We start from the raw sequence: 72,089 nt of genomic DNA on the forward strand, positions 1-72,089 counted from the left end.
TGCAGGTCCTATATGAAATGTGGCCTTAAGACAATATTGCAGTGTGCAGGTCCTATATGAAATGTGGCCTTAAGATAATATTGTAGTGTGCAGGTCCTTTATGAAATGTAGCCTTAAGACAATATTGTAGTGTGCAAGCCTGGGCATTCAGTGCCTTCATAGGCTTAAGCGGTGAAAAAATCAATTTTATTTTATTACAGTGTTGATATATCACTCGGATTTGTGTTCAAATCTGTATAGCACATATGATAATATTCAGATTCCTTTAGAAAAACATCTTAAAAGTATGTTAACAACAAAGACTTGAATTTCACTTCATATCTTTATTTCAAACATGGATGAAAGGTTATTCAGTGTATTCAAAATAATTAAAAATTCATCATTCAAGGAAGTTGAAAACTGATTAATGACTAAACTTGTTTCATAACACCCAATATTCATAATTTCTGAAACTTTTTTATCCCTTTTTTTTACCACAAAGTACACCACCTCATAACAAGTGGAACTATATTAATTTACTCCTACCATTCCAATCCTGGATATTGAATGTGTAATAAATTGACATGTTGTGAAGTTTCGCTCAACAGAATGAGTCTAAAAAGAAATTTGAAACTTCTCCATCAAGATTCTCTATAAATTACTAGTATTAATTGTTGTTTTTTTTACTTAACAACTGATATAACTTAATGTTTAATTTAGTGGAACACTTTAATTAAAAAAAACAGACAATTTTTTTGAACATTGAAACATGGGAAAAAGCACTTTACTTTCAAACTGTGATTGTTGTACAAAACATGACAAAATACATAAATATTATCCTGCACAAGTGTTAAATCATTGTTATAGGATTTACATCACACCGATAAGGATGAATAAATGTCGAAAACAATATTTATATGAAGGATACTGAGTTAAGTTTGAAAGAAAGGTGCAGAAAACATGGTATTTATACCTTATGAGACAATAGTAGATTGCAATTTGTTTTAGCATTCACCAATCATTTAATATTTTTGCATACTCAGCTATTAAATACACAGTTACAATCTTGTTATCAGTAATTATTTTTTTCCATAAATTTATTATTTAGTAGGTAGTTAAAGGTTTATCACTCACAATTTATGTTTGTTATACATGTGTATGTATTGATTTTAAATAAGAGTGTCACTTAAATATGTAACAGAAAAATTAATGAATGTCTCTATAAACACAATTTTTAAAACAAATACAACACATACAAATTATGGAAAAATATGTGTACTGTACCAACTAACGGTTCATACCAGTGATATCGAGGTTAAGTACATTAATATATATCAATTCTTAAAAGATACTTTTATCCAACAATAGTCGTCGTTTGCACTCAAATAATAGTGTGTTCCTTTCCCAGTTTCTACATGCAGCAGGCAGGACAAGAAACAAATTCAAATTTATAATAAGTAGAACCATTTTGTATTGTAAAATTTAAACCCTTCAAAATATTTCTATACGAAAAAATATCAATTATTTGGATTTCAGTTTATAACAACTGCTAATGTTAACAAAGATAAATTGGATAAAACATAAAAGTAAATTCATTATCCATACCAGATAATACTGCATGTTAAATATACAGGAAAACCCGCAATATATGAGTTTCATGGTATATAATTCTCCCTGGGTAATAACTAAGTATCATAGATTTTGGCAATTAATACTGAAAACAACAACAACAACAACATCACAGGTAAAAAAAATAATTACATAAGGAAAATGTAAACAAAAAAGCAAAAATTGAATGTAAAAACACATCAAGAAAAAAAAAAATAAAGATAAAAATAAAGCTGGACAAATAATATCACAGTTCATTTGATGTAAACAGAAGCATAAGGAAAACATCTAGTTATACTGAGCATTGGGCATGGTAGGGAAAAATTAACAAACAAGAGAGCCACGTTGCTTGCTATTTCTCACATGAGTATCAAAGCTTTATCAAAATGTAAAAAACAAACCATGGAAAAAAACAAATATTAAGACACATGACGAATATTGTAAAATCATAAAAGCTCACGAAAGCACTGTTTGCTCAGGTCAGTTTGATATATAACAAAGGTTCATGATACACATAATCAACCCTGTCATTCCAGCGAACCATACCTAAGACAAAATAAACCCATCACATTCATGTGCCTTCATGTTACTAAGATTCTCTCCAAACAACATTTGATGATTAAATACAAAGTTCTAAACACTAGAACCACAAAACCCCTCAATTTGTACTTTTCCCAAATCAATCTTGGGTACTGATTGTCTTTGGTACAACATTAGTAATAGCACAGTATCACATAAAAATATGTCTTTAGCAAGATCTGTCTTTTGATTTTCAATAGTTGATGAATGGGTATGCTATATTCAAAAACACATACTATTGTTTAAACCATACGTCCAGTCATATGAATCAAAAATATTATACCACAATATGATTGTTGATTAAATGGAACTTATTAGGTTCATAAAGCAAAGTTTTAATATTGACTGTAACCCCCCCCCCCCCCCTTAAACCGTGTATAGTAAACAACCTCTGTGTATTGATTTTAATCTAATTGCCTAATTGTCTTATCAGATCTCCTATCTTGAGAATCCTGCTGTGCAGTCTTGGAGGTTTTATAATAGAAATGGACCCTTATTGGCCTTGAGCCAATAAACAAATACACAGGAAATTGGCCCCTACTGTGACATCAGTGCAATTAGCAGGAGATGCACAGCAGGGGATTGTCATGCCAAACATTCCTTAAACTAGGCCTTTAAAAACAAAAAGTCCCTTAACACCTGTCTTAAACACCAAAGTTGATGGAGCTCTTGCAAATAATATCATAAAAGCTCAGTTAAATGCCTTTAATTAAAATCCGGGTATTATCAAATACACATAATCAAAATCAAGCAACATTATTCAAACAACAATAAAAAACTTCATACAGAGTAAAATGTTGAGCAACTGACTTTTTATTTTGATAAAACCATGAAAACTCCAAGAGATACCGACTGCTTCAAACTATAAATTATAATGATAAAATTCACATAAATTTCAAGAAAATGCATATATTATAGTTGACCGATGCTGTGTCGGGTACGCTGTTGGTGTTATGACTTCTCTGCCAGGATTTTCAGAGCCTCCCCAGACAAATAGTTGCTGAGATTCTCAATCGTACACTTCCAGAGAAAGTCCTGCAACTCCTTATTCCTGAAATATCACATTGAGTAAACATTATATACAAAGCAGTACTACATAATCGAATGCCTCAGTTTTCTTATTATACGCTTCAACGAGAAAACTGTTAAATGTAGCTACTCCTGTTTCAAAGCTGAAATAAAAGTACTACCCTGGCAATTTAAATGTTTTTTTTTTCAATACTAACTTTATTTTTCACTGTTATTATATGACACACTACTCTGAGTGTTATTTGTATACATTTAACATGACTATGTTTGTAATGGCTGTAGGCATTTATATGGCACTTTTTTCGAATAAACTTTGAGCTTGAACTTTGCCAATAGCTGTCTTACATCTTAAACAGACTAGCTGTTACTGCAATCTTACTCCAGTGAAACTGTGACATGTTGTTCACAGGCTATCTATATGCTAGTTTGCACATTTCAATGATTTGAGATGTTAAAGTAACTGTAGGATAAATATTGACCAATTGATAACCTATTCATCCAACTTTGACCTAACCAAAAAATTAAACATTATTGTACAAATGGCTACTGCTGTTTAGGCTTGAGCACTAATAGACCACAAAACTTCAACTGGCATTGAAAATCATACTAGAATGTACCAGATGTCAATGAAAATCAATTCATGAAACATACCTGGAATAATGTTTGATTTACAAAATAAGTTCATGTTTGGTTAAAAGTAAGAGTGTGTAATTCTTTGCATATGTTCACAGTTAACACACTTATAAAACATGGATATGAGAGAGAACTCCTATAAACTGGAAAACTCCTGGCAGTTCTCAGTTTGACCTCATTGGAATAAGATAGCATAACAATTCTAAAAAAACAAGGTACTGCAGGGAAGGGAACTAAGATATACAGTTCATAATTAATTCAATGCGATTTTCTCCCTTCTTTACTGCTCTAGCAGTGAAATTAGCGTTATGAGTGAGTGAGTTTTACGGGGCGACGAGCGAGTATCCAATAGAAGGAAACGTTGCTCAAGCCGTTCAGCACTATCAGTGCTTCCATTTCTTTTTTGGTACCTCTTTAAATTTTAATTTGACAATGTTGATTAAATTATAGAACCATGACAGAGCTAAATACCAGCAGGAATGCTTCAATTTTCTTCAAACAAAAACAGAATGAAATGAAACAATAAAGAGTATTGATGCAACAAAACAAATGATCATATTTCTGTTGGTAAGTGGAAGGCAGTCTCTAAGTCAATGTCACTGAACATAACCTTGCCCAAATCGATAGTCAGCTGGGATGTCAAAATCGTTTCGCTCATCTAACTTTGAATATTAAAGCAAGCTTTTCTTTATTTAATTGCATAATCCAGAAATGCTCAGACAGTTACGCTCTTAATTGCAAATGAGAATGTCTTAGGCTCGAGTCAAACCAACATTTAATTATTTTGTCAAAATTGTTTTCTTACAAAATAATTGAAATGAAAAGTTTGTTAGTCAATTTAAGCTTGGTACTTGTGTATTGCTAAAAAAATGTGTAGCATTTATATATTAAAGGTTAAAAGAAAAGAAACAACAAAGGTACCAGTTAATGTAATACTGTAAGGAAGGAAGATTGAGAACATAATGAAATGAATTCCATAATATATCCAGTCAAATGACAAGAGTGCTTTGGAACAAACATCAATGCTCATCTTGTTTTTTGTTCAGAGGATCAAGGGGTACTTGACAATTATTAAACCAAGAGTTATGGGTACATGTGCTAATTGTATATGGCAAAATGTGTAGCAATTTTTATATGCATTTTTCAAGTTTTGGCCTAGTTTTGCATGACAATGATGCCAATTACTAGGCTATGACAATACCTCAGTTTCTTTTTAAAAAATCCAGACGAGCTGAAAAAAAGAGAGAAAACTTGAGACCTGTCTGGCACCCCTACCTAGCCTGCCTACTCGGGAAACGAGCCTTATCCCGGGGTCGCAGGAAGTAGCCCCGACTGAGCCCCTGCAGTGCTGGGTCCAGAGCTGCAAAGATCACTGTGTCTGCTCCTGGGCGATCATCCCTCATCCCACCTACAATAGGACAACAATGATAATCATATAAAAGTAACCTTACCCAGTGATTGCCAAGATTGTTTGTATACCCCAAACTAGGTAAGCAGATAGGCCCTTTTAGAAAGAAATTGGCAATCATTTACTATAATTTAATATGCTATTATTCCTTTCCTTCAGAAGATAAGGTTAATACAAATTTGCTTACTGTCACAGATATTTGGATAAAAAGTTGTCGTCACCTAAATGTTTAATTAAACATTATACAATGTACAGACTTTTTATCAAAACACATACCTTAAAATCTTAATAGTAACTATTTTAACATTCAGTCAATATTTTGTTTCGTGTAGGTCGAAATAAATTATTTTTACAAACACTATAGATTTAATTTCTTTTAAGCAATCTATTGAAAATCATTATACATTAGGCTAGGGTTAACCCTAACCCATTATACATTAGGTAATGATTTGTTATGGTCTAGATTTTATTAGTGCTTGAATCAAAATTTAAATTGATGTCACTGTTTGTTAGCAATATATTAATTTTTCAGTATAAAACATTATTTTTCTGTTTACTTGTTCACAAAACCTCTACTGTATTTCTTCATATAGTTAGTACATCATACTTTGGACAACAATTGTTCATCTTTATTTTGTAAAGTCCTGCTCAGTGGTTAATATCTTTGAAAACTATTCAGTAACACAGTCTGACTCACATAATTATTTCTGCAGCTAATTTGATGATAAGCATAATTTCTTTGGATTTTATGATGGGAATGACATCCAGTATCTCTCAAGGGCAGAAGTTATACAGCACACTGAGTATAACATCTGAAAGCCATATATTATATGATCCCATTATAACAATAACCATCTGCCTGATTATTGTTGTGTAATGACTTTCAGCACTCATAATATTAACTATGGGGGAGAATATAGCATCATCATCCCTGAGGAATCTAGGCTGCCAATTAGACAGTTATTAAGCAACCTCTTTATCAGTTAAACACTATGTTATAGAAGGTTAAGCACCACTTATTGTGAACAACAAAAAGCAAGTTGTTCACTACCAAGTGGTTTTGATAATTCATATTTTGCAGAATAAAAGAGCAGACACAAACAATTTGGAAGAAAAGTGCAATATTGATCGAAATGAACTCAAAGACTGCAATTATCTCCTATGAAATAATTACGAAGAATCTTAAGTCTTTAATACACAAGTAGAGGAAGTCATAAGAATATGCTCTGGACAAAAAATTTGAAAAAATATGAGCAAAGGGCACTGATTGTTAAAGAAATACAAATGAAATGGTTCTGTATCTCCTCAGTAGGATTTATCTGTTTATGAAGTCTGAAGTCTAGATCTCTCAGACTTTTGGAGTTATACTCCAGACAAACATTACATATAACATTTAAGAGCTGTCACAGAGACAGCGCACTCGACTTTTACGCAACTTTTAAGTTTAAGGATTGCAAAGTTTTAGTGTAACATGCATGGATCATTGTAAAATTAGACTACGTGCAAAACCTTCCTCAGAATTTTTAAGTGGAATAATAAAGGGCCATAATTTAATTTATATGCAAATTAGAGTTATCTTAATTGGTTATTTAGGTTACTAAGGTCGGATGGTTTAGTTCAATTGTGTCAAGTCTCAATACAATACATTCTGTAGTTGCTGAGATATTAACCTATGTGTGCTAACATGCAAAACCTTAGTCAGAATTTTTAAGTCAAATAATAAAGGCCCACAATTTGTATCAAATCCAAAACAGTGTTATTTATAGGCTAGATAGCTGGGAGCACATGTCTAAAGTTTCAATGCAATACAGGATGTTTTTGCTGAAATAATGACTTAAATGCTCTCCTTTCTACAAACATCTATGCCTTATTGTCATGGTCTACAAGTAGAAGATTGTTTGTTTTTCTTCCTTTAAGTCTAGAGGAGAAACCTCACTCCTCAGCCAAATCAAACAATGTAATTCATAAAAGCTTGTCTTGAAATTAATATTAAAATAAATTATCAGCTTGATAAACTTTTGTTAGTCAAACATCTGCCTAGTTTGTTGGAGGTTGTAGTTATTCTTTAATAATCATGATGACATGACTGAACTGTTAGTATAAGGTGGTCCCAATCCAAACAAAAGAAAATAACACTTAACCTCAGGAAAACTAACATTACCGAAGTGTTTAAAAATGTTGGCAATATTTGATATTGTTTTTTTGATGAGCAATATGTTTTTAATAATAACAGGGTCAGACTGTTCTGTTATATTTTATGTTAATATGAAACTGTAAACAGATAATTTAGCTAAATTTGTATTTAAAATTCTTGCCCTAATATAGTTTTGACTTGTAAAAGTGTATTTGGATTGGAACCATCTTCTACACGAGGTAATCAAATACGTACCTGGCTGATTTTTTACCAATACAACTAACAAACATAATTTTATAAAGACTATAATATTTAATACATGTCTGTGACTCTTCGGGGACACAATCAAACAATTATTGGTGCATAGGGGTTATCATGATAGGACGCTTTTCTAACGTCCTGTAGAGCATCAAGTTTGGTGTGTAAATGCATATATCCATCGTAACCTTGTCTTCACAAAAGCGTCCCATCATAATACATTTCTTATATGTCTCCTTTGATTATTTCCATGTTTAAATGCACTTCCTTAAGTTTAAACCAATGAAACTGCACTTAACAGTTTTACATGTCATTTCCAAGAATTTCCATCACGGAAATGATGTCATAAACCAATCGCATTAATGATTTAGTGCATCTTCTTGAATACAGATACAAACATAGAATAGTACACATTCAAAATTATTTCTTTAGGACATATAGTACATTCGTAGAAATTTTGCTATTGAATAGTGATATTATATTGTAAAAATCTTGAAAACATCAGTCTGTTAAACACATGCTACTATGCAAATACGGATTTGGAAAGGCCAGTTTATGATGCTGAGAACTGAGGTTTAAGTAACAACACTTAAGATACAGGCATTACATGGACTCAACACTCAGAACTTTAAATAGCAAAGAAGTTAAGTAGGGTACTCACAAAAACACAATTCATAAAACAGCTGCATGTACTCAAAGCAAAGGAAACTATATGGTGAAGGGCAAGGGTTTGACAAAATTAAATAAAAATAATGTTAAGATTGTTAAAGAGTGGTTGTATTTACCACAGCTCTGTTTCCAGCAATATTTTACTGATTACCAGTACTTCATGCCACTAATAAAGTTCAGATTCGGTTAGAATACTTACCACAGCACTTTTCACCAAGGAATATCATGAACTTGAGAAAATTATACTACATTTACAGCTTAACGGTTTGGAAATTTCTATAGTCAAGAATGATGAGAAAGCATAAAGCTGTACACACCACAGCACTTGAGGCAGGACATCTGGCAGGAGAAGCCTTGTGAAGATGCATCACTGTTGGGGAAGGCCATGGCGTCAAGCTTGCCTCGGTCCACAGACAGCACATCAATGTGAGGGTGGTGCTCCAACACCTTGTCCAGGCTGTACATCAGCTGGATCTGAACACGGGAAAACAGAGCATTGACTGTATCATAATATGATAAAACAGAACATCAGCTAGATCTGAACATGGGAAATCAGCAACATCAGCTTGATCTGAACATGGGAAAACAAAAACAACAGCTGGACCTGAACATAGGATAACAACAATACCTTTATATGAATACAGGAAAACAGGCGATTAGCCATACCTGAATGAACCTTGGGACACAGAACTACAGCTGAATCTTAACACAGGAAAACAAAACATCAGTTCAGAATTAACATAGGAAAGCAAAACATAAGCTGGATCTAAATATGGGAAAACAGAACATCAGATGTATCTAATCATAGGAGCACAAAACATCAGTTGAAACTTTAGATGGAAAAAACAGATAATTAGCTAAAACTGAACATCAGCTAAGATGAATCACCGGAAAACTGAACATCAGCTGAGTCTTAACATGAGTAAAAGCTGCATCTGAATATCAGATAACAGAAAATAAGCTAGATTTAAGGCTAGGATAACAGTAAATCAGCTAAATATAAAGACCATAAAGAAACATAAGCTGGATCTAAACAAGAGGCCCATAAGGGCCTATGCTCTACTGGCATGGCTCTTGTGGTCATTTTCAATCCAGAGCATGTTTGTATGGGTAAAAGGCAACAAACATATAGTTCATGTTTTGTGTTTGGGATACCTGAAAACGTTGCACATTCAACATCTGAGGACAGAAAGTGTTGTAAGCAGATAAGTTGCATGAACAGTTTAATATGTGCCAAGTAAAGGTCATCTGACAAAAAAAATTACTTTCAAAACTATACTCATGGTCAAAATTTCATTTCTGTAGCTTTAAAATAAAAAAAAGTTGTCAAAAGGTCAAAGTGAAGGTAATCCGAGGACAACATTGATGCTCGTTTGCAAAACTGTACACATGGTCCAAATATCTTTGCTGTAGCTTTAAAAATAAAAAAAGAAGGTCAAAAGGGGTGGGGCCAGCTTTGGCCCCAGGGGCATAATCTCAACTGTTTTGCTAGACAGTCATCATATGATGCCCTACAACAAATATCAAAGGTATGAGCCTTGTGGTTTGAAACAAGAAGATTTATAAAATATTTCTTAAATAAGTCTCTAGGAAACTTGTGACCCCAGGGGTAGTGCCAGTTTCGACCCCAGGGGCATAATTTAAACAAACATTCACAAGCAATTGTGCTTAGATGGATGCATGAAAACACTCAAAAAGATTTTCAAACATTTCCCAATTTAAGTTTACCAAACCTGTGAACCCCGGGGTATGGCCAGTAATGACCCCAGGGGTATAATTTGAACAAACATTCACAAGCAGTTGTGCTTAGATGGATGCATGAAAACACTCAAAAAGATTTTCAAACATTTCCCAATTTAAATTTACCAAACCTGTGAACCCTGGGGCGTGGCCAGTAATGAAACCGGGGGCATAATTTGAACAAACATTCACAACCAATTTTTTTAGATTGGTGCGCAAACTACAGACACTTTGGCCAATAGAGCTAAAAAATGGCCTTTGGCCTTTCAACAAGAATAAGGCAGAGTATTAATTCACAAAATCAACTGCAGAATCAAAAAAGCAAGTTGTCTCCCTGTCATCCTGAATTGACTTTACATGTAAACTTGGCTAAAAATAGACAAATGCGCTCATGCAGACTTGGCTAAAAATAGGTTAGCTAAAAATAGCATTTCTTTAAAACTTTCAAGGCCCATAATCTAGGCATGCATGGGTGGATCTGGCTGGCTCTGATGGATATCTAAATACTGTACAAGTTTTATCGAGATACAATCAAACTGAAGACTGTATTGTGTTCACAAGCAATTAATTACAGACGCACTGAAGCACGCACGGACGCACATACGACGTTCACATTACCATCGCATAAGCTCTTCTGGCCTTTGGCCAGTAGAGCTAAAAATGGATAACAGAACATCAGCTGGATCTAAACATGGTAAATCAGATCTTTAGATGGATCCGATCACAGGAAAAAAAGAACATAAATTTTACTGTATCTGAACAAGAGAAACAGACTATTAGCCGGATAAGAACATGTGACAAAATAGAACATTAGCATGATTAGGAAAATAGAACATCATATGAATCTGAACATGATTATTAGCTGGATATGAACATTGAACAACAGAAAACAAGCTTAATTTGAACATAGGGAACAGACATGAATTGGATCAGAACACTGGACAAAAACCAAAACAAAAGCTCATTCTGATCACAAGAAAACAGAACATTAACTGGGTGTGAACATGTAGAAACAAAACGTCCCCGTGATCTAAACACTGGAAAACAGAACATTAGTTGGATCTTATCACAATACTTCAGAACATATACAAGATTTGAACATGGAAAACAGAACATACCCTGGATCTGAACATAAGAAATAGAACATAAGCAGGATTTGAACATGAGAAACATAATATTAGCTTTATCAGAACACGTGAAAAACAGAAGATAAGCGGGTTTTGAAGTCAAGAAAACATAACTTCAGCTGGATCTGAAGAAAAGAAAACATAAGCTGGATCGTGACAGAGGAAAAACAGAACATATGTTGGATGCAAACATGGTAAAACAGAAAATAAGCTGGATCTGAATAAGGGAAAACATAAGCTGGATCTGAATAAGGGAAAACATAAGCTGGATCTGAATAAGGGAAAACATAAGCTGGATCTGAATAAGGGAAAACATAAGCTGGATCTGAATAAGGGAAAATATAAGCTGGATATGAATAAAGGAAAACATAAGCTGGATCTGAATAAGGGAAAACATAAGCTGGATCTGAACACAGGAAAAACAGAACATATGTTGGATGCAAACATGGTAAAACAGAAAATAAGCTGGATCTGAAAATGGCAACACAAAACATCAGCTGAATATGAACATAGGAAAAGTAAGCTGGATCTGAATATGGCAACACAAAACATCAGCTGAATATGAACATAGGAAAAGTAAGCTGGATCTGAATATGGCAACACAAAACATCAGCTGAATATGAACATAGGAAAAGTAAGCTGGATCTGAATATGGCAACACAAAACATCAGCTGAATATGAACATAGGAAAAGTAAGCTGGATCTGAATATGGCAACACAAAACATCAGCTGAATATGAACATAGGAAAAGTAAGCTGGATCTGAATATGGCAACACAAAACATCAGCTGAATATGAACATAGGAAAAGTAAGCTGGATCTGAATATGGCAACACAAAACATCAGCTGGATCTGAACATAGGAAAAGTAAGCTGGATCTGAGCTCTTGTATCACAGGTAAATCTGATCATACAAAATAAAATAATACCTGGATCTCAGAATACTAATACATGTCCTATGTTTAAAATGCATTTCAAACTAGAAAGCAGATTATTAAAAAGACAGCGTGTACCTGGAACAGTTTACAATTGGCATAGCTGTTGAACCCGTCAAACTTCTTCATGCGACTGGAAGCAGCGTACTCAGGGTCAAACTCGGCCTGCATGTGGTTTTGGGATGAGATGATCACAATACGGCACTCCACGTCAGACGCACACACTGCAGGGAGAAACTCGGAGATCATGAGGAAGTGGGCGAGGTAGTTGACCTGATATGTGCTCTCCCATTGGTCCTCTGTCAATACTGTACAAAAAAATGCTTTCATCGATTGCCGGAAAATGGCTATAACCATCATTCACATATGAACTAAGGCTGATAACCCTGTTTGGCAATTAACAGGGATAAAAAAAGTTTAGGGTTAATCCTGAAAACAAGCATCCAATTCCAGAATATATTTGTGCATTTGTAGGGTCGGTATTATGTTTCACATTATTTATATAACAGAAATATAAGCTCCTTTAAGCCAACCTGCAGGCCCAAATCCTGATAAACTTTAACTAATTCTAAGGATTTACATTTTTGGTTTGAACTCATTTCTGCAACTAATAGATGAAACATTATTTGCAAAGTAGCACTTAGGGACTTGTTTATCACAAGTCAAAACTTTGCCATGAATAAATGATTCCAACTTTTGCAAGCAATATTAATGTATATTTTTTTTACATTTTGTAACATATTACTATACATTTCTCAGACTTAGCACAGTCCCTACCTCAAAAACAGTTAACCCTGAACAGAATAATGACACACAAATAAAGAATGGACTTATTCTACTTGAGGCAAAGTACATTGTGAATAATATGCTTGATGATTTGTTTCTAATTGAATGATTAAAGAATCATACTTTCACTTACAATGACACTGCCTGGATAAACAAAGTCTAATTACTTGCCTGTTTGTCATTACCATGATTATAAAATATGCCATGAAACAAGCTTTAGTGTTTACACGTATGTCTCCGTCAATAGGATCGCCTGATCAATTCTGATTTAATTATTTATGATCTTAAGCTTTAAATCTGACAAAACAATAATCAGTTTAAAGTTGAGTTTAGTCATTCGTTTGTAATCATTTTATCTAGTAAGTCATTTAGTTGGTCATGCATGTGATCTATAGCTATTATATAGGGATTCCTGGTAACATTGTTTGCTTTAATTAAATATTAAATCAGCGGCTGGGCTTTACTCGGTTTATACCGATTAAATGGTTTTGTAAAACAAAAATTAGCAATATCTATTAATTAAACAGAGGGAGATTAGTGGACTGACAGCCAAAGTTGAGCTTTTCCTCTTCTATAAAAGCCATTTTTAAAGCTCCTATTAAAAGTGGCCAGATTATACCAGTTCATATAGGTTAGAACTCAGTCAAATTATAGAACCTAGTTAGGCTGGCATCGATATGCTACAATCCTGCCATTTGAATGACACAGCGAGCTGTCATGAAATAATCTAAGACAGCAAATGCCTAGAACCAAACATCAAAAAGGATCACCTAAGTTAATCAGGATCAAATTTAACTTTTTTTGCCACTAACAATTTTCGCTAGTGCCATTTTTTCAACTAGCAAAACGGTAGATATCTTCTAGGCGCTTACTTAAATACCTGATAATAATATGTGTACAGCGACAAGCGTCCACATACAGTCATGAGATTATCTATTATAAACATCCAGAAAGGAGATTTTAAAGTGCAAAGGACAGTTTTAGCGAAATCATTGATTTTATACGAAGTCCAAAAAATAGTCCAGTGCCAGGATTTTCTATTCACATTTTTTCAATTCTTACTCGCATTTTGCGAGTTAGCGACCGTTAAATTTTATCCCTGTTTATAATGAATGTTCTTCCATTAATCCTATAACTGAATTTAGGTGTGCTATTCATGATCATGCCAAAGGGCACACCTATGCCATCTTATAGTCTATTAAGTTGTCGATACATTGACATTTTAAAAACTCTATGTGAACTTTATTTAGTAAACTGCCCTGGAACAACAAGACATTGGTTCACTATTGCAATATTAAATCATTGAACTATAAATCTTGCAATGTATCAGAGAGCTTAGCTGATACTCCAGTAGATCATGCGATTTTGTTAATAATTAAGAAAACATTTGAATACCGATCATTGTCATGACAATACCTAGATTATGAAAAAAAATAAAATAGTTTAGAAGTGCTAAAAGTGGCTTAGCTGAGCTGTTCAACCCAATGTTAAAAAGTTGAATTAGGAAGGTATCTTAATATGTACTTCTTATTTAAATAGATTGTGTAACATATGCACAAAAGAAATTGAAAATGAGTGTATGCCTTTACTGATCTCAGATCAATCAAATATCTCCCTTGAAAATATTAAATTAATAGAAACTAATACATTAAAACTGCAGTCTTTCAAACAGGCAGTAGTTCAAGAACCTAAGTGGTCCATCGAGGTCGGAGCTTGGTCCCAAACATTTTTTCTTCTATTTTCATATAAAATATACTTTCAAGGCTGCATCGAAACCTAAATTTGAGGAGTCGAGCACAATAGTCGGTCCCATGTACACAAATCATGTACAAAACCTTATGACTCCCTCAAGGTCATAATTTCACACTTTTTCCCCAATGCGTGTTCCAAAATAAACAAACAATTGCTAGGTGTTATGATTTTTCGCAAGTTGTTAAAATTGAAATTACAGTTGAAAGGCAATTTGGTAAGGTGTGAAAAACCATTTATCACTGTTTACGCATAATATACCGATAGTAGTTGATAAGGGCATTGGAGAAGACAATTATGAGAAGCTAATTGTGAGAAATGCAAATGGGTAATAAAAATATGAATAAAGTGGTCAAACATCGGAATCTCTGAAAAGGATTCCTTCTTGTCACTTTGCTTTGACAAGATGCGCCAATCATCAATCCTTGATTTTGCGAAACTTGAATCTGACTAATGCCATAATATGTACTGTCATATTTAAATGTTGCTTATCATGAAAATGTGCTTTTTGTAAAATAAATAACTATTATTGTTTTATTGTTGTTGTTTTTTTATTTTACATTTAGTATACGACAGCCTTTGAACATATGAGCAAATTCCTCAACCCAACACATAATTGGTGTCATAGTAAACAGTCGGTTTGACGACTTTCAACTTAAAATACACTGAAAGATATTTCATAACAGACTGGAAAATTAAAATTCTGGTCGTTCGAAACATCAGTTCCCTCGAGTTTTTAGCTTGGACCCCAGGCTGACACCTATACCGAATGGATCCCCGAACAAATTCACATTTAATCATATAGAAGAGCTCTGACAACCACAAATCCATTAAGCAGATTTCAACTGCCATATTTCCACTTAGTAACAAAAACGACCCCAAACTTTCCTTCCAGTAATTAACTGGCTTTACTAAGTGAACGATTTAGAAGCTCACACTTGCACAATGTATGGCTTGTATGAAGGCATTCCCCAGGTATTGCACTCTCAACACTAAGAAAGATAGCATTTATTTTTGTCTTCTAAGAGGCTAGTCTGTGCAGAGCTACATAGAAGCAGAACAAATACAGTTGCTTTAAAGAATACATTTATCATATACATTAATTTTGTTGACCGTCAACTATATTTGTGATTGAACATCCAATGTCTCACAAGGTAACCGAACCATTTTCAGTGAAACTATTCATACAATAATAATATAAATTAAACTAGATTTTATCATAGGGTAATTATGTCACATATTGGTATATTTTATCAAATAATGACAAAAATCATTTCCATATTATGGCATAAGCTAATTTTACAAAGGCAACAATGACCAGCTGGGATGCTACAATTACCCAAGACAAAACTCATTACATCTGAAATAATGACGACCAGTGAATAGCAAGCTGTTGATCGAATAACTGCATGAACAATTACCATGATGCTTCTAATGTTATGTTCCTTGACAGGTTTCCTTTATTCTAGATTCAAAACAAATATTATCTTTTATTTTGATCCAAATTTAGGATTCCATACAAGGGCACTTTCAACATGCATCTTAATTGAGTTAAGTGTTTCAACTCTACAGTCATAATGCAAGGCAAAGGTCAATACTTTTTCTTGACACCTTATACCACCTTGAAATATCAACAATACCACCTTGTTCCTTCAACAATACCACCATGACACACATCTACAATACCACCTAAACACATGTCAACAATACCACACTGACACATCAAAAATACCAGCCTGGCACACATAAGCAATACCACCTTGACATATGACAACAAAACCACCTAGACACACATCAACAATACCACCTTGACACACGTCAACAATACCACAGTGAAACACATCAACAATACCATTTTGATACACATCAACAATACCACCTTGATACACATCAACAATACCACCATGACACACATCAACAATACCACTTAGACACGTCAACAATACCACCTTGACACACCTCAACAATACCACCTTGACACATATCAACAATACCACCTTGACACACATCAATAATACCACCATGACACATCAACAATAACACCCTGACACATCAACAATACCACCTTGACACATCAACAATACCATCTTTATACACATCAACAATACCACCTTGATTCACGTCAACAATACCACCTTGATACAAGTCAACAATACCACATTGATTAACGCCAACAATACCACCTTGATACAAGTCAACAATAGCACCTTGATACATGTCAACAATAGCACCTTGACACACGTCAACAATAGCACCTTTACACATCAACAAAACCACCTTTACACATGAACAATACCACCTTCAGGCTTGACACACGTCAACAATAGCACCTTTACACATCAACAAAACCACCTTGACACACATCAACAATACCACCTTGACACATCAACAATACCACCTTGACACATCAACAATACCACCTTGATACACATCAACAATACCACCTTGACACGTCAACAATACCACCTTGATACACATCAACAATACCACCTTTACACATCAACAATACCACCTTGACACATCAACAATACCACCTTGATACACATCAACAATACCACTTTGACACAAATCAACAATACCACCTTGACACATCAACAATACCACCTTGACACACATCAACAATAACACTCTGACACATCAACAATAACACCTTGACACATCAACAAAACCACCTTGATACACATCAACAAAACCACCTTGATACACATCAACAAAACCACCTTGACACTTCAACAATACCACCTTGACACACATTAACAATAACACCTTGACACATCAACAATAACACCTTGACACATCTACAATACCACCTTGATACATCAACAATACCACCTTGACACACGTCAACAATATCACCTTGACACATCAACAATACCACCTAGAACCACATGAACAAAACCACCATGACACATCAACAAAACCACACTGACACATCAACAAAACCACCTTGACACACATCTTCAATAACACCTTGACACGTCAACAAGAACACCTTGACACATCAACAAAACCACCTTGATACACATCAACAAAACCACCTTGATACACATCAACAAAACCACCTTGACACATCAACAATACCACCTTGACACACATTAACAATAACACCTTGACACATCAACAATACCACCTTGATACACATCAACAATAAAACCTTGACACACATCAACAATACCACCTTGAAACATCAACAAAACCACACTGACACATCAACAAAACCACCTTGACACACGTCTTCAATAACACCTTGACACGTCAACAATAACACCTTGACACATCAGCAATACCACCTTGACACATCAACAATAGCACCTTGACACATCAACAATAACACCTTGACACACGTCTTCAATAACACCTTGACACGTCAACAATAACACCTTGACACGTCAACAATACCACATTGACACATCAACAATACCACCTTGACACACGTCTTCAATAACACATTGACACATCAGCAATACCACCTTGACACATCAACAATAGCACCTTGACACATCAACAATACCACCTTGACACACGTCTTCAATAACACATTGACACGTCAACAATAACACCTTGACACGTCAACAATAACACCTTGACACATCAACAATACCACATTGACACATCAACAATTCCACCTTGACACATCAACAATACCACCTTGACACTTCAACAATACCACATTGACACATCAACAATAACACATTGACATGTCAACAATACCACCTTGACACTTCAACAATACCACATTGACACATCAACAATTCCACCTTGACACATCAACAATACCACCTTGACACTTTAACAATCACACCTTGACACATCAATAATACCACATTGACACATCAACAATACCCTTTGACATATCAACAATACCACCATGACACATCAACAATACCACCTTTACACATCAACAATACCACCTTTACACATCAACAATACCACCTTGACACATCAACAATAACACACTAAAACATAAACAATACCACCTTGGTACACATCAACAATAACACCTTGACACATCAACAATACCACCATGACACATCAACAATACCACACTTAAAACATAAACAATACCACCTTGACACATCAACAATATCACCTTGACACATCAACAATACCACCTTGACACATCAACAATACCACCTTGACACATCAACAATACCACCTTAACACTTCAACAATACCACCATGACACTTTAATAATACCACTTTGACACATCAACAATACCACCTTTACACATCAACAATACTACCTTGATACACATCAACAATACCACCTTGACCCATCAACAATATCACCTTGACACATCAACACTACCACCTTGACACTTCAACAATACCACCTTGACACATCAATAATACCACCTTGACACATCAACAATACCCTTTGACACATCAACAATACCACACTGAAACATCAACAATACCACCTTGACACATCAACAATACCCTGTGACACATCAACAATACCACCTTGACACATCAACAATACTACCTTGACCCATCAACAATACCCTTTGACACATCAATAATACCACCTTGACACATCAACAATACTACCTTGACATATAAACAATACCCTTTGACACATAAATAATACCACCTTGACATACGTCAGCAATACCACCTTACACATCAATGATACCACACTGAAACATCAACAATACCACCTTGACACATCAACAATACCACCTTGATACACGTCAACAATACCACCTTGATACACATCAACAATACCACCTTGACACTGCAACAATACCACCTTGACACATCAACAATACCACCTTGACACATCAACATACCACCTTGACACGCCAACAATACCACCTTGATACATGTTAACAATACCACCTTGACACATCAACATACCACCTTGACACGCCAACAATACCACCTTGACACATCAACAATACCACCTTGACGCGCCAACATGTCAACAATACCACCTTGATACACGTCAACAATACCAACTAGAAACATGTCAACAATACTTCATAGACACATCATTAATACTACAATGACACACATCAACAATACCCCCTTACATGTCAGCAATACCACCTTACAAGTCAGCAATACCCACCTTACATGTCAGCAATACCACCTTACATGTCAGCAATACCCCCTTACATGTCAGCAATACCCCCTTACATGTCAGCAATACCACCTTACACGTTAGCAATACCCCCCTTACATGTCAATAATACCACCTTACATGTCAGCAATACCACCTTACATGTCAGCAATACCACCTTACACGTTAGCAATACCCCCCTTACATGTCAATAATACCCCCTTACATGTCAGCAATACCACCTTACATGTCAGCAATACCACCTTACATGTCAGCAATACCACTTTACACGTTAGCAATACCCCCTTACATGTCAATAATACCCCCTTACATGTCAGCAATACCACCTTACATGTCAGCAATACCACCTTACATGTCAGCAATACCACCTTACATGTCAACAATACCCCCTTGCCACTTCCTTAAGGAACCCAACAGGTTCAGCAGACCTAATTAGGAAACTTTGCAATGTTTTTCATTCAATTAATCTATTAATGGTGAGAGATTAATGAACTTAGAGCTATTCTGAAATGTCAATGTCTGTGTGAATAAAGAAATATTGTGGAAATGAGTTGTTTTCATTACCACAATACCTGAGTTGCAGAATGATACAAACAAACTCTGATGGAGATGTAACACTACTGTCATTATCTTAACAACATGGCCTGTTTCACCACTGAAAGAACAGTTCTGTGAGGTAACAACATGTCTGGCTGGATTCCACTGTACCAGAAGTAACCATTAGCACATAGCTTCTTAGTATCTTAGTGCCAGAACTCTGTAAGATTCTTGGACTTACAAATGCACTAAGTGCCTTTTTCATCTTACTGAAGCATTATAACGTTCTCCTGGCATTCTTGTATGTGTCTCTGTCTAGTTTCCATACCTTACATTCATGGCAATGAGGGCAGTTCATGCAAGTACCTGAACTAATAATGTACATGCAATAAAGTGCATGATGAGCCTCACAAATTTCTGATGGTTTGCACATTTTGTAATTATGAAGATTGAATAATCAATATTGTGATATAAAATGTTCTGTATAGATTGAGTACATAATAAAATTTATAACATTATAAAATTACATTCATGTAAAATAAAATTAGAATCTATGCTCCTAAAACAGCATTTTTTTCAAAAGGCTTTTCCAAGAGTGAAAGTCAAGTCAAATTTCATTTGTAAAGAAAGGCCTCCGACCCATAATAAAACACATACAAGTCTGATTCTTAAACTCAGACTCAAAGACGTTAGTGTATACGGGCCCTGGTTACCTTCTGAGAGAGAGTATGTGCAGGCGTTACATACGAGCACACTGAGTTGGAGACCCGTGCTCTTGAACCACGAGATAAACTGCATGGTGGACTTGAGCGATGTGAGGTCACAAATGTGATACTGTACATCTAACTCGTCACGGACCACTATGTCGTAACAGTCACCTCCCTTCTTCCGTTCCTCGTAATCAGCTTTCATCTTCGCCAATGCCTGCAGGAAATGAAGAGTAAGACAGTTCACTGTAAAAATACAGAGTCAATCTGATAGCATATTTATTAAAAAAACGCAATTATTCTTGATCTATTTACATTACATAACATAACAAATCTTTATTCAGCATTAAACAGCATACGTACATTTATAGCCATATTTACCATTACCCCAAATAGTTTTGAATTAATAAAATCTTTATAAGGAGAACATTCATCTTCATAAAATTAACTGACTGGAAAAGATTACATGTACATGTAACTATTAGCAAACTTATTTACTGATTTTCCCCTCTCTTCTGTGCGAACAGCCAGAATCACCTTTGCTCCCAGCATGGCAACGCCCTTAGCAACCTCATAGCCTATACCTGAAAAAGGTGTCAGATAAAAATAAGAATAAATATCTATTTGACACTTATTGGGAAGCAGTGGTAGAATTATTTGAAATCTTAATTCTCACACTGTTACACAATACAAGAGTGCTGCAGTGGAACACTGACATTGGTGTTTTTGTTTTACTCCAGTTTTTCTCTCACAATATTGGGAATGAGGCTGGGGCTTTCAGATTGCGGAAAATGAATCATTTTGACTGAAACTGGGAATTACAATTTGGCCTAGAAATAAAGAAGAATGCTTTAAAAATCAAACAGAAAATATGTCAGATAAAAGAATGTGATAAAGTTCGTTTCAACAACAACTCTTCAAGAAAAAAGGATCTTTCATAGGATAGGGCACTCCACTTTATGCTTGGTCTTGGAAATGAATGCCTGGTGTTATATGTGCCTGTCAACAAACCGTGCCAAAAAACTTTGCAAAAGTGGTGCTAAAAGCTTCGCAAAACAATGCTAAAAGCTTCGCAAAACGATGCGGAATTGGCCAAAAAAAAAAGCGCAGCATTTGCGAAGCTTTTAAATTGTTCACTGAAAAAGTGACCATAAAGCATTAAAGTGATACTTTACTCCCAAATAAAAATACAACAATGAAGTTACATATATACATGAATGTTTTGTATCATTGTGAACAGTAAGTTTGTAGCATATAGGTGTGATAATATTGAGAAAAAAATTGTTTTATGGCCTGATAATCTGGGCATGTCAGTTCTAGCTCTAGTTTAAGCAAGACTGACTGTGACTGAGCAGACTCTACTATGATAATTGATAAGTAACCGGCCAACTTTTAAAGTGACTTGCTAATGGTTTGTAAAATACACTTTTAATTACAAGTGTTGCAAATCATAAAGAATATTAAAAGCTGGAACCCTTCAGCAAATGTTGAAATTTGCTCAAATATTGTCTTTGAAGACCACAATATTTGAATATTCGGTAATTCTTTCGATCAAATTATCGAATATTCGATTATCTATTAGAAGTTATAGTGAACTATTATTATAGTTATTAAGTAATAACTGGGGCATTTTAACCTTTGTTATCGTAGCCAGTATGCTCAGCGGACCCTGATTTTACCCAAATGAGCCTCTGAAATTCGCCATTTTCAGAAAGAAAAAAAACAAAAACATTATGAACAAACAAAAATTAAAATCGAATAATTTCAATTTCATTGCCATCATATTTGTAAACAATGTGAAGTTAGATGGTTTCCTAATGAAATGGCGTAATGCGCTGATGGAGGGTCTTTCCGTAGGACGAGCAGCCTCTACTAAATTATAATAACTATGGAAAAACTGAACCAACTTGGGAACTAGTGAAATAATAAATTTAAATATAGTACCCGACGATATGACCCTTTATAATGACATATGACGCCTGTATAGTGTATTGTCATCACCATCACACCTCTGGTGTTATGGGCAAATCGCTTAAAAACAAGACAAACAAACTTTATACACAGCTAAGGAGTGGTAGGCAAAATATTTATTATTCTATTTATTCAATAACAAAATATCGAATACCGATTTTGACATTCGAATACCAAATGTTTGATCGAATATTTGAATATTCGTTTGCATCCCTAGTTGATTTACATTATCAAGTGATGTTATCAATGTATCCATCACAGGTTGCCGTGTAGACTAGCCGACGTGGGTTCAAACCTTACTACAACCAAAGTACTTTTTTATGCTTTAACTGTATTTTATTCTGCAATTTCGATATCATAGAGTAAATAATGATAAAATAAGTGTTTTCAGACACATAACCTAAATTAAAAAACTAATTTTTTGCCCCAAAACATGAGCAAGTCACTTTGAAATTCTTAATATGACTTTTGTTTTCATCTTAAACTAATTTCACTTTTCAAAGTTAACCATTTAATTATTTCCACATTGTGCGCTGTATTTACATTAGCCTGTAAAATTCTCTATCAAATGTCATATCTTTATTCAATATAATTGTTGACTTATATTAAATAATTGGAGTTCTGAGAACGACAAACAAGGCTGTACATTGTACCTACCCTTCGGTGCAATTGACCATTAATGATTATGAACATTCATTGGTTATTCTGTTGAAATGCTCCATGCAGTCAATATAATGATTTTTCCTGCAATAATGATTTAAAACCATCAATATCTTGTCGATACAGGAAATCCAAATTGTTAACACTCTACCATTAAAGGTTTATTCTGTCAAGCAGGGCACCGAAGAAGATTGATGGTAATGGCTGGACAGTTATGCATCAGACTCTGGATCAGATGTCCATATTTGATCCCCACTCAAAGTTTCTTAGATGATTGACTAATTTAGTACTTATTATGGTTCTTTAACACAGATTTTATGAACTGTACAGCTATAAAGGCTATTCAGAGATTATGTAACTTGTTCAATATTGGGACCAAAGATCAATCTTACCCAGATGGTCTGATTCTACATAATCAGGTACATGTATTAACTCAACTCAGAGAAACTTTACTACTGAAATAAACAAATACTGAGACGCTTAAGACACAAAATATGGGTTCATGCAAAATTTTATATTTTTTTAATTTTAATGCATTTTCATGTTTAACTCATTTGACATAAATGATAAAAACAAAAAAAAAACATGATTTAGGAACAGATAAAAAATAACTACCATTATAAATGTGTGTTTTTTTTAATAATAGCTACATGGCCACAAAGTCCCCTGTTAAAAAACGTCAAAATATTGCTAATATATATATATATCTCAATAAATCATATTGCAAAAATTTATTATTATGTTTAGGTAATAGGATTTATAGTCCAGATTGAGGTTCAAATTGTATGTAATATTCAACAGTTATTCACACAGAACACACGACTAAAATATGTGGCTGTGCGCAGAAATAAAGAAATGACATGAACCAGTTTTAAACTAAAGATAACTTGTAACGCAAGATTTGGGTAGAATATGAAGGAGTATTTGATCACAAAAGGTGAGAGGGGGAGGTAACCCTTACAAAGCTTTGCGATGTTGATGTAATCCACTATAATTATAAAGTGTCTTAAATTATATGTAATAGTACATCTCCTCACAATATCATGAAATTATTGCTAAGAACTTTGTTCTTCTGAAGTTCAAAGGACTAAATTTGCTCCTGGGCTCAATGTAACATTCCGCTCTAGACGGAAGTGTGTTTTTATAGTATTACGTTCCGCTGAAGGCGGAAGTGTGTTCGTAGTATGTTGATGTACTTTATGATATGCAAATTTGCATTATTAAACCAGGTTTCCATGTGGACGGAGAATATTCTGTATATAAAGACCAGAGCATGCTTTTTTCTGAAGGGATCTGATGGCCTTGTTAGCCTTGCATGTTACATCAAATCCTGCTTCTAGCAAGACTAATAAGTAAGTTTTATTTGACTTGATTCTTTTTTTCCAATAAAACCTATTCAAAATTAAAAAAAATGATTTACATGCTCATGTTTCAGTAGCTGTGATTTTGATATGTGTATTGGGGCCATTCACTGTCTCTCTGGACAAGAGATATAATTTATGGCTTAGCAGTAGAGTCTGTCTGACTGCAGAGCTCTACCAGATTCACATATAGCAAATTGCATTTGGCTCCCAACATAAAATACTACGTTGTACGATATGCCTTGAGGTCATTGCCAATTGAACTTAGACTCCAAAGTTCAAGGCCAATACCGACTGAAAATAAATTTGAGTTGATTTGATTTGGGTATTCTATACGTATATTGCTGCGCAAATATTATACTGTCCTAGGCTTTTGAGCTAGCATTTATGACAACATGCTACTGTGTCCACCTGGAGTATTAGGGCTCGTGGATTTAGCCCTCACCAGACGCACTTATGCACCAGTCAATTGTAACCACGGCCCCCAAGGTCCGCGCTTATACCGGGGATAGCCGGGGAAATGGGCCATGTTTTTACCCTCCCGGTGGCCCCGCAGTGCTGGGCATGGTGGTTTTGTATTCGCACCAACATTAGCGGGGAATGTTCCTTAATTAGGGTCCCTGGGGTGCAGAGGCATCTGGCTTGGATTTTACCATCAGTTCGTCCCCGCAGGACGGGGATTTTACCCAGGCTTGGCTGGACCGAAAGTCATAGTCCCCGCTATTCCCCGGACCTGGAGGGGCCCCGGTTACAATTGACTGGTACATTAGCAGCCTGTCACATACATCTTGCATATCGTATTCACCTTAATCTGAAGTCATAAAGTGAGTCTTAAAACTGCATAATTTATTTAATTTCAATTGACATGAATTAAACACAGATATACATACCCGTATTTCCTCCAGTGATGATCACAGTTTTCCCGATTGGCATCGGCGAGATCACATGGCTAGGTTGCCCACCCATGACGTCTGTGTGTAACGTTCAACTTCTAGAGCTGTGAAATTCAAGTTTCTGTGGAATTAAAACTTTAAGAAAAATCCTTTCACCTGATCTACATTTTCATCATGGTCTGTAAAAATTAAAGTATAAAAAATAACACATAATAACTTAATTATGAATTTATTTATAATGCACACTGTCACAGGCCAAATCAAAAGATGAAAAACTGTTTTCTTTTCACATATTTAATTGATAACATACATTATTACTGGCACACTATACGCCCATCTGATGTTTTAATCCAAGAATAAAGTATAGTTTGAACAGTTCATAACTTAAGACACTGTTGGGAAAATTTCTAGAAATTATGATCCCAGCACAGACAATTTCCACATCAATCCTGTTAGATTTTCTTCATACCTGCCAAGTAAATGCCTGACTCGGTGCTAATCAAAATCTGCTGAGCAACACCAGCGCATTTCAGCCTGTACTGCTACCTATCAACAGTATGTTTACATTATCCGAATTATTGCGCATATCCGAAATCTTAAATTAAATAACAGACGCATTTTCATTGCATCAGAATATGAAGAACACGTGCAAATATGTGAAAATATTTACCCTGTATTCGATGAAACTTCGTATACAACTCTGTCTTATAATTAAATTGAAATCTATTAATGAAAAGTTGAAAAACAATCGATCAGTGACTCTACTTATCTAATTTTATTCTTATACAACATAAGCGGACACAATGTCAGAGCCCGGCTAGCTCAGTCGGTAGAGCATCAGACTTTTACGTTTGACATTAACTCAGACATCTGAGGGTCAAGGGTTCGAGTCCCTTGTTGGGCGCTATCTTTTTTTTGATTCTCGAGTTTTAATTTCATGTACGGTGACGTATGTTGATTTTTACCGCACATAAATTTTTTTAAACATAATAATTAAACGACTTGGCAGCAGTATCGCTCATGGATGGTGAAATTATGTTTTTGTATTTATATTATTTCACATACATGTACTAGTACAGAACGACGCACGAGAAAGAAAAAAAAAACACAACAAACAAACATTAGTTTAGAATACAATTTATTTACTCACAGAAATTGAAAAACAGCAACACAAAACTCGTTTTAAAACTAACTCCGGTCACTTGATATGCAATAAAGAATATATACATATAATACGCAAGTTAATTATTGGTAATAATTTAAGCTGGACCAACAACAAATCCCACTCCCAGGTAATAAGCGATGCTAAAGTTTTGAAAAACACCAGGAAAGATGATTGCAAGATAGTGACATGTACATATTAAAAATCAAGAAGTTGAACACATGCTAAAAATAATTAAGCTTTACTATTTTTAAACATTATATAATCATATAAAAGTCTGTTTGCAATATAAAGCTGGACAAAAAGTATTTGCTGAGGTTTAAACCACATACTTGTGCCTAATAACATCTATTAATGTTTCCTTTTCTCGTGTCATTATACTGTGGACAAATCACAGTAAAATTGTATTCATTTTCAATATTTTTTTTATATAAAACACATTTGATTTGATTTTGTTCAACATTAGTTGTGTAAAAGGGTGATAGTAATCCAAAACATTTATAGAGATTTACTACTTGGCGAGATTTTCTTTTTATTACGATGTTTTGACCCTAAGCAGGATTTTCCCCCTGGGAGAGACAGGGATAATGATATATGTTATGGCTCTTTGCCAGATGTTGCCTTTGTGGTATAACGGAAATAATTGCGGAGATAGTGTCGAGAGATTGCACTCTAAGGGAAATAACTGCTGAATAGCGCGACGCATAATACCACGAAGAGTTATTCATCGTAATCATGTTTGGTAGAGTGTTTTTGCTAATATATTTTTTTGCATTGGTCAAAGCCGTCTAAGCCCTTGGGTTTCCGAGGTCATTTACGCTCAATGTATCGGGTAAAGTGAAAACTTAGTGGCGCCAAAGACTTAAGAAGGCGTTTAAACATGAGCGAATGTTATAACTTGAATGAGTAGCGCGCCTAATAATGATTATTTATCTTTGTGAAAAAGGGGAGATAAACGAAAATTCGTTTTTTAAAAGTTTACTTGGTTTCCAGCTAGTTGTTTCTAGAATAGCGCTGGTAAACATATAAATAAGGTTTTGACCTTGAAGATTTAACCGGACGAGCTTCTTTTTAAGAAGAAAACCCCTCTGCTGCTGGTATGCTCACCTAGTTCTAAATTAAGGAATTTCACCAATAAATCAATGTCAGATGACTTAATGTTATATTACTGTGTACAATTTGTCATTAACAACAGTTAGTCATACATATAAAAATGACAAAATGGCACTATCTTTAGGATAACGTATTTTAAACTAGCGTATGAACCAACACAAACGTTTGATTATTTTAAGGTGACTAACCATTGAGGATTTGAATGACCAACTGTCTAACAAAAATAACATATTACTAGTCTAAAAAAAATAACATATTACTAGTATAATTGAAAGAGTAGACCTTTCACAAATCATCATCCATCAGGGGCGTAGCTTGGCAAAAATCAATGTGTAGGCCCCGTTGTTTCAGGGGGGGGGGGGGGGGTTCGGGGGCATGCCCCCCGAAATTTTTTGAAATCCTATATCACCGCAGCTTTATTTTGGGGCATGTTTTGAAATAAAAATAAATTTTATAATTTTGCAGTTTTTGTCAAGCTGAAAAGTATATTCCATACTGATTCTAAAGCAGTTAAAATATTCATCAAAAAATAAATTAACGATTATTGAAAAACTCTTCGTACTGTATTCAGAATATAAAAATGATATTAATATATAACCGACCATGTAAATAAAAGTAATCAGACTAAGAAACCGGAACATGATAGTAATCGTACAAATCAAACACTTTCAGCAGCAAAGGCCGGCTACACTTGCTTCAGAAAAAGTTAAACTTCATGCACTTCCTTGAAGTGAATGTATTTATAGCATTATTAATGTCGACGACCATGTCCTTGTGAATATGCAGTAATGCCAACGATGACATCCTGTCTGTGCTCATGGTCGACCGCAAATAGTTCTTGATTTGCTTGATAGCACTAAACGATCGTTCGCATGATGCTGATGTCGGTGGCATTGTCAACAGTACTCCGAGAATGCCATAAATACACGGGTACAAATCTTTGCTCGTCTGTCGGAGCGTATCTTAGAGCCGAGGTGGTCTACTTTCCGCGATATTCCACCGAACTCTCCACCTCGCAACTTCGTTACCGAAAGCTTCAAACGAATGCTGGAGATCTGGAACATATGCGGCATATATGGACGGAAGCATTTCATCTTGTAGACCTGGCAATCGGTTTGGCAGAAGATACTGTGCCGCGAAGCGGTCTTCATTGCTTAAAATGCGGGTCTCCATTTCCTGTATCAAATGGTCAGGGAATACATTGAACAGTGTTATTCTCCAATAGTCGGAAACTGTATCTACATCCGGGTTACCGCGGTGCCTACCAGCACTTCTTGGTCTCGACGGGATTATATCAAATTCCGCGGCAACATTTGTAGCTTTTTCAAAGAGAGCGCCCCACACGTTTGGGTCGTTTCCCTCATTGTTCATTAGCTGAATGACGACCTTAGCCTCACAAATTGCATGCAATAGATCGTTATCTTCTTTTTGCAATAGGTTTGTTAATGCAACCGTTGAACTAAGCACATGTTCAACCAATATAAATGCTATAATGAATTCAAAGCAAAGTATCCCTGCCAGATACTGCCCTGCTTTGTTATCTCCGTCGTCATTTAGTGTTTCAAGCGTATGAACTACAACGGGAAATACGTTCCTGAAAGTCGCCAGGGCATCGGCGCGACTCGACCACCTTGTTTCGCACAAAGTACGCAGTTTCGTTCGCTGCTCCATTTCCTCTTTAGTGGTGGCATCTCGAGACAACTCGTCCACGAAAGCTGCTAGTCGTTTCGCAGAGTAATCGAGCATCATCGTTCGAACACAAGGAATATTGGAGCTGTGAACCAAGGCGAGATTCAGGCAATGCGCTTTGCAGTGTACGTAGTTAGCATGCGGTGATCTTTCACGAACAAGGGCCTGAACTCCTCGATATTTCCCCGACATGTTTGATACCCCATCGTAACACTGCGCTCGAACTTTTAAGACGTCAAGGTCGGCTTCCTGGAGAAATGACATACTATTGGCACAAAGTTCAATTCCTTTGACAGAGGCACACTGAACGAAGCCCAAAAATTCCTCCCTTTCTGTACCCTTATTGTCAACAAATCTTACACAGAGCGACAACTGTTCTTTAGTTGATTTATCGGTAGCTTCATCGACAATTATTGCAAAGTATTGACTATTCCGACAGTCGCTAAGAATCCTTTCCTTGACTTGTTCAGCGCAAATGTCAATAAGTTCGTTTTGGATGTCAGGGGAAGTGTACTTGGCATGGTGCGCTAGCTAGGTGCTCCGACAGAATTTCATCATTTTGTGCAAATGCAGTAAGTATTGCGTAGAAATTACTAGTTTCCTCTGTATGCCCTCGTAGTGGTATGTTTTGCTTTGCACAGAGAACTATTATTTCAGTTATTCTATGCAAGACATGTCTGTTGTTCTCCACTGTTGTCCTAGCGGAGTGCGGCAGTTTCTTGTTAATAGACCCACTTTTTCCAAACTGTATGTCTTGATAACTTTCAGCTCGAGCGGAAGCTTTATTATGACAAGTTTCATTTTCATGACGTTTAACCAACGATGACAAGTTCTTCCAATCAGTCATACCAGATGTAAACGTCTTCCCTCGGTCATCAGTACCTCCAAACAGGCAACAGTTCACACAATATATCGCATCCTTTGACTTTGAATACCGCAACCATTTGTTCTCCAATAGCCATTTACCATTCAGTTATCGTTGTTTGCCTCAAAATGTCCTGTAAAGCAAAATATTTCAGTGTTTAACATTTTTGAGATAATTCTAGAAAAATGGTTCGGACGGACGGATGGACGTACAGACAGACGAAAGTAAAAATCAACAACAACTGGTTACAAAGGTATTATGAGTGGTAAAAAATATTTATATTAATTTATATGCTGGATCCAGGAATCGAACTGGGAACGCTTGTGTGGTAGTCAAACATTATACCACTACACCACATTGATTAGCCACTAATAGTCTTGTTAAACTAGTACATATTAATTTAACGCATTTGTTTTGAAACAATTTAAACATTTTATTTTTTAAAAATAAATAAGATCAAAGGCAAATCTAAATAAAAATTCTGCAATAAAAGCAGATGAAACATATTTGTTATGAGTCTGTTGAATTATTTTATGTCATACGCTGTTCACATGTCGCAAGGTCAGACGCATTAATTTTAAAAACTATGAGACAGAAATGCAGTAGGCACATACAGTACCGAAATGGGAATGGGTAGGACAGACAAGACGACCAGGTATCAGTCAGAAGACGTCGCTTCGTTTCCTCATCAGTGGCACAGAAGCTAGAACCGCCAATATCCGGATATGGAGGGTCCTGGTCGGCCATGTCAAGTTATGAAAACCTTCGATTTTTTTTAAATAGTGTTATTCAATACGGACTTATTTTCATATTCGATGGGTTCGCTGCAGATCGACACTATATCCTTTATCCCCCTAACCCTTTAATTTTTATTGCATTTTTGAAACTTTTATTTTTTTCAATTTAGAGAAAAATGTGTAGGCGCGTGCCTACAGTGCCTAAAGGAAGCTACGCCCCTGCTGGACCATGGGTCAACAGTTGGGGTGGTATTTTCATTATATTATGCTGTTAAAAGAATAAAGTAGGCGTTGCCCTGTTTCTCTTATGCTGTTAAAATATATTATTTTTTTAATTGGTAGTTTCTTTTAAGTGTTTATATTATGGTACTAACGTTGCTATCTTTTACACTCATTTTAAACATTGAATCTAACCTAACAAATAACCATGAACAATGACATAGTGGCACATTACTGTAGGCCTTTATGGCAGATGATACTAAATCAAAGCACTGAAAGTGCTGAGGGACGGTACTGCTTAAAGCTGGCAACAGTAATGCAACAACTGATAGTGTAAATTAAGTTATGTGAAAGAAAGATAGTGATTTAGACTATACAACATTACTAGTCTGTTTGTTTTGACGAAACAATTGATATTGTATGGCAATGTTAAGAAGAGATGATTGTCAAACATTATGCCCTCACTGAGCGCCATGTTGTCAGGAATATTCAGACAATTGAATAAAATATTAATGGACCGAAATGACAGCTGATTTTTCACTGACATCGGACGCCTTTGATGTAGTTTTAAGATTATGGCCATTGAAAAATTGGGGATAGAAGGTACAGTTTTTAATTATGTTCGGAAGATGACTGATATTTTCAGATAAACATGTATCCTCTTAGCAGCAGAATAAGTAAATATGGCGCAAATTTAATGACCAATATGAGTTGTGACCTTGACCTTTGAGTCTATAACTTTAAAATTCATAGGGGTCATCTAATGACCACCCAAACCTAAATGTCAAGTATGTGGGCCATGGGTGCAAATATTGTCGAGTCATCACACATTTGTTTTGCATTCAAGGTCACTGTGACCTTGACCTTTCACCCGATGACCCCAATAATCAATACGTGTCATCTTCTGGGCAGGCTCAACCTCCAAGTTAGGTTTGAGGGCCATGGGTGCAGGCATTGTCGAGTTATCACTTTGACAACCTATTAGGAATAAAGGGCACTGTGACCATTGACCTGATGACCCGTAAAATCTATAGGGGTTATCTTCTGGTCAGGCCCAACCTTCATGTCATGTTTGATGACATATGTCCAGGAATTGTGAAGTTTTCACCCACGGTCACTGTGACCTTGACCCCTATTTCAATACGGGTCATCTACTCGTCAGACCCAACCTCCAAGTCAAGTTTGAAGGCCATGGGTGCAGGCATTGTCAAGTTCTTAGACAACCTTTTAGCATTCAAGGTCATTGTGACATAGACCTTTGACCCGTTGACCCCTTAAATCAATAGGGGGTATTTTATTGGTCAGGCCAAGCCTCGATGTCAAGTTTGATGACCAAAGATCCAGGCATTGTTGAGTTATCACTCAGACAAGCTTTGGCACCCGTTAAAGGTCACTGTAACGTTGACCTTTGACCCGATGACCCCTTATATCAAAAGTGGTCATCTAATGACCGAACATTCCTGTCAAGTTTGATGACTATTGGTCCAGGAATTGTTGAGTTATCACTCGGACGTGCTTCTGTCTACCGACAGACCGATTGACAAAAAGCAATATACCCTTCTTCTTTGAAGAGGGCCATACAAATTGGAACAACAGCTACGCAATGGCTATACATGTAATAACAACTGAAACGTTTGTCTTAGATAAGAACAAAACAATAAAATCACGAAAGACAGTAGTGCATACATATTAAAAAGAATTTGTAAAAGTTGTAAATGCTTTCCAGTAAAATTCAATTGATGAATGTAAAATCTACCCACTTAACAGGCTAACTGCATTTAACTGGTCTCTGATTGAAGTTTTAGTCTTGTTTTTCTATAAGGACTGAATGACTGTTGACAGTAGAGGTGAGTTCAAGTTATTAAGTGACATATTTTTCTCTGTCAGTACACAAATGAACATCATTTGGATAACAACACTTGTCTGTTTATTTTTCTCGATTTAAAAGCAAGATTTAAGAGCAAAACTTAAAAAAAATAATCTTGTAGTTTGTACTTGAATATAGTCAGAAGTTCTTTTAAGACAATGTCACTAATCTTTTAATCGTACAAAAATGACGTCTTTTTTCCGATTCCGAATAAATGAGACATTTCTATACTTTTTGACAGTTTATACCAATATTGGTTTTCTTTTTTGATTACTCCGGTCGCAACATAATTTGGTATCGTTTTAGTACTGTGTAAAAATGACTTGCATTTAACTACTAAAAGTAATAGAAATCCAAGTTATACGCGTTCATACTCCGGAGATGAAATGTTTCCTTACCAGGCTCGATAACGTTGTATATTCCATTCATTATATCGTTCCAGATACCCTGCGTAAATGTATGAAGTCCATTCGTGTGATTCGATAATTTCAAAACGTAAAATACATGTATGTAAAACAATATGTATTGTAAATACATTTGGCTGTTCGCGTAATATTTTGTTTGTTGATAATGTCAGTTGAGCGACGTGGTTATATACTCACGGGCGGACGACATCATTATTAATATGGGTAAAACGGGTAAATTGACATTGCGAAAACTTGTAGGGAGACAGCTCTATTTTGTACTAATTCTCTTTATTAAAACAATTCCTGGTTAAAAAATAATGTTTAAGATGATTCTTTAAATTATTCTTGTCGCTTATAAAATACTTGTACGAAATAAATAGGTCTATAATGTATAACTAACCTTTGAAAAAAATCCGACAGACATGTAACTTTGTTAATGCAAATACCCAATTTAAAAACAAAAGGCGGTAATCGTGCAAAAATGCGGTAACAGTGAATGTGAGAATATTAAAGATTTTATTTAGTGATTATAGTTTTATGATTACTTCTTTAACTACACCTATTTTAATATTAATAATTTTTAACTTAACTGGTTCTATTATTTGTAATTGTTAACTAAACTTTTTGATACAGCTTACACAAACATATGTTTTTCGTTGGTGTCTGATAGACTGTATGTCTCGATATAGATCTTATTCTACTATACAAGTTTCTGTCTTGCTATCAGCGTGTTTGACTGCGATTAAAACGCACGCTAAAAAGTATTATAACAAAGAATATGACATCTCTGGAATAAATTTATTCTGGTCTATCTATAATTCTTTAAATGTTGTTCGTAGTATTGGAAGTATACGGTTTATCGCCTCCACAGTAAACACTTAATAACTTTTTAGCACTTTATTCCTCTATTTCGCAACATTTGCTTATCAAGAAAATTAACACCTCTAATTGGAAAAACAACATTTGCGCGAGAAGAAACTACATTTATAGCAGTAAATGACATTTTTTTTACTGATGGACATTTTGATACATATATAAACTGAACAAGCTATGATAATTGTGAAGTGCTATGTTTTGTACTCAATAATTCATTCTTTAAACTTGGGCATGAATTGTATCGGCAAACAGTAGATGTCCATATGGGTGCCAACTACGCAACTTTACTTGCAGACCTGTCTTTTATTCATTATTGTTTTGATAAAGCTTTTAATATTTGTATCGCTAAATGTTGGTACGAGGTTATGGCCAAATAAGTATACTTGACGAGTTCATTTTGGCAGTGAGGCAGCAGGCCGAGAAGAAAAAAGATTAAAGAAAAAAACGTAAATGCTTAATTTGTATTAAAATATTGTCAAATATTTATTTTATTGTGTACTGAAGAGTTGTCAATACGATATGATAGCTGCTTACACATTTAATTAAATTCGGGATTATGACGTAAGCTTCAACTGACTCCAGACAACGGCAGCCTTCACTGTCTATCATAGTTGTGTGCATGTGCATAGGGGACAGCGATATATGAAAAACAGACGAATGTACCACATCATGTACACCGACCAAATACTCTCTACGAAAATAAATGTGTGCACGAATTCACCGTCAAATCTGCTGTACATTATATGGAGCTACGGTAAATGGGATAACTCATTTGTTATTGGCTCACAAAAATGTGCGAACACCAAACAAGTTGAAGATGTACTCTTATTCCCTTATAAGAAATATCACAATTAATAATATCAGAAACAATGGTTCTTATGAAGGATACCTAGTCCAAATAATTGTACGTTGACGGATTTTTTTTAGATTTTTGATATGGCAAATCCTTCACGTACAAATTGTTTAGTATCAAAAGTGGGTAGTTGTTCCGATCAGGATTCCGGGTTAAAGCTTATTGCGTCTATAAAATATAATAAAAACAAGAAATATTACCAGATAATGTTATTTTATATTAGTTCCGTACACAAAAATAAATATCCAACTTATAATTATGAGTTCGACGGCTTTTCTTCATTTCATTCTGTCAAAACATAACGATATATACATGAAGGGCACCTGCAAGGCTTTTGGGCACAGTTTTAAATCGCTCGGAACACTTCGGCCATGACCGAGTTGTTACGATTGTATAACGAGGTCTATCTCGAAGCTTTGTCGGAGGAGGCCGAGTTATTACGATTGTATCGAGTTGTTCCCCTTCGCATAATTGTTGTCTGTGTCAGTCAACTTTCGTTTTATTGGAATGGTAAACAACTTGTTTTAATGCATTAAATGCTTGTTTAGTGCAAAATAACATTTCACGTACATGGTAAAATATGAGTATAACTCTTTATGATCAATTTCAACCATAAAATACTTCACTTAAAACAATTTCAATATTTTTAAAACACCCCCGTTTTTTGCACATTCCCGTTTAGACGTTAGGGAAACACGGTATTTCTACCGTACGGGACTATAGTAGACCACAGTTAATCTTTAAGCATTTAATATTTTCTCACTTTAAACTATTAGATACACGGTTACATTAATGTTTGTTATACATGTGTATGTATTGAGTTTGAATAAGAGTGTCACTTTAAAGCCCCCAGTGGACTCGTCAGGCGCGTAGTTGACTGTACGCGAATACGCAGTTACGTAATGAAATTTTGACAAGTCGAAGTTGTTGTCATACCCAAAACCCCGATTTTGAAATAAAATCCGAAGGGGGGATAGGGGTGAAGAGGTATATATGCTGTTCGTCATTGGTCTGCGAAATCATAAATGAACATCCACTTGATAACACAATACCAAATAGTTTCAAGATGGATCTGTTTCTATCAATTTAGTATTATATAAAAAAACAAAAACATTTTTATAAATACATATAAATTATTTTAGTTTAAACGTTATATATTTTACAACGATTGTGAAGAAAGATATGACAGCTTATACTAAGTCACTCTCGTTGGCACGATGTTGCGCGAGAGTGTGGTCTTGTGATGTGGGGGAAACCGGAGTACCCCAAGAAAACCCACTTGTTCAACTTGGGCTCAATAACTAAACTCACATGTGCCCCCATAAATTATTTTATTAAAGCAACACATCCCACATCATTTTTGCAGGGTTGACAAAATATCACATATTGGACATTCCATAAGACTTCATAACCTCTTGTCAACCTGGACAAAATATCCCTTTACATTGATTTGCTCAGATTTATCAATCACAAGAAACAACATAAAATAAAGGTGATTTTCACATTGAGTTGGTTGTATGTACATATATTATTTTTGTAATGTGCTACACTTTATCATTATCACCATGCATTGGGTGCTATATATATATTGTTTTATAGTTGATAAGTTTCTTAAAAGAGTTGCATTTAAAAAACGTAGGAATGACATTTCAATTCATTTTGTTTATTTCACTGATTATTGTAAGATGGACTTAAAGATATTAATGTTTGCTTAAAAACAACAACAATTTAATAGAATGCTTTGTATATCACCAAACCAAAGCATTCTTTCGTGTTGAATTTCATTTGTTTGTTTTTGTATCTTTAAAGTTTAACGATTTATTTTTGATAACAACCTTAAACAATTGGCTGAACGTATTAAATAACAGCTCATGTAATTACAACTTGAAAATATATATCATGAAATTATCAGCAGGCGTCCGCACTTATTTGTAAACAACTATTCGTACACAGCTAGTGTTAAACTTTATTGAAATACACTGCTTTAATATTTACTCCTACTATATAGATTGGCAACAGTTCAACATTGGCGAATAAACCTACGCTTCCATACTATAGAACTGACAGTCTCCCTTAAATAATCTTAACTGCAGTATATAATACACTGTATAAAATAAATCTTCATAAAAAAAGTCATTCAACTGCTTTATCAAATTGTCTTTAAAAGAATTCTCCTTAATTGCATATACAGTTATTTAAATGAGTTGCTGTATTATTGTTAGTAATAAATTATTACGTTATTTACTGTTTTTTTTCTTCCAAAGTTTTGAATAATTTTTGCAATGAGCGCCAAACATGACCTCTCTTTACGAAAGTTAAAGCAAAAATGCCATCTTCCAGCAAATTCCAGGTATTTGACCATAAACTGGCCGAAAATGGGCCGAAAATTGGCCGGGTCGTTTTCTGGCCGGTGTCAAAACAGAGCGGCCCATTTTCGGCCAACAAACGGCCAACAAACGGCCAACTCTCGACTTGACACTTGGCCGTCGGCCAATAAACGGCCAAAAAAACGGCCAACCCCGCTGTAGCAGAAACAGCGGCGGCCATATTGAATTTATATGAAAAACAAATAAAAAATTCTATAATTCAAATGAGTACTTCATCACTAACCGAATTAACTAGCTTTCTTGACATGACAGATGATATTTGAATAAAGGAAAATACACCGGATGTTACGTAAAACCGCGGATAAAAATGGCTAACACATGTTTTGATTTCAACACGGCAAGAAAAATGTCTTTTATCTGTCGAAATCAGTGCAAGTATGTTCTCATAAAATAACAACTTCACTCCTCTAAGGATTACGCATCATACTGTGACATAAATAAGTAAGTAGAATTGAATTTAGTAATGAATTTCTATAAAAAATGTGATTTCGAGGCATCCCTGTCAGACCAAAATATCTTGCTATGAAAATACCCAGAAAATTGGAAGTATGTGTGAATAATCAAAAATGCACAAGGTTAAATTGCTATGTTTACTGTCGCCAATGGTAGCTAAATGAATGGAATTGTGCAAAGCATCTTGATCATAAACAAGGATACCACGGTGCGGACGCCTAAATTGGTAAGTGAACTAGTAAACAGAATACATGTACATTCATAAGAAAAATATTGTCATATGGGGTCGTTTCAATATCACTGAAGCGTACATTTGATTTTAAGAATTCAGAACATTGGTCATTTTATAGCTAAATGGTTCGAAAAAAATTATGATGAGGGCCATATAATTATAAAAAACAGTTCATCCTTTTCCCACAAAAATCAATTTAGAGATCATGAATAAATCAATTAGGATACTTTTTAAGGGAATGCGTGTCAATATGGTTGGAAATTTGTAATTTGTAATTTGTGTTTATCTAAAGGTGAGTTTTTTGTTTTGTTTCAAATACAGAACATCCATGCAGGTTGGCAGGACAGGGAACACCAAGGCGGAGGGCGGCTTCATCACTGCAGGATTTAGCGATGGGCGGGACGGAGCGAAGTATCCACGAGAACTCCGAATGCCGTAAGAAAGCTGTGGAAAGACACGTGACACTACCCCGACCGACCAAGGGTATCGGTTGAGACGCTACCATCTGCTACCGCGCCACACAAGGTCTTGCATTACAGGGTCACCACTCTGGTCTGCGCTTGGTATTACTCGTACCATGTATGCAAACATGCAATCGCCATTGCACGGGGGCAAGTGCATGGATAGGGAGGTCAGAACTCCGGTTTACGCTGGGATTACTCGTACACTGTATGAAAGCATGCACTATTTACCGTACGGAGGCAAGTGCATAGATTGGAGAAGTGCAATCCTATTAGCTAAACTTATCTCTGGATCAAGCGAGTGATTTTTAAGCATAGGGCGCGTTTACAAGATTTATATGAAGAAAAAAACACACAACAGAAACTAGTCCAGAAGTCGAAAGGCGGAAACTTGATATACATGTATAATGGTTCGCTTTATGGGTAGGAATATGCACACTTCGGCTTACCGGGGAGTTGGTCGCTAACTGTAAAAAATACAAAACATAAGCGCCCAACGAGGGACTCAAACCCTCGACCCTTAGATATCACTACAAACGAAAAAGTCTGATGCTCTACCGACTGAGATAGCCGGACTATTAACCCGAAGGTGACGATTTCTGTGAGGGACGGTGAAAAAAAACGGTGTCGTTTTATACAGTTATATTACCGGTGACATTATTCTTCAGCGACCGTAAAACATTTACTTAAATAATGTACATATAGTAGGCTTGTGATATTTAGTTTTGCTTTACTACTTGAAAGGTTCAGGTTTATTGAACAAGGCCTTGAATACCTCCTTAGTATATAAATTCATAAAACAACTACATAATTTCACCAATTAAAATACGCTACAGAAACGAGTGAAAAACGTTTATATTACAAACACTCTTAACACTTAATACTAAATGATTTTAGAATGTGTCTTGTTTCTGAATTCATTTTAATTCTTACTCGTTATGAGGTCCAGGCATTTAACGTAACTAGGTCTAACATGAATTATATTTTGATATTCGTCGTCACCAATCGTACTAATGCAACGTGTGCATTAACTTTCTCGTATAGGATATTACTCCATTGTCCAGTTTTACTTGGTAATTTGTGATTTTTCGTTCGTAATTTTGTCTAACCTACTTAAATTAATGCCAAGTGTTCTTAAGATAATTTTCCATTTCAAACTGTTTTTAAATGTTTTATAAAATCGAAAACTTGTAGACGTATTGAATGTACTGTACCAGTCATTAATGAACAAATCTTGTAACTTTTGTGTCACTGAGAGGGTTAGCCTCAAATAGTAACTAAATGTATGTACTAACCAAATTCCATACATGCCTGTCTTAATTAACATATTTGTAGTATTATTTATCCAGATGAATTTGTTTTGATTACTCCACTCGCACAATACACCCTTGCGTTTATGTTGAAGATGAAGGCTTAAAATGTGTTTCACAAAACTAAGTTGTACCTTTTCTAATAGCTCTAAGTTTCCAAATCCCCATAATTCACATCCATAAAGAAGAATTGGTTTAACTAACTTATTAAACAAGTCAATTTGCATATTACTTGAGAGGTACAATGATTTGGCTTTTTAATTAGGCAAAACATTGCTTTTATAGCTAAGTTTACAATTATTTTTTTGGCAGAAAGAATTGATTTAGAACTATTAAAATGTAATCCAAGATACTTGTGATTTTTGACAGTTTCTATGTCCATATTATTGAATTGGAAGGTGTGATTCGTCATTACTCCAGATGAGAATATTACATTTTTTGTTTAATAAATATTAACTTTTAAATGCCATGTAAGACAGTAGTTATGATATTCATTTTAACGGTCTTGTAGATCATTTGCAGTTTCACAGGCAATGGCTGTGTCATCAGCATTCAAAAATATAATTATTTTCAGTTATAGCAATAACTGTTTGTCATTTAGCTCTTCGGTGTTAAAGAATTCGTGAAGTTCGTTTAGGAAGAGGCAAAATACCATCGGATAATGTTTTACTCCTTGTTTGATCCCTATATTACTTTCAAAATAGTAAGATGAATCACCATATACCCTTACACAAAATTTAATTATTTATAATAATAATAATATGAATTATTCATATTGTTTATACCTTTAAAAATGTACCGCTAATATTACATACAAAAAGACCAAAACGCCAGACAGAATCAAGTGCAGCTTTTAGTTTAATACACGCACATAATATTTTCATCTGTTAAGCTCTAAATATTTGTATAAAACGGTGCAGCACAAACATATTATCAGCGCTGAGTAGATTTAGAGGAATCCAGATTGAAATTAATTTATTAGATCGTTATTGTCAGCAAAACTTTGTTGTTTAAAACAGCGGTGAATAACTTACCTTATCAACATAAAAGTGTGATCGGCCCATAATTCTCTACGATAAATGGGCTTCATTTGTTTTAAATATTGGTTGAATAATTCCCCTTGTCCATGATTCAGGGCCATAACCATTATTTAACACTATGTTGAATAGTTTTACATATAAACGTTCCAACATATTTAAAGTAGCTTGTATGTGTTGGTTTTGAATTAAATCTACGCCACCAGCCTTACCTGTTTTCAATTCTTTATCACGTAATGGTATTTCTTCCTTAGATATTGGGACGTTAAGAATACTGTCATTTCGCTCCGGTGTCTCAAAAAGTGGGTTCTGATTTGTGCTTGTTTCATCATTAACAATAGTTGCATTTACATTTTTGAAATGATGGTTATATGCTGCTTCCAACATTTTTGCTTTCACCATTTAATATTTTACAGAATTGCTCTGGATGATCTTGTGTATATATTTGAAGTTTTTTTTAAAATTGTCAATTTTATACATTTTGAATTGTGAGTTTTCTTATTCTCTTTACTTTTTCTTTTTCATGATTGTAAGTTTGAATAATTATTATTTAATTACTTTATCACCATATGTCCTACCATTTAATATAAACATCTTGTTTTTCAATAAAAAAACTAAAAACATACTTCCATAACTGTTCGCTGTTTTGCCACAGCTAATCATTCAGTGTAGATATCCAACAAATCAAGTTCATTAAAATATCATAATCAACTCCTATAAAATATTTTCATTTATACCCTGGCGTTAAAATCTCCAAACAAACATACGTTATTAAAATTTGTCGATAACAGTTCTATGTTGTTATTTATTGTCCGAGGCAAACGTTGTATATACGCAACACCAAAGACAATATCTTTTGATTGTGAAATCAAGTTTCATGGCATAAAAAAGCGTTTAATTTGATTCTGTCTCGACCAAATCTACATATTTCAAAATAGTGTGTTTAACAAAATATGCTTAACCCCCATACCTTCTATAACAGATGTTACAAACAAAGTCGAATAAATCCAACATAATTTTAACGGGAATTTCATTTCCTCTAGTAATACCAAATAAATTGCCCATAGCCTGACGCCCTTTATCTTTTTATGTATGTTATGCGTTCATAAACGAGCCTCCAATTGACTAAACCGGACCAAGAAGTTAAAAGATGATACAATAAAGTCTCATGATTATTTCATCTATTTGTATAAATAACAGTTTTTGTTTCTTCAACAATTAAAGTAAGTTACTATATAGGCATGTATATTATTTAAAGATCTCTGAAGACATTCAGCGGTCTCAGAAAATATAACAGCAACATATATTCAATTGTAAATAAATTGAAATGTGGTCTAATATCAAACCTTATTATTTTCACTTAAGTATTGTTCTCTATCATTAGCAATCATAGGAAATTCAATCGGTAGCAATATTTTCCTTGTAAAAGGCTTATATAAAATTATTAAAAAAAATAAGCTGATATCACAAATCATTGACTTAATTACGTTTAATAGGCAACCGGCTAATCCAGACTTATTTATACCATGATTATTTTATAATTGTTTTCCAATAAACGACTTAAACATATTGCTCATATGTCACCAGATACAAAACCTCGAGTGAAAAACAGAATAGTTTTCCTATATACCCAACAAAAACACGAGGAAATCATGTTACTAGTGTCCCGCCAAACTAATCCACCTAAATACTGAAGTACCACGGGAACTTGAACCAGTCTCCTGAAATCAATAATGTATATATTTATCAAAACGTCATTTATTGTATCTCCTTTGCCCATTGATAGTAACGAATGTTGGATTAACCGCACCTATACCTCTGACATTATAGTTATTAATTAAAGCAGTATCGGTACGGGGAAGTGAGATTTTTGTTGTTGTTACATATAATTAAATACTAAGAAGGTATTCAAGATCATTCCCAAACTTTGTCCCATAAACCTGAACCTTTCAAGTTGTAAAGCAAAAATTAAATAGCGCAAGCCTGTTATGTGTAAATTAATTAAATGAATGTTTTTACCAGCGTTGAATGATACCTTCACCTTTGATACAATATTATAAAAACGGTTTTCACTCTGGCTCACAGAAAATGTCACTTGTGCGTCAAGAGCCCGGCTAGCTCAGTCGGTAGAGCATCAGACTTTTACGTTTGAAATAAATCATTAAAGTAAATGATTTCGCCATCCCTGACCAATACTTTCACCTGTAAAGTAATTCTATAGAAATACAACCCTTTTTACTGTCTCTCACACATGTCACTTTTGCTCTCAGAGCCCGGCTAGCTCAGTCGGTAGAGCATCAGACTTTTACGTTTGAAATACACTCAGACATCTGAGGGTTGAGGATTCGAGTCCCTCGTTGGGTGCTTACGTGTTTTATTGTTTTTATTTAAGTTTTAACATCATGTACAGTAACGTCTGTTGAATTAACAGCAGCTGTTCATCGTTTAAAGATATAATGTAATTAATTATACTTTGCTATATCTACTTACAATTTGTTTCTTCCGGGTTGCAGTAAATATTATCATATTTTGTATTGACTGAAATTTTGATTGGCTGTTTTCTCGCTCTGTTGATTTGTTTATAGAGAACATTTATGCGGGTAATTCATTCTATATGTGTTAGACGTGACGTTTAGTTGACATGAAAATTAAGTAATGAACTTTAATAATTAATAATAAAATAAACACCGAGACACAAAGGTTATATGAGATTCATGTTATATTATTTTTGCAATAATAATTTGATAGTTTGTGATAAGGTTGAGTTTGGTTTTCACTGTGTTTTTGTGGTGATGAAGAGCTCTAGTAAAACAACAACAAACAAACTTTGCAAGACAAGAATTATAAGGGCGCGGTAGAGTTTCCGATTCAAATACATGAATGTTTGCGGATCGAATTACAATGCATCTATTATTTTTCCATTTATTTTATTGATTTCACCGTTCACTGATTCAGTTTCAGAACAAAATGATGTTGACGGCAAGTCTTTTTAGATTTTAGACGTGCCATTGGATGTGCTGCAAATGAAGATGTTCTCAATGATTTTTATATAAGGTATGCAGTTTTTTGGTATTTTATTTCTGAAAATTGAAGATTGTTTTAGTTAGTGATAGGTAAAGGCAAGTGTGCGCTTATGTATAGAAAGGATTTATTAAGGGCTTATACTTTGATAAGATTTACCTTTTACGTTTTATCTTTATAAAGGATTGTTGAGATAAAAGTGGGGTTTGTGCACATATACTGGTTTAAACCCACAGTAAATTTACATTTTACTGACCGTTCGAAGGCGGTACCTAACAATTCTTGATAAACATAACTATTTTTTATATATATAGTATTTATGCACTGTGCTGTTTGTGGAGTTTTGTGCTGTTCTTCTATGTTTCTGGTTTGTGATTTTATGTTCTATGTCTTTGGCGTTTACCCAGTGCCAATAAACCGGGTTTATATTTAAACTTTTTGCTACTGAGCTTGTTTCTGTAGCTTTTTGCATAAATATTTATAAACAGATCAGTATTTGATCGTCAAAGTATATGTTTTAGTTATGTTTGGTACAGTCTTCTAAATTGGCTTAGGGAAAAATATGGCAATACTAAAACTATAGATGTTTTTCAACAACCTCAACTAAACGGGAAGATCAACTTTGGTTGGACACATTTTACCTTTGCACAATGGGGTGTCTATGATGTCGATGTCTAAATTTAGTGCAGACACCTATTTCAAGCTATCCCTTTCAGAATAGCTTTCGTTATTGGTATCTTTGTAATGCATTGAATTAATGGTGCTCTATTAACATATCGCGAGCAATTGCATGATGTAACTTATTATACTGATCTGATTGGCCGCAGTACGCGCCCTCTACAAAGCACATGTTTATTCAGGCCTCTTTTGCTCCGACCATCGTAAGAAAAAGGTCAGCCTTTGCAGATCTATTACATTCTGGTTTATTTTTCCCACCCTCCCAATACCCCAAACTTCGTCTACATACAGGCATATACTTAATGAATGATACTTGTTTCGATACATGTGTTCTGCTTGCTTCCTATATATATTTTCAGTAAATCCGGAGATTGACTCGAGATTACAATCCAAATCGTTCTGCACATCTGGCTAACCATTCGGCTTCCAACCTCACGCCGAAGTCCAGCTGACTGATTTCAATACTAGATGTGCTGCAAACCTATCTTTCTTTGCTATTTTACCATTCCATTATTTTGATGTTGCTTTGTGTTTTTTTGTCACTGGTAAGGCTCTGACGATTAAAATATCAATTATACCTAGCAGCTGAGTATTCAGTGGGAGTAGTATACCGCTTTCTCAGCATATTCTATTACTTGGCGATTGGCAACTCTCAAATAACATTTTATGGACAATTTGTGGTATTTAAATAAATTGGTCGGATCTGATCATAGATATACCATGACACAAACGTTGATATGTTACCGTCATTTCGTTCGAGCCTTGTCCATTATTTCCCAAACATAAGATAAAGACAATGAAAATGGAATAAATATTGAAAAGGCTATGTTTTTCTTGAATATTATGATGGGTAAAAGAATATCCACCACGGGCTTGCCCTTGTTGCTGTATTGCTTCTGATCTTAAGTATTCCAATAATTGGTTGGTTGTGGTGGTTTGTTTTGGAGAGGAAATAATTTTCATTTAATACTTTTCCAATGTCCATTCTGGATATAAATGTTCATATTAGTGCATTGGTAATGTTGACAATGGTGGTTTGGTTACATTTATGGACTAAAAGTTTCAGGCATTAGACAATTAAAGTTTTGTGTGGCAATATGGAAGTTTATAAAGCATGAACTTCTAAAGGCTAAATCCTTTTTTTTACAGTATTGTATAAGGGAGTGATGTTTATCACTTCAGTAAATCAGTTTTGTAATAAAGGCACGATATTTATGTTCGTAAATTTTCAGAAGACAAGATTATATAATTAATAGAATGGATTAAATGTGATGAGAATCGTTACTAGTGACAAACATGCATGCTTATCAATGCCGATAACCCTGGCTTTCATAATGGTCAAGTTATGTAACTGTAGCGACTGAAAAATAGAAATACCAGTTGCAGCCGTTGGTTTTGCACTTAAGCCAGAGAAACAAGAAAACAATATCGTGACCATCTGGTACCTTTAATTAATTTTTCAATATCAGAGCTCAAGAACTCATTTGATACACGTTTGCTACAATTAATCCCAGATAAAACAATGTTGTGACCTACCTTTCTCAATCTAGGCACACCATCTGCCCACATATACTTATGAGGTATCCAAGCCGGTTTTCGCACCTTATCAAATGACCCGGATCTTGCCAAGTTATAAAGCAAATGTTATTAGCACAAGCCTGCTATGTGTAAAATTATTTAAATAAATGATTTTGCCACCCCTGACCGGTACTGTCAACTATAAAATAATCTTATAAAAAAACACCCTTTTCACGGTATCGCACAAAAACTGTCACTTTTGCTTTCAGAGCCCGGCTAGCTCAGTCGGTAGAGCATCAGACTTTTACGTTTGAAATACAATCAGACATCTGAGGGTCGAGGGTTCGAGTCCCTCGTTGGGCGCTTGTATGTTTTATTGCGTTTATTTAAGTTTTAATTTCATGTACGGTACCGACCGTTGGATTTACCGAAGCTCTTATTTGGAAAATACAATGATCGGTGAGGGATTGGGCACATTTTAAATATGACTCTATTAATTATACTTTACGACATCTACTTTCATTTTGTTTCTTCCCGTTTGCAGCAAATATTATCATATCTTTCATTTCTGAAATTGGCTGTTCTCTCGCTCTATCAGTTTTCTTTTTGAGAACATTCACGCGCTATTTCATTCGATAATTGTATGTCGTGATGTTCTGTTGACTTCAAAATTAATAATGGTTTTTAATAATTAATAATAGAATAAACACAGATTATTTGAGATTGGAGATGAAGAGTTCTTGTCAAGAAACAAACACACTTGGAAGGACAAGAATAATAAGGGCGCGGTAGAGTTTCCGATTCAAATAAATGAATTATTTGCGGATCGAATTACAATGACTGTCTATTATTTGTCCTTATAATTCATTGATTTCACCATCGACTGATTCGGTTCCACCGCAAAACGTTGTTGACATGAGAGTCATTTTAGTTTAAGTAGTGCCACTGGATATGCTGCAAATGCATTTGTTCTTAATGATATTTATTTAGGTGTACAGTAAGGAGTTGCAATTGGTATACCATTGGATACTTTAAAGGAAATTAAAACGCTCATAATACTGGTTACAAAAGGATGATGCTAGCCGTAGAGTTTTAAGTCTTTGTTAGGGAAACTGTATTTTATTAGAGCTTGTGTTAAACAGAGAAGAATCATGGTGAATCGAATTTAAATTTGGCGAAGGGAAAATTATGACCATACTGAAATTAAATACTTTTTTTCAATACCCTTACTTGTACGAAAAGGTCTACATGGGTGGGACACATACAATTTCATACAAGTAATTCTAGGGAAAACACAGTTGTTACCTACATTTTTCACGTATAGGCACTTGCCACCGTACGGTAAATATTGCATGTTTGCATAAATGGTACGAGTAATCCAAGCGCAAAACTGAGTTGTGACCTTCATTTTCCCCACCTAGGTAATTTCCATAAGGTGACTATTGCATGTTTATAAACATGATAACACTAATCCTTGGGCAAGAATGAATTGCGACTCTTGATTTGCCCGTCAATGAACTCTCCCCCGTACGACGACTATTGCATGTTTGTAAACATGGAACTAAGTAATCTTAGCAAAATCCAGAGTTGTGACCTACATTTCTTTCGTGTAGGTACTTTCTCCCCTACGATGGCTATTGCACGTATGTAAATATTGTACTAGTAATCGTAGCGCAAACAAGAGTTGTGACCTACATTGTCCCCATCAAAGCATTTTCCCCGTACGGCGACTATTGAATGTTTGTAAACATGGTGCGAGTTATCCTATCGTCAAGCAGATTTCTGACCGACATTTTCACATCTAGGCACGTATCCCAATACGGCAACTCGTGTATGTGTTTACAATTGGTTCGAACAATCCTACTGCAAGACATTCACATGATCTTCATTTTCTCCATCAAGGCCGCCTTACGTTGAATATAACATGTAAGTACATTTGATACAAGTAAGTCTAGGGCAAGATGAGTCGTTATCTATATTTTCCACGTCTAGGCACTTGCCACCGTACGGTAACCTTTGCATTATTGTAAACATCGTACGAGTAATCCTAGCGTAAACCAGAGTTATGACCTATATTTTCCCAATCTAAGCACTTGCCTCCGTTCGGTGATATTCAAATTTTGCATACATTGTACAAGTTATCCTAAGGTAAGAAAAAGTGCCTGATTTAAGCATTTGCCCCCGTACGGTAACTTCTGTATTTTTGCATACATGGTACGAGTCATTCTAGTGCAAATCAGAGTTGTGACTTACATTTCCGCATCAAGGGACCTAACCCCGTACGGTTAATATTGCATGCTTGCATACGTGGTTCGAGTAATCCTAGTGCAAACCACACTTGTGACCTACATTTCGCATTGAAGGCCTTTGCCACCGTACGATTGCTATCGCATATTTGCATGCATGGTACATGTAATCCAAGGGCAATAAAGAGCTGTGACCTTTTATCGCATCTAAGCGCTTGCCCCTGTACGGTGACTATTAAATTGATGTTTCGTTTATCGGATTTACCGCACTTATTGTTTTTTTGAAAATACGTAAAACCCTTTGCTATATCGGTCATATTATTATTATATAATTATATACATAATAAAAAGATATCCAAGAAAACATATTGCATGTAATTATTCCTTTTTATCATGTTTTATTGATGTATAAAAGTCATCACTATCCATTCTCGTAATTATATATAAACAACATTTTTGCACAACATTACCGGTGGTGTGAACTATACTGCCCGAGCCCAGTCTGGGATAAATACCAATTATTATTTTTCCTTGGCCCGGCTAAGAACAAGAAAGGAAACTCAGTCGAAATCGGTCGGACGGCGTTGTTTTATTAGACGACATTACCAATTAAGCATTCAACGGAAACTGTATACCGATATTTCTTTAATGACGTACTTAAAGAAAAAAATAAGGCATTTAACAAAAAGAAACAGTTTGTAGTTATGTGTTTCAAATTCAGGATACAAGGAAATCATTTCTTTTAGCCTACATTAATTTGCAATATTGTTTCTGTAAAGGCAGGCATTGCGGAGGTGTCGTAGTTGCGAAAAAGCATGAACACTTTAACCTTGGACAATTCTCAGATTTATTTTCAATATATTGACAATACACCATAATCAAACGTAGTACGCACGTTACCAGTGACAATATACACATGTATATGTATCAATATCTTTAACTCTGGCTTTAATAATGGTCGTCGAGAATTGTCACTGAAGCGACTGACAAATAAACAGATCAGAGTTGACATCTGTAGGCATTGCACTTACGTATTGTTGTTCTTTGGATATTCACGGCAGAGAAACAGGAACACAGTCAAAGTGTGTGACTTAGCTATCATGTATCTTTAATAAATCAGAATCGAATAACAAATATCAACCAGTCAACTTGGTATAATTTGAGTATGTCTGTTTAAACGTTTACCTTATGTATTATAGTCATTTTTCGCGCATCAAATTCCTACGTTTGAACATACCACTTGTTTCACCGTCCCTAACATATACTGTCACCTATGCTTTCAGAGCACCTCAATCGGTAGAGTATTCAACTTGTACGTTTGAAATAAACTCAGATATCGAGATATCAGGGTCGAGAGTTCGAGTCCCTCGTTGGGCGCTTGTTTTTTTAAGTTACTGACCTTTCTGCTGTAAGATTTACCTCACTTATTGTTAAAATCATATGACTATGGTTTTGGATACCATTTATCATTTTGCTTGACCTGGAATGAAACTACCATTTACCACTATCATTTGCAATTGCTGAAAAACTTCACCGTCGATCTGTGCATAGTGCAAGATTCAAGACCTGTTTTATTCTCGCCTAGGGTACCTGTACTTTTGATAAAAAACACTGACTTGACCTGGGATTAATGACCTTATTTCCCATGAGGCGATTTGAGCATGTTCGTACCAAGGTACGAGACATCCGAGTTCGAGATGGACATGACCTTTTTTGCTCTCGTCGGGTCACCCCTTATTTCGATAAAACACTCGCTTGGCCTGGGATGAAACTACCTCATTTACAGTCAGCGATTTTCCCCGTTTAGCAATAGTTGCATGTGTCCGTACTTAGAGCTATTTTAGCACAAGACGGTCTGGTGAGCTATTTATAAATCGATTTATGCATGTTCGTACACATTTAAAGATACATTGACCGTTATTTTATTTGACTCGTCTAGGCACCCATACTTGACTCTATTGAACTGGGATTAAATAACTTCATTTGCCCTTAGCGTTCGACGTTGCTAACGATGGTACGAGTCATCAGAGAGAGACATATATATGACCTTTTTTGTCGTCTAGGCATCCCAAACGTTTCCATTCCAGGCACTTGCCCCTGTTCGGTGACTATTGTATGTATGTACACTTGGTACTAACAATCCTAGTGCAAGCCCGACTTATGACCTTCACTTCCTGTCTAGACACTTGCTTCCAAACGGTGACTATTGCATGTTTGTACACATGGTACGAGTATTCCGAAGGCAAGAGAGAGTAGTGATCTACATTATCCTGTCTAGACATGTGGTCCCGTATGGTCTTCTCCATCTAAGGGCCCATACGTTAATACAAGTGATTCAAGAGCAAGGAAGACTTGCTACCTACACATTTCACTCTAGGCACTTGCCACAGTATATTTACTATTGCAGGCTTGTAAACGTAGTACAAGTAATCCTAGCGCAAATCAGAGTGGTATCCTACCTTTTCCACATCTAGGCACTTGCGCCTGTACGCTAGTTTTTGCATGCTTGCATACATGGTACCAGTAAAATAAAGTAAACCATAGTTGTGACCTACATTTTCCCATCCAGGCACTTGTCCCCGTACAGTAAATATTGCATGGTAGCATACATGGTACGAGTAATCAAAGCACAAACCAGAGTTATGACCTACATTTTCGCCATCTAAGCTCTTGTCCCTGTACGGTGACTATTGCATGTTTGTAAAAAATCGTACGAGTAATCCTAGGGTAAAAAGAGTTGTGTTTTATTTTTTTCCCGTCTAGGCACTTGCCCCCGTCCGGTGACAATTGCATTAACATTGTACGATAAATCCTTGGGCAATAAAGAGATGTGACTTATATTTATCCCGTCTAGGCATTTGCCCCCGTCCGGTGACTTTTGCATGTAAACACGGTACGAGTATTCATAGGGCAAGGATAGGTTGCGACCTACACTTGTCCCGTCTAGGCACTTGCCCCCGTAGAATATCTTTTGCATGTGTGTACACACGTTGCGAGTAATTCTAGTACATGCAGATTCATGGCCTTTTATCCGTCTTGCTTCTTGCCCAAATACAGTGACTATTGCAAGTTGTTTACACGTAGTAAGAGTAATCCTAGGGAAAGATAATTAAAAAAAGCACTTTCCTAAAATAACTGTCACCTATGTGATTGCAGAGCCCGGCTAGCTCAGTCGGTAGAGCATCAGACTTTTACGTATAAAGTACACGCAGACATCTGAGGGTCGAGGGTTCGAGTCCCTCGTTGGGCGCTTGTTTTTTCAAGTTTCTTCTGTCGGATTTACCTCACTGATTGTTATATCAGTATATATAATTATGGCATTGGGTGACATTTATAAATTTGCTTGACCTGGAATGAAATTACCATTTACCACTATCATTTGCAATTGCCATAAAACGTCACCGGCGATGTGTCTATATTCGTACCCAAAGTTCAAACCTATATAGTGCAAGACGCGATTCCTACTGTTTTATTCTCATCTCGTCAATTTATATTTTTTTCTGTATATTTTTTACATTGTAATTTTGTAATATGCAACCATATGTTGAGAGAGTAAAAACATACAAATTTACATATCCCATATGCTTCATTAGTTACCACAATTTGATTTTCCAAATAATCGGTTTTAAAATGTATGGAGTCATAAACTTGATAACAACTTTCTTTTCATGGCTAAATGCCGGGCTAAATTTACAAACTGATTATAAAGTTTTAACGAATTTTTAGCCGGTATAACTGCCTAACCATTGTCAGACACCCACTAGCTCAGCCGGTAGAGCATCAGACTTTTACGTTTAAAATAAACACAGAAATTTTAGGGTCGAGGGTTCGAGTCTCTCGTTGAGCGCAATGTTAAATTTACATTTCAACATTCATTTCCTTGTTCATTTTAGTCTGGTACCAGCCTTTGTCTAGCACTAAGCCTAACTCTTACCCCATAAGGTAATATTGACAGGTGTGAGGTTGTGCGCGCATCAATTAGTTCCAAATCCCCCAATCAACTATTTGTTCATTGACCGTTCTGAGTATTAAATAAACAGTACTTTATTAAGCTTTTTTCAATAATGAGTGGTAATTCATACCAAATTAACAAGAAACATCGTTTATAAAAACAGGACTAAGATCCCTTTTCAACGTTTTGCATATTGTGTAAATGGTGATAGCGCGGCTACTGCCAATGACTGAAGTTAACTGTATTTCAAAGGAAGTAAATCTGATATTGCGCTGTAAAACAAACTGGTTTTAGGTTTATAATGTAAGAAATGAAACTATCAGATATAGCATGATATTTGAGCATCGAAATTCTAATGTCCAAATGAACGTCAAAACATTGCAATACTTTTTAGACTCAGAGTCAAATAATGATTCAAAAGTAAGGTAATGTGAAATTAAAAATAAATAAAGACCCCACTTATAGGCACAAGCCTGATAAGGTCTAATAAGACAATTTACAAAAAACAGAGGCAGACCGCACATTGCATCAAAATACAGTTGTTCAAGAGCGTAGATTAATGTTCTTTATACTTTTATACATGTTCCTTTTCTTAATTGTCACTTAGTTTTAGCTTAATAAGAATGTACAATAATTGTCAAATATTTTTCTGCAGCAAAATTAATACCGCTGAAATGATTGCATGAGGCTTATATGTTGGGACAAGAGTGAGGTTATGGCTATTTCAATCTAGACTAATTTCCCAGTAGACTCGGGGTCCAGTGAACTCTGGTTTCGCTGACCGTTCCAAGGCGGTAATCCCATCATTAATCGGTAAATATATTTTGATGAGTGTGTGGTCTGTTTGTGGTATGTGTATTCGTGTATTTGTGTATGCAGTGTTTATATGTGCTTCTAGTTCATTGTCGTTTGGGTCATTGCCCTGTGCCGCTAAAAAGGTTTTTTTAATAGAGCGACATTACACCAACCAGTTTATTTACTTAGTAATTAATTTATTTCAAAATGACGCCGCACATATAACTGATAGTTGTCTTTGGTTTCCATAGATGTGAGATATTTTGACTGGCTGTTTATCGCCGTCATTAAAAATTACTTCGCCTCAACACTTTGCCAACTTGAACCAATCAGCACAGTAATAGTCGTTCGATAGGTCTCTGATATCTTTTTAAAATGTTAAAATAATGTAATATCATTTAGAACTCTGTATTCACAGAATTACCAGAATAGTTCAAACCATAACAATATATGGCGAAAATAGTCCTGGCTGTTTCCGCAATATCGTCTTATATTGGTCATATCAAGATGAAGTTCAATATTTGAAAGTCAAATCTCAGGCCTAGGATATCAATATGAAAAGACAGATTGTTCGCAGTTTCCTTTCTTCAAAATAGCAAAGTCTACATTGAAATCACTTTCTAAGAGGAAACAACTTTTTTTAATTAAACAAATGAAGCCATAAGTCAAGCCGCATGGAACTGGACTCTTCTGAGCAGGTCATTCATTTGGTAGTAAACATGGGTCCGTAATTGTTTAGGAAATGTATTAACTTGAGGAAAATTGGATTCAAATGATAGATAGTTTTACATCATTTCAAGGCAGCTTTTATCTAGGACCATGAGATTGAAATTTTCAAATTATTCAAGTTATTGTGTTATTGCGTTTTAAAGGCCCAAAAGCTGAGGTATAACAAAAACCAAACATAGTACAGTTTCGAATACTTGAAATACGATAACAAGCAAGATCAAATAAAATTATTTCTAAAATTCAAAGATTAACAAAATTTGATAAAATAAATACTCTTTTTTCTTTAATATCGGCAGCAGGATTCGATAACGTGACCTATAAATATATTAAAAATTTGTCAAAATTGCAGCAAAAGCTGTCAACTCTCAACAGGTAACGTTTATGTGAATATACCGTTGAACAAAGTTACCATTTTTGTCGATATTTCACGCTATCAGGCAGGATGTTAGTTGGAAGCGTTGAAGAGGCCTATTGCAACTAGTAATGTGTTTCTATATTCGAATTTCAACAAATATACTGACCATATTTTCGCTAAATTCATTCCGTTCAAATTCAATTCTTGTCTTTAATACAACAAGTCACGAACATTAGCGTTTCGTTTACGATAAGGTTTCAAATGTTTAAATGTTAAATGCGCACATTCACATGCGTCAAATGATAACACGATCTTATAAATAACCGTTTATACACTATTGCGTGCGATAATGATGAATTAAGAATTATATAATAAGGGTCTTTGGATGCTTTTTTGTAAAAATAACAGTACTCGGTCGAAAGAAAGAGAAAACGTTTTCTATATTTCAAGAAAACAAAACAATTATGGCATAGAACTTGTTTTAAATTGCGTGTCATTATATCCCAAGTACACACAATTTGATCGTTCTGAGACTTAAAGTGAACAGCGATGAAAAACTAAGTAAAAAACGGTATGAGGAAGAGATCATTTCATTTGTTAAAGATATGTTGATGCATGTGTGACCTGTCTGAATTTCTTGTATGTTACATATGTCTCTCGTTTAGTGTCTATTAGGCCTTAACCTTATGCCTTTATTCAGGGTCTCTATTTAATGTTTTGCTACTCAGAACTGCTTGTCTTAGTTGTTTTCATAGTTCTCTTGTCATTTCTGTACTAGAGACTCGACAATGAAAACAAATGGGTCAATGTGTATTTCTTTATTTAATTTTCTGACGCAGTTCAATTCAAATGGAATAAGAATGATAAATTAGCTGTCGACATTTAGTTCATACTATATATAATTTAACTAGGGCATCGGTCGGTTGAGTTTAAGCCATTTATGTGAACACGGTTTACTTTGTATATCAACTGCAAGTTTTACTGGAAAATCGACATTTTGCCTTTGGTCGTTTACAAATCTTATAAAGAGTAGTATGGCAAAGATACAAACGTACCTTATATGCAATAATAAAATCGAAATACACATTTACGATCACCGCGGGTGTAAAAATGTTCATTTCTTTCTATCATGCATTTAATGGTTAGTGTACAGATTAGTTTTCTGACGTCATTATGAACTGCAATGGAATGATAAAATCCGCTGGGAACTACGTGTCAAACTGGGTTTGTCTTCCTGGTTTGATAATAACAGAAAGTGATTTAACCCACAGAGACATTTTTTATGGGCTTATATATGTTTAAAGTTACACTCTTATTCAAAATCAATACATACACAATTTTAACAAACATAAATTTTGAGTGATAAACCTTTAACTACTTACTAAATGTGGCATTCATGGAAAATATTAATTACAAATAACAAGATTGTAACAGTGTATTTTAAAGCTGAATAAGCAAAAAAATAATAACATTAAATGATTGGTGAGTACTAAAAGATTTATTGTGATCTACTATAGTCTCATAAGGTATAAATACTATGGTTTCTGCACCATTCTTTTAAATTAAACTCGGTATTATTCAAAAGAACCATTGTTTTTGATATTTATTCATCCTATTTGGTATATGAAAACAATCGTAGTTATTGTTGTTCATCTTATTTGGGAGTAAGAGTGTATCATTAATTTTATAAATATTGGTGAAATGTTGGAATTGGGTGTTGCGTCTGTAACTGTAAACGGCTTGAACCCCCAGTGAGTTCTTACGTTTTAGTTTTAACTGTCAATTTATTTAGTAATTTTTCAAAAAAACTTATGTTACAATAAACTTGTGCTAAAGGAACCGTATTCCGTCATATTGAATCATGACGGGATATGTGTTTCTTCCATTCCTGAGCGGTTTTGGCTAGAGATGGCATAGACATTAGTAAGCAACCGAATTGATTTGGAACTGTTTTTGGTCATGTTAAATCCAAAAGTTATAACCGCAATCGATTAGTTTTATGTACGAGGAAAAATTGAGAAAACAATTGTGATATTTAGGCATGGACATTTGACAAAATGAAAGTTTTCAGTCCTTTAGTACTTAACTTAAAAGACAAATACGTGTTTAGACCATTTCCACTCTACCGGTATTAACTATTATGAAATTTATTGAACTCTTTAAAAGTTTTCGGCATATAAGGATAAATGATTGGAATTTAATATAATCGAAGATAACTTTATAAACGCTAAATTATGCAAAAGGTGTATGCTTATATCTCCTTTATCACCATCTACATTGGGTCATTAATTTACAGCAGGCAGCTCTACCTTCTCATACATACACATAAGGCATGACATGTGTGATCAAATTGATTTTAGCTTAAACGACGGTAACTTTAGCGTGGTTACTGTGATTTCCCCTACATGGCTGAACGGTTGCTACGCCTCTGTCTGCCATAAATGCAAGAGCGTTCTCTAAGCATATCGAACCTCTAGGTCTGTTCTCGGGTTGAAGTTCCTACGTTAGCGCAACAATCACTGTCGTCCTCTATTTGCACATATTTCGAGCAATTGTCGCAATTGTCACCTTGAACAATAGTTGGCGCAATATAGACTTTCTAGCATCGGTGTAAACGCAATGCTGTATTTCTTTGTTTTGAAAGTGTCTCATCCCACTGGCGAAGTTCCTTTGATTTCTGTTCGTTAAGTGAAAAGTTCACACTTTTTCTTTTTAAAGGAATTTATCTCAATTGACTCGCCCTGGCTTTTGTTTTCTATACCCATATAAGCTAATACAGTTGTCCATTTTCAGGGGCTACGCTACGTAAATCCCATCATTTCCTAATAAATCTAGTTTGATGCTTTTAAGAGTTAGGTTGCGCACAGAAACTGGTTTAAATCCCAATAAATTTACATTTTACTGACCGTTCCAAGGCGGTACCTCACAATCTTTGACAAACACACCTAGTTTTTATATAGTATAAATGTACTGAGTTGTTTGTGGATTTTTGTGCTGTTGTTTCCTGTTTCTGGTTTTTAATTGCATGCTTTTGTGTTCTTTGTTTTTGACGTTTACCTTGTGCCATTAAACGGGGTTTATGTTTAAACCTTTGGCTTCTAAGTTTGTTTCTGTAGTTTTTCATATAATTATTTGAGTCTTTCGTTCAGTGTCGATTCGGCCGTAAGCATGTGTCTCTAAACAGGTTTTATTAAACTTTTAAACATTTGGGTTTTTCATATCGCTTTCACTGTGCTATTGAATTTTGAATACTAGGTTTGTCGCTGTAATTTTCACTGTGTTATTGAATTATGAATACTGGGTCTGTCGCTGTAATTTTCACTGTGTTATTGAATTTTGAATACTGGGTTTGTCGCTGTAATATTCACTACATTATTGAATTTTGAATACTGGGTTTGTCGCTGTAATTTTCACTACATTATTGAATTTTGAATACTGGGTTTGTCGCTGTAATTTTCACTATATTATTGAATTTTGAATACTGGGTTTGTCGCTGTAAATTTCACTACATTATTGAATTTTGAATACTGGTATTTGTCGCTGTAATTTTCACAAGGTTATTGATTTTGAATACTGGGATTGTCGCTGTAGTTTTCACTATAATATTGAATTTTGAATTCTGGGATTGTCGCTGTAGTTTTCACTATATTATTGAATTTTGAATACTGGGTTTGTCGGTTTATTTTTCACTATATTATTGAATTTTAAATACTGGATTTGTCGCTGTTATTTTATCTATATTATTGAATTTTGAATACTGGGTTTGTCGCTGTAATTTTCACTATATTATTGAATTTTGAATACTGGGTTTGTCGCTTTTTTCACTTTGTTGTTGAATTTTGACTACAGGGTTTGTCGCTGTAATTTTCAATTTGTTATTGATTTCTGACTACAGGATTAATGTCTGTAATTTTCACTGTATTATTAAATTTTGTTTACAAGATATTTCGCTGTAAATGTAATTGTATTAATGGTAGTTTTAATATTCAAGCTTAAATAGGGCATTTCCTATAAATTGTAAATCATACCTCCATTTTGAACAGAATCAAATATTATCTTAATTTTCTCAAAACGGACAGACGAGAACACTTTCAGGACATCTTTATGAATCTATTGTATAAACTTATTTCCACAGATTTTTATTTCTTCGGAGGCCCTAACAAAATAATCGTTCACTTAATAATCTGATTTATAAAAAGTATCCAATTGTTAACAGCGAAATTGACGACTATTAAAAAATAAAACCTTGTTTCTACAGAACAGTGTGTGAACAAACACATTTCTAGTAGCGACATGTACAAATAGTTTGCGTACATCAAATTTGTTCAAATTAGGGTTCGTTCCGGTCTGGTTAATGAGGTAGAGAATTTTTTTTATCGAAATAGTTTGATTTAATGCAACTAGGCCTCCACCTTATGAATGCGATATATGATGGACGGACCAATACAACGCCAATTCGATGCTTACACCCCGGTCTCATGAACATGGATCATACTTAGTTAATTCACATACTTAGGTTATAAAATCAAGCATATCTTTGAAACGTTACGATCTTCTGACTGATATCTCGAAATGACAAACTTTCCCTGGAACCTCTATAATTCGATTATACAAGAACAATCTAATGAGGCCCATGCAACACGACAATACTTAGTCAATTTTCACTGGTTTACAATAAAATGCCTGAAATAAGCACATGGAACATTTTTTTCCACACTGGACCATTAAATCCGGTCATTTCATCCATGGACGATAAACTTATCTTTACCAATGAGTAAAGTTTTAATGCCATGGCGCACTGGACTAGTTTGGTGACGATTGCACGTTTGCATACATGGTACGAGTTATCACGGCAAAAACCAGATTTTGAACCTTCATTGTCCAATCAGGGCACTTGCCCCCACACGGTAATTATTGCATGTTTGCATACATGTCACGAGCAATCAAAGCGAAAACCAGAGTTTTGACCTACATTTTCCCACTCGAGGCACTTCCCCGTACGGTGAATATGGCATGCTTGCATACATGATACAAGTAATCCTGGGGCAACACAGATTCATGATCTACTCTTTCCCCGTCTAAGTTCTTGCCCCCGAACGTTTGTACATGTAATATTAGAACTCCTAGTGCAAGACAGAGTTGTTACCTATATTTCGCACGTCCTGGAACTTGGTTTAAACAATATTTATTTCGATAAAATATTTACAATTAGTTTAACAAATTGGAGCATAATCAACGTTAACAAAGACCAAATGTGTAATGCAGTTTTACAATGAACATGTACATTATGCACAAAACAATAGTGTAAACAGAATTGAGAAGAAAACCTCAAGGCTTATACTATGTCTCGCTTCTGTAGGTCATTCACGCTGCTTAGGCTGGTGCGCAAGTTGCGGTGACTCGAATGAATATAATCTTATAGTCGTATTGTATAAACTATGGTATGTAAAAACAAGTTGTTTTAGTCTGTAATCAGTTAGTTAGAAGGAAGAAAGGATAACGATAGAATAAAAGGAAGGCGAAATGAGAGGGGTAGTACAGGCACTGGTCAGATCGGGAGCGGGATAAGGTTTATTAGAATGTGTACTCAAAAACGCTTAGATTGACGTATATAGTTCTGGACGCTGTCAAAGATAAGATTGTTCGATTGATATGAGGCTTCCTTCGATCCAAAGAGTAACATTTGGAGAGACAATTGCCCAACGGTGGATAACTGACCAATTAGATGATTTCTTTGGACGCTATATAATGGACAGGTGAAGAAAAAGTGAAAGGTGTCCTCAATCTCACCGCATTGACAATTAGGACTGTTGACAATATTTTTTGAGAATAGATATTCATTAAGATTGCTACAGTGCATACGTAACCTCGCGTGATTGACACAGGATTTGCGGTCACCTTCGTAGTAGAAGTCAGGAACTTGTTTTATGTTCTTATTAAGTTTGTATTTGAAAGAAGGCACAGATGGTGATGACCGAATTTTTTCCGGGAGTGCGTTCCATGCGGATATAGTTGATGGCAGAAATGAACTCGTCAACAACTGTGATTTGCATGAAATGTTCCGAAGGTTATCTGCATTTCGAAGGTTATGGTTATACGAAATAGTATCGCCAACTCTTGTTGGAATCAGTGGAGTTAGATATGCTGGTGCAAGAGAGTGAAACATCTTGTAAAATAGGATAAGTTTATGTTTACGTCGCCTTTCTTTGAGTGGTTCGATTCCAGTTTCAACATAAAGATTGGTTAAAGATACTAGTCGAGTTGCACCCGATATAATTCTGGCCGCCTCATGTTGTATTTTTTCTAAGTCATCCTCATCAGCTTGCGTCAGATTATTCCATACAACATCGGCACATTCCAACAAAGGCCTAATAAATGTGAAATACAGAACCTCAAGCGATTTACGATCAAGAACGTATTTGAATGATCGCATGAAGTGAATTCGCTGCCAAGCCTTCTGTTTGGCGGATTGAATATGATCGTGCCAGGAGCAGGTGCTAGAAAGATTGACGCCCAAGTGTTTATAAGTTGTAACTTCGGATAGTTGGGTATTATTCATGAATATTGAGGGGTGCACTTGCCTATTAGACTTTCTAGTGAATAGTAGCGATTTGGTTTTCGCAGGATTAAATGTAACAAGCCATCTGTCAGCCCATATATGAATTTTCTCTAGATCATCAGTAAGTTGCTGCGCGGCAAACTTCGACAATTAAATACAAGGTTGTATCATCTGCGAATAGTCGTATATGTGATTGTATATCGCAAACAATGTCATTAATGTAAATAAGAAAGAGCAGAGGCCCAAGAATTGAGCCTTGAGGGACTCCAGCTGATATTGTAACCGTATCAGACATAGAACCTGAAAGAACAACACGTTGTTTACGTTCGCTGAGATAATCACAAAGCCATAACAATATAAAAACGGTATGCCACTTGCACGAAGTTTATGGATTAGACCGTCATGCCATATTCGATCAAAGGCTTTCGAAATATCACAAAATACTGCTCTTACTTCTTTACCTTCATCTAGAGGGTGACAAAAAGAATGATAGGTCTATACCAGCGTATTGACAGTGGAGTCGTTAGGAACAAAACCAGATTGAAATGGTGTTAGATTGAACATATACTTATGCAAAATTCTTTCAAGAACCTTACTGACAACACTTAATAAGGAAATAGGACGATAATTTCCAACATCTTGAGGGTCAGACTTCTTATAAATAGCACAAACATGAGCTAGCTTCCACTTACATGGTACTTTACCAAGACGAAGTGAGGTATTAAAAAGGTCACGAAGTGGGTATGAAATTTCAATTGCTACTTCCCTCAGCACATAGCTATTTATTAGGTCTGGTCCAGTTGCTTTGCCTGTTTTAAGAACCATCATTGAATCAATTACATCTTGAAGTGAAATAACAAAGTCTTGTAGTTTTGGATTATTAGTGTCAGTAGAGGAAGGAAGGGGCCTGTTTGGTATATTTAATTGAGTCTGAAATTGAAAGAAAGTGTTTAGTAGGTTCGCTTTGTCTGTATCTGATTCGTAGATGATACCGTTATTGCTAAGTAGAGGGATTTCTTTAGATGAAATTGTTGGTATAACGAAGTTCTTTATGGTTTTCCAAAAGTCGAAGGAGGGAATGTTTTTTTCCTAAAGTTTAGTAGCTAGTTTTTCATAATGTGACTGCTTGGCAGTCCTGGCACTTGCCCCGATACGGTGGCTACCACATGTTTGTACGCATGCTACTAATAAGACTAGGAGAAGACAGAGTGGTTATCTACATTTCCCACGTCCTGGCACTTGCCCCCGTACGCTGGCTACTACATGTTTATATTCATGCTACGAATAAGCCTAGGAGAAGACAGAGTTGTGACCTACATTTTTCCTTCTGGGCACCTGACACTGTACGGTTTCTATTGCATATCTGTACATGTGGTGTAAGCAATCCTAGGGAACGACAAAGTTGTGGAACAATAGGTCGAGAAAAGCACCTGTTCCACCAGCTTATTTGTAAAATATGTTAATTTTGTAACGTTTAAAATAAACTCTGACGGTCGACGGTTTGTGTCCCTCGTTTCTGCGCTTACAGATTAACTTTATTTACTGCACGTTTTCTTCTAAAAAAGTTATAATTATGTAGCAGTTGGTCCGCGGAAGTGATATTTTATACCTTAAATTATATATGTATATACTTGGAGGACATTCAAGACGGTTTTCGCACATTATTAAATGACCCGGATCTTGCCAAGTTATACAGCCCAAATTATTGGCACAAGCCTGCCATTTTTAAAGTTATTTAAATAAATGTTTTTGCCATCCCTGACCGGCACTGTCACCCATAACGTAATTCTATAAAACGACAACCCTTTTTACGGTCTCTCACAAATATATTTCATTGGCTGAAATTTTCATGGCTATTCTCTCGCTCTGTTGGTTTTCTTTTTTTAAGATAACTAACGAGGTTATTTCATTCAACCTTTGTTTGTCGTGACGTTCAAGTGACTTCAAAATTAAATAATGAATTATAACAACTATTTATAAATAAACACAGATTATTTGAGATTAATGTCATAATGCTTTTGCTATAATGATTGGTTGGAGTTTGGTTTTCCCTGTGTTTCTTTTGGGTGATGAAGAGCTCTAGTAAAAAGTATTTGGAAGGAAAAGAATTGTAAGGGCGCGGTAGAGTTTCCGATTCAAATAAATGCATATTTGCGAATCAAATTCCATTGACTGTTTCCAAAACAAAACGTTGTTTACAAAAGTCATTTAAGATGTAAGTAGTGCCACTGGATGTTCTGCAAATGGACATGTTCTCAAAAATGTTTATTTAGGTGATGCAGTTTCTTTGATATTTCCGAAAATTGATGATGTTTTCAGATAGTCATAGTAAAAGGCAAAGGTGCGCTTATGTATAAAAATATGCATTTTCATTTTCTACTTTTCCAACGTCCATTTTTGAAGTTAGTGTTGCATAGCTGGGAAGGCTAATTGCCCCCATTTAACAAACTAAGGGGGATTTGTCTTATCGTTTCAGTAAATGAGTTTGAGATAAGGGCAAGACATTTATTTTCTTGTGAAATTTGCAGAAAATTGCAGAAATGACAAAAATATAAAATTATAGAATGTGTTACAGGTGATCAGAATCTTAAATTTAAATTTTGAAATAATTTATATTTATTTTCAGAGTATCAAGTTCATGTACAGTACATCTGTTGGATTTACTGCACATACTTTTCTGTAAATACAATTAAAACATATTCAAATAAATCTTTGCTTACTGAGCCCGGCTAGCTCAGTAGGTAGGGATCAGACTTTTATGTTTGAAAAAATCTCATCTGAGGGTCGGGGGCGCTTATTCTTTTCTTTTTTTAAAGTTTTTTAAAGTTTTGTTCTTGTACGTTATTGATAATTCGCCTGTCAGATTTAAGGTACGTATTTTTCTATTAAAACAAGTGTATCGGCTGTATCGGTCAGACATGATGAAACTAGGTTGTTATTATTATATTATTATAGTTAACATGGTATTCACGAACAAATAATCCATATGACAATGGTCTTGGATGTAGTTTTATTATGTCTGTTAACCTAGGATGAAACTAACTTATTTGCAATTACCGATACTCTCCCCGGTAAGCCGATGTGTGCATATTCATACCCATTGTGCGAACCGTTATGGTTAAAGTCTCTAGACTTCTTTTAGTCTTGACCAGGCACCCTATACTTTTGATAAAAATACTCGCTTTACCCATGGATGAATTTACCCCAATTACATTTAGTTAAACAACTTGCACTTCTCTCTTGTAGGCACGTGCCCCCGTACGACGACTATTGCATGTTTATAAACATGGTACGAGTAATCCCAGCGCAAACCAGAGTTGTGACAAACATCTCTTTTGTGTAGGCACTTGCCCCTCCCCCGTACGACGACTATTGCATGTTTGTAAACATGGTATGAGTAATCCTAGCACAAACTAGAGCTGTGACCTACATATGTCCTTTCTAGGCACTTGCCCCAATACGGTGACTTTTGTATGAATGTACACTTGGTACAAGCAATCCAAGTGTAAACCAGAGTTATAAACTTCATGTTCTCCATCTAGTCCCCCATACGTCGACTAGTACATGTTTGTACATTTGCTACAAGGCAGGGTTACTACCTACATTTTCCACGTCTAGGCACTTTCATTTTCCACGTCTAGGCACTTTCCGCCGTACGGTAACTACTGCATGCTTGTAAAGATGGTTCGAGTAATCCTAGCGCCAACAAGAGATGATACCGACATTTTCCCCATCTAGACACTTGTCTCTATGCGTTAATTATTGTATGCTTGCATACATGGTACGAGTTATTTCAGCGCAAACAAGAGATGTGACCTACATTTTCCCCATCTAGGAGCTTGTCCCCGTATTGTAACTAATGCATGCTTGCATTTACTGGTACGAGTAATCCAAGTACAAACCACAGTTGTGACCTACATTTTTCCATCTGGGCACTTGCCCCCGTACTGTAATATTACATTCTTTCATACATGGTTCGAGTAATCCAAGAGTAAGTCAGAGTTGTGACCTACATTTTCCACTCTAGGCACTTGCCCCCGTACTGTAACTATTGCATGCTTGCATGTATGGTACCAGTATTCCAAGCGCAAACCAGAGTTGTGACCTAAATTTTCCATCCAGGCACTTGCCCTCGTACTGTGACTATTATATGTTTATAAACATGGTACGAATAATCGTAGGGCAAGACAGAGTTGCGATCTACATTTTTCCCATCTAGGCACGTGCCCCCTTAATGTCTATTGCACGTGTATACACTAGGTAAGAGTAATCCTAGTGCAAGACAGACTCATGGCCCACATTTCCCGTCTAGACACTTGTCTAAATACGGTGACTATTACATGTTTGTACTTTTAGTACGAGTTATCCTAGCGCAAGACATAGGTATGACCTACAGTTTTCTCTTCTAGGCACGTGACCCCGTACGATGTCTATTGCATATTTGTACACATTGTGCGAGCAATCCTAAGGAAAGACAATCTTGTGGAACATTAGGTCAAGCAACTCGCCTTATTCAATAAACCTGAACTTGTCAAGTAATAAAGCAAAACTAATAAGCGCAAGTCTGCTATATGAAAAATATATTTATATAAATGTTTTCACCATCCCTGACCGTCAATGTCACCTGTCATAAAACTATATTTAAAAAAACCCCCAACACTTGTCTAAAACAAACTGTCAGCTATGTGCTTTCAGAGCCCGGCTAGCTCAGTCGGTAGAGCATCAGACTTTTACGTATGGAATACGCGCAGAAATCTGAGGGTCGAGGGTTCGAGTCCCTCGTTGGGCGCTCTCATTCTTTTCTTTAAAAGTTTCATCTGCATGTACGTATTTGATGTTTCATCAATAGCTCTAACAGGCATGGAATTTTGAATACGCATCTATACATCAATAATAAGAATAGAGCTGTGCAAATATTCACATGTCAATTTATACAATATTAATATGAAAAACTACAGAAGCTCAGTAGAAGAAAGTTTAAATATAAACCTCGTTTGATGGCACAGGGTGAACGCCAAAAACATACCTAAAACGATAAAATATCATCAATAGGCATGTTATTTTAAATACGCGTATATGCATAATGTAGCATAATAATGTAATAAGGATATATTTATTCAATCATGCATACGTCTCAATTAAGATCACCTAGTTTCTACAAAATGTGCAATATATCACAAATACTTCTAAAATGTATCAACTCAGTTTTTAAAAAGAGCTGTCATATGAACGTGACAAATGCTCTTGTCACAGATTTTTATACTTTTATTTTTTATTTTATTTTCATACAACATTGTCCTAAAAGTGTTTCCTTAACTTTTGAGCTGACGACTCCAGTGTTATGCACGACATGGCCTTTAATAATTATCTACAGTTTTTTTAAGGAAAATCCGAGTATTAATATATATCTATGGCCGAAACATCGGTTGTAACGGACGGACGACAGACAGTGCCATTAACATATTGTATCTCTCTTTCAGGCTAATACCTAAAATGTTAATGGTCCAATTGCAAATTTGAATCATACATCATCTTTATAATAGATACTAGTTCGTTTTAGTTCACCACTTTGATGTCTGCTAAATATTTTGGTGATTGTTTTATAGTCCATTTTTACATTGAGCTGCGAATGAGCAGTCTGTCGTGTTTCATTTAAATCTCTATCAGCTGCACAACAGTTGTCTTTGCCTAGTGTTGTTCGACTTGTTAATACGAACGACTCTATATTTGTTCTAGATTTTGATGTTCTTATTCATTATTAGGCATTTCAAAGTCTTCCCTCTCTATAGCATGAATAGAATTAACTTGAAATTGTCCTATAACACCAAATATTTCTTCCCCCTCGTCGACATATTTAGCAGCTAGCTGTTGCTGGTCTTCAGCATTGTTTGACGAAGTGCTTCAGGGTCCAAATATTTGTTCGTGCACACAGGTGCAATGGTGCTATTATATTTTACGACGCTACGTCGGGGATTTAATCCATTCGTAATGTTTTCCTTACATTCATTATCAAGATCATCATCAGAAGGTGTGAAGCTCCGCTTGGATTTAGTTTCGTCGGGACTGTCGATTTCATTTTTGCCTTCCGATTGTGTAATGCTCCTTCGGGAGTTATTGTCGTCCATAATTTTGTTTGTAGGCAGAGCTCCGCTATCTTGGTTATATTTTGTATTGCTCCTTCTGGTGGCTATTTCACTGTTTCCTATATTGCTATGGTTCTGCAACTCCATTCTATTGCGTCGGTTCTGTCTGAGGATCCCGTTGAAACTTTTTTGCGAGCGTTTGCCCACATATATATGACCGATATTTGATTGAAACATTGTATTCTGTTGAGTTTTGTTCACAGATGTAATGATAATGTCCCATGGTTTCTATAAAAATAAAAAAAATAAAAAACTGTTAATAAATCGCTATTCAGTAGTACCAAACATCTGCAATCAGCATAATGAAAACAGAATTAAAGCCTTTCTTTAATTTCACATTTATCCAAGTATTACAGAAAGCTGTCTTTACGGCAGCAAAATAGCAATCAATTTTTTAACATGATTATAAATTATAAATGTTCGGTTTCATTTCAGTGCAATCGTACCAATATGTTAGTATGTGTGAGCGATAGGCACACACATTAACAATATGTCTAAAGTGAAATTTAAATATATTGAATACTGATATATCTGTATGAACCTTCGTTGATGTCGGCATACGCGTTAGAACTAGACCGTCTCAGAGACCCGGAGGGTTGTTGTCCTGGTGGAACACCAAATGGAAATACTCGGCGTGGTTCCTTTCGCTCATTTTGCTGACGTTTAAACCTGCAAATTCAAACAACAGGAAGCCTTTTTGTACCAAAATGGAAATATAATACTCTTTGTCATATTCAGTAGGTGTGCATCGTCATTCAATGATGCCGACAAAAACTTAATAGAATAGATTTCCCTTCAAACGCAAAATAAGCCAAATAGCATTTGTAACAAATAACTTGCAATATGATGTGCTTATGCCATTTAACTTATCCCATGTAGTTAACTCCAACAATAAAGCACTTTTGTCATGATTTGTTCTGTTAATCAGCACTATTTATATAAAAATGGCTATAAAGAGAAGCAAATGCCAAAAACCTTTATTTTCATTCAGAAGCAGAGTATACTGTTACGTTTCAAAAACGCCATGTTAACTCCAAACTTGAATCTTAACGTGTGTGTCTGAAGGACGCCACAAATGAAAGTTTAACAATATATATGTACATTTCAAAACCTATCTAGTTACAAGTACACGTTTTCGCTAGTTTTTTCCCTCACCCCTTATTTTTTCGACTCCAAAAACAGCAGATAATCCCGACAACAACGAGAACCACAGCAAACATGGATGATATGACTATCAAAGGAGTCTTTAAGGGGTTGACTTGTTTGTCACACAGCGGGAAACCGTTTCTTTCGCGACATCCCTGGCCACATTCTAACGAACAACTTTCTAAATACGTTCGTGTGCAGTTCTTACAAATTCCAATGGGGCTATTACATATTCCATTCAAACATTCATTTGAACAAGTTTTCTCGCAATACGTGCCAAAATATCCAGATATACAGTCTTGACAAATTTCACTGGAGCTATTACATATCCCATTCAAACATTCTCTTGAACAAGCTTTCTCACAATACTTTCCAAAATAACCAGGTGTACAGTCATAACGAATTCCACTTGGTATATAACATTTTCCATTCAAACAATGTTTTTAACACGTTTTCTCGCAAAACTTGCCAAAATAATCAGGTTTGCATCGACCAAAGAAGCCTTCGCTTAAGGACCACTTCGATTTACACTGCTGTTTGAGAGCTACAAAACGAAAACAGTTTGGTAATATTTTATATCATGAAACTGAATAAGGGATGCATGTGTAAATTACTTAATTGATAATTGTAAATATTGTATTATGCAAATTTGTGTGGATTCCATGTGGAACATCCTATAATTCAGATAGCATTTGCATAAACATCAAGCAAATAGACAATGGCTATCACATTACTAATCCCTTAAGTTTCCATTGTTTTTCACCACGGGTTGTTTTATCTGACTCAGGAAAGTGTTGGAATAAAAACAAAACATTATAGTATTGATGGCTAAATTAAGGAAAGTAATTTTTATTTGGCACAGGATCAGTGCAAAATTAAACTCTTATACGAGTAGGGTTTTTCTGACAATAAAGGAAGGCGAGCACTACTACACATCATGGTGATTATGTGAACAATGTAACAGAGGGATATATCTAATACTGAGGAAGCAGAAGTAGCAATAACAACGTAAACACACCATCTCATGTATTATTGTCACGTGATACATCACTGTAAGGGTTTCGTCTATTATAATTTAAAATCCGCCAATTTTGAATTGAGTTATGACTATTTAAAGTCTTCAGTTCATCAATTGTTTGCTGAAAGTAATTTAAATTCAAAAACTCTTCATTTTAATGAAATGATTAATTCAAAACAACACATTCTCTTTATTTTCTATCAATTTAATGCACCTTGTTCTGAATATTGCATATTATTCACTGATTGATTGTTGCAAGAAATATATTGGTATAAATGAGAATATTTAAGACAAACTAAAATTGATTGCTATTGCAATGCAACTCTTTAGTAGAAAATATTACAATGATAAGAAACATTGTTTGTTTTTTGTAAAAGAACAAATCTGTTAGTATATCTTCATTTTTTTAAAAGGTAAACTTTTCACCACCATACTGTCCTAAATATTTTTAATATAAGTATTCTATATTATATACGGTTTGACGAAAATAAAGTAATGAAAGGCCAGAATCATTTTATTGTCTGAAACCATGTCAACATAATCCACACATTAAACACATCAAAAACATATCACATTAAAAATACCACGATGTTAAGACATCAATGACAGTTCCCTTGGGAAACTAGATTCTGGTTACAATGGTTATTGTTCATACAATTAACCTAAAAATACGGACATAGTTAAAAGAATATCATGAAGTGTAAAAGAAACCCATAAACTGATATTTTATACATACAGAAAGTACAAATACATTTGATCTGATAGAGCGAGATTAACTAAAGTTATATTTCAAACATTTATTGTTTGAAAATGATGCTTACGTTTATGATTTCTAGTTTTCTACAAATGTCCCCAACTGACTTGGTATATTTGATAAAGTTTTAGGCCCTTAAACCGATCCTTGGGGTATGATGTATTTCATCAGTACCGGTGTTGACGTTTTAACATGTATTTCTCTGAGTAGAAGAAACCATGTCTTATTATATTAGTGTTAGAATTCGTCCTGGTAAGCTGCATGAGTTAATTGTAAAAGTATGTGTTTAAAAGTGGAATGATCATTATAATTTCAGAGATAGTCTGATAAATATAAAACAATCAGCAAACCTTTATAAATGACAATCTAAACAATACAAACAAAGATATACATAAGCTTACATCACTGTTAACTCCTATATATTTACTATTTGCAAAATTTGACCTTTATTTTGTCAGAAAAAGCACTTTCTAATAAATTCGGTTACCCACCACACCGCTCTTGTTTTAGACAGCTTTCATAAATGTGCATAAAAAGCCATTGAATTACAGAAAAGCTTGGATGGTATGACTGTGTAGATTAATAATTTAAGAAAGTTATGCTTTCTTCCGATATAACATGTAAGTCTGCATATGTTATCCACTGTTTTAAGGTGTCCTCCAAAACATGCCAACCATCTACATAAAAGTTGATAAAATATTACCCAATGAGGCAGGAGACGACAGTGTATCTCAAGTTTGTTAATTCATTGACAATCAAAACAATCATAAATTGGTCGAAAACGGCACTATGAAAAAATCATCCAAAACATTCGAAATGGCCGGGAATTATTTGTTTGCAGAAAAAATATACATTGGACTTAAAGGTCTTACTAACATTAGTAAGCGAAAACGTAAAACCACGAAGTTACGTTGTTATTGCTACCATGATGATAGGTATAAAGACGATGCTCAAGGGCAAGGTAGTCAAAAGGGTCGGCCTGGGTCGAATATATATGCTAGGAAGTACTACCTATCATTGTGGTAATATAAACCACGTGTCAGAGCGATGCTTTTAAAAACTGAGAAAGCAGTGCAATCGACAAAACCCCAATACAGTGTAAAATAAAATTGCTCAAGGACGGTTTAACATAAAAGAAATATGCCTGGCACTACTACCAATCATGGTGGTAATGTGAAACAAGTAACACAGTAGAAGGAGCAGTAAACTCCACACACTACAAAAAAGCGAAATTAAAATAAATAAATGTTCAAGGTCACAAAACTCTAAGACGAGTTGCCCGGTAGTCTAATAAACACAGAGTGATACCCCATAAACGCTTAAGGCAATTCGCTTCACAAACTCAAGCATAGCAAAAGTGGTAAAACTCATATTCCAGTGATCGTACCTATGATGGGCTTATAGTATTATAAATACATATCATTATAGTAGGAATGTGTACTAAATATCAAAGTGATATCTTAAGAAATGTTAGTTATTTGTTGATAAATAAATATACACATTCAAAGGCAGCGACTAAGGCGTTTAAAAAAGTGCTCGCACTGTCAATGGCGGACACGTAGAATCTTCAAAAAAACGTTTAATAAAAAAATAACAATACTATTACTAATAATAATAGTAAAAGTATTGAGCGTGGGATTGAGGGCGATCATAGCCCTTT

At 35.1% G+C, this 72,089-nt stretch overlaps 1 protein-coding gene and 5 non-coding genes across 8 annotated transcripts; 5 read left to right on the top strand and 1 right to left on the bottom strand.

Moving 5' to 3' along the window:
* Positions 1-308: 308 nt before the first annotated feature.
* LOC128236437 (WW domain-containing oxidoreductase-like) lies at positions 309-26,611 on the bottom strand. 3 transcript variants are annotated; one of them, XM_052951294.1, is made up of 9 exons: positions 26,518-26,593; positions 26,317-26,393; positions 25,845-25,951; positions 21,461-21,546; positions 20,969-21,179; positions 12,176-12,405; positions 8,615-8,771; positions 5,104-5,236; positions 309-3,217 (listed from the first exon to the last, which is right to left on the bottom strand). In XM_052951294.1, the coding sequence occupies exons 3-9, from the start codon at positions 25,918-25,920 to the stop codon at positions 3,118-3,120; spliced, it is 993 nt and encodes a 330-aa protein (XP_052807254.1). In that variant the 5' UTR covers positions 25,921-25,951; positions 26,317-26,393; positions 26,518-26,593; the 3' UTR covers positions 309-3,117. The 3 variants fall into 3 exon arrangements, with proteins under 3 accessions (XP_052807254.1, XP_052807255.1, XP_052807257.1); XM_052951295.1 differs by lacking the exon at positions 26,317-26,393 and having other exon boundaries at positions 26,518-26,611; XM_052951297.1 differs by lacking the exons at positions 26,317-26,393; positions 26,518-26,593 and adding an exon at positions 26,158-26,272.
* Positions 26,612-26,658: 47 nt separating this feature from the next.
* Trnak-uuu (transfer RNA lysine (anticodon UUU)) lies at positions 26,659-26,751 on the top strand. Its single transcript has 2 exons — positions 26,659-26,695; positions 26,716-26,751. It is a non-coding gene; the product is annotated as a tRNA-Lys (tRNA).
* A 17,035-nt stretch (positions 26,752-43,786) lies between these two features.
* On the top strand, positions 43,787-43,879 carry Trnak-uuu (transfer RNA lysine (anticodon UUU)). The gene is made up of 2 exons: positions 43,787-43,823; positions 43,844-43,879. It is a non-coding gene; the product is annotated as a tRNA-Lys (tRNA).
* Positions 43,880-47,002: 3,123 nt separating this feature from the next.
* Positions 47,003-47,095, top strand: Trnak-uuu (transfer RNA lysine (anticodon UUU)). The gene is made up of 2 exons: positions 47,003-47,039; positions 47,060-47,095. It is a non-coding gene; the product is annotated as a tRNA-Lys (tRNA).
* A 5,040-nt stretch (positions 47,096-52,135) lies between these two features.
* Trnak-uuu (transfer RNA lysine (anticodon UUU)) lies at positions 52,136-52,228 on the top strand. The gene is made up of 2 exons: positions 52,136-52,172; positions 52,193-52,228. It is a non-coding gene; the product is annotated as a tRNA-Lys (tRNA).
* Positions 52,229-66,064: 13,836 nt separating this feature from the next.
* On the top strand, positions 66,065-66,157 carry Trnak-uuu (transfer RNA lysine (anticodon UUU)). The gene is made up of 2 exons: positions 66,065-66,101; positions 66,122-66,157. It is a non-coding gene; the product is annotated as a tRNA-Lys (tRNA).
* Positions 66,158-72,089: the final 5,932 nt, after the last annotated feature.

Source organism: Mya arenaria, chromosome 6 (assembly GCF_026914265.1).
Source record: "Mya arenaria isolate MELC-2E11 chromosome 6, ASM2691426v1".
In the NCBI taxonomy this organism is placed as follows: Eukaryota; Metazoa; Mollusca; class Bivalvia; order Myida; family Myidae; genus Mya; species Mya arenaria.

Bases quoted from the DNA above. Each gene is read 5' to 3' on its own strand.
- LOC128236437 (XM_052951295.1), bottom strand. From the start codon at position 25,920: ATGGGTGGGCAACCTAGCCATGTGATCTCGCCGATGCCAATCGGGAAA. The intron at 8,772-12,175 runs GTACACGCTGTC...TCCCGTGTTCAG, and splicing joins CCAATTGTAAACTGTTCCAG to ATCCAGCTGATGTACAGCCT. The intron at 3,218-5,103 runs GTAGGGGTGCCA...GTGATATTTCAG, and splicing joins TTCCCGAGTAGGCAGGCTAG to GAATAAGGAGTTGCAGGACT.